This window comes from Phoenix dactylifera, chromosome 2 (genome assembly GCF_051530095.1).
Source record: "Phoenix dactylifera cultivar Ajwa chromosome 2, Ajwa_hap1_PhDact_Kaust_v1.1, whole genome shotgun sequence".
Taxonomy (NCBI): Eukaryota; Viridiplantae; Streptophyta; class Magnoliopsida; order Arecales; family Arecaceae; genus Phoenix; species Phoenix dactylifera.
Genome location: NC_143191.1, coordinates 18,601,444 through 18,673,532, shown reverse-complemented (window position 1 = coordinate 18,673,532; position 72,089 = coordinate 18,601,444). Strand labels below are relative to the sequence as shown.

The following is a 72,089-nucleotide window of genomic DNA, read 5'->3' as shown; positions in this document are numbered from 1 at the left end:
AGCACAGGAAGGTCATGTTTTTACATTTGACAAAGACTGCTGTTCTATTTATTTGAGAAATAAAATAGTCGCACGTGGTTTTATGATTGACAGTCTCTATCATTTGCATATGGATGTATCTGTAAATGTGTCTGTGCAAGAAGTGAATGCCAAAGGATCCAAAAGATCCAGGGATGAGATAAACCAAAAGTATTTGTGGCACCTCAGGCTTGGCCATATTGGAGAGGACAGAATGAACAAAATGGATAAAGATGGGCTTCTCGGCTCATTGACTTCCGAGTCATATCCAGTTTGCGAGTCCTATCTTCAAGGAAAAATGGCCAGATTACCCTTTGTAGGACATGGGGAGAGGACCACTGAAATACTTACCCTAGTACATACAGATGTATGTGGCCCATTCGATGTGCTAGCCAGGGGACGTTATTCGTACTTCATTACCTTTACCGATGATTATTCACGGTATGGGTATGTGTATCTTATGAGACACAAATCTGAATCTTTCGAAAAGTTCAAAGAGTTCAGAAATGAAGTAGAAAAACAAACTGGAAAACCCCTTAAGGCTCTTCGATCAGATCGAGGAGGAGAATACCTTAGTGGAGAATTCCGGGACTATCTCAAGGACAATGGCATAGTCTCACAATGGACTCCTCCGGGTACACCTCAACTCAACGGGGTGTCCGAGAGATGAAATCGGACCCTATTGGATATGGTCAGGTCCATGATGAGCTTCACAGATTTACCTATGTTTCTTTGGGGAGATGCCTTACTTACTGCAGTATATCTACTTAATAGAGTTTCCTCTAAATCCGTTCCTACCACACCGTATGAGATATGGCATGGTAAGAAACCAAGTCTTGGTCATCTCAAGATTTGGGGATGTCCGGCCCACGTCAAAAGACTGCAGGCGGACAAGCTAGAGGCTAGGACCATAAGTGCTCGTTTTATAGGATATCCTAAAGAGTCATTAGGCTACAATTTTTACGTCTCACAGGATCACAATGTGTTTGTGAGCCGTCACGCCATCTTCTTGGAAAACCAGTTTATCCTTGATAGAGGCAGTGGGAGAAAAATTGAGCTTGAAGAGAAAGTCTCTGAAAAGCAACGAGTCATGGATCCTATCGAACCCATTAATACAGAGCCAGTACACGATGTCCCTCAACCACCTCGTAGATCAAGTAGGGTCTCCCATCCTCCCGATAGATACTTAGGTATACTAGAAAAGGATACCGAGGAAATGTTCCTAGTGGGAGATAGGGATCACATACAGGATCCCAAAACCTACAACGAGGCGATATCTGATGTCGATTCTGAGAAATGGTTGGAAGCTATGAAGTCAGAGATAGACTTCATGCATTCCAACCAAGTTTGGACCTTAGTAGATCCACCAGAAGGTATTGTACCTATTGGATGCAAATGGATCTACAAAAAGAAGATAGGTTCGGATGGAAAGGTAGAGACCTATAAGGCAAGGCTTGTGGCGAAAGGGTATAGTCAACGCGAAGGCATTGACTATCAGGAGACCTTTTCACCTGTAGCCATGCTGAAATCCATCCGAACATTGCTTGCCATTGCAGCATTTCATGATTATGAAATCTGGCAGATAGATGTGAAAACTGCTTTCCTGAATGGATATCTTAATGAAGATATCTATATGGAACAGCCTTTGGGTTTCACTTCCAGTGATAGAGATCACAAGGTCTGCAAGCTGCAAAGGTCCATTTATGGACTAAAGCAAGCATCTAGGAGTTGGAATGCTCGTTTCGATGACGCAATCAAAACGTTTGATTTCATCAAAAACGAAGAGGAACCGTGTGTTTACAAAAAGGTTAGTGGGAGCGTTGTCGTATTTCTCGTACTGTACGTCGACGACATCCTCCTGATAGGGAATGATGTTCTCATGCTAACCTCGGTCAAGGTCTGGTTGTCAAAAGAGTTCTCCATGAAAGACCTTGGGGAAGCATCCTATATTTTGGGAATAAAGGTCTATAGAGATAGATCTAAAAGGATGCTTGGCCTATCACAGAAAATGTATATAGAGGAAGTGCTGAAAAGGTTCAGCATGGAAAACTCCAAAAGGGGTCTTTTACCCCTTAAGCATGGAATTCATCTCTCCAAGAAGATGTGCCCCAACACATCTGAAGAGATTCAATGCATGAGCAAGATTTCCTATGCATCAGCTATAGGGAGCCTCATGTATGCCATGCTATGTACACGACCTGATATAGCTCTTGCTGTGAGTGTCACAAGCAGATATCAGTCGAATCCAGGTGAAGAATACTGGACAGCTGTGAAGAATATTCTTAAGTACTTGAGAAGAACTAAAGATTTATTCTTGGTTTTTGGAGGATCATCAGAGTTAAAGGTAGAAGGGTACACAGATTCAGACTTCATGACTGACGTCGATGATAGGAAGTCAACATCTGGATATGTGTTCTTGTGCAATGGTGGTACGGTGAATTGGAAGAGTTCTAAACAACCGATCATTGCTGATTCTACTATGGAAGCTGAATACATCGCCGCCTCTGAAGCTGCTAAGGAAGGTTTCTGGTTCAAGAAATTTATTGCAGAACTGGATGTAATGACATCAGATGCCATAACACTCTACTGCGATAATAATGGCGCCATAGCTCTTGCTAAGGAGCCAAGGTCTCATCAGAAGTCCAAGCATATAGAGCGGCGCTTCCATCTCATACGCGACTATGTTGAGAAGAAGTATGTCGAAGTGCAGAGAGTAGACTCCGCGGATAACGTGGCAGACCCGTTCACTAAGCAGCTAAGTCAGCAAAAGACTGAAGCCCACCTTGAGAAGATGGGGCTTAGATATATGACTGATTGGCTTTAGTGCAAGTGGGAGATTGTTAGATGTATGCCCTAGAAGCCAATCTGGCTGACACATTGTTAATTCTAGGGACATAATTTTGTACTTGACTATTTATTATTGAATAAATAAAAGGCATCTTTTCATTCATATTATTTATGTGTCTATGAATCGTCCAAGAAATTAATAAGATGATGATGCATATTCTCAAGAGTTGAGAATTTGAGCCATGTATCATTGGTGATTAATTTCTAAATGCTCCTGATCAATGGATCATCACGAGGACGGTGATCGATCCGATCAGTGCACAGATCATTTTCCTTCTGGATGGACGAGACTTGAGTCCACAGTGTAGGGACACTGAAGTGATAGTGCAGGTGCTTGTTAGAGAACAAGGGTACTGAGAGTGACCAATACAAGAAGTCACTTGGATGTCTATCCACTCGTCAGTGACTTGCTTGATGTTGCAGTAGTGTGACTGGTCCTTTGACCTGCGGTGCTTCGGCTACTCACAGTGAGGTTATTGTAGTTTGACTGCACACATACATGGTCCCTAGCCATATGGGTCCATGTAGTGTAGATTGGCTGCAGTAAGTTCACTGTAGGAGTAGGGTATGCACCTATAAGGAATCTATCGACCTTGATAGATAAGGAGAGATCCTATGTGATTTATAAGACTGAGTTCGTAAGACCTCGGCCGGGGCAGTATGCACAGTGGAGAAAGAGTTTTCCACTCTCGAACTTAAGTCGAATAAATCTTCACATATGACAGACGATGGGGTTTGACGAGTTGTCCATGACCTCCGTCCTGTAGGGATCCACGATAGTAGGACTGTATCACATATTAACTGCACCTAGAGATTCACCATTCTATTCTGCTGGGTAGCCACTACATGCTGCTAGGTGTCATTGATGGATGGTGGGACTCATAGGGATTGTCTCAATGATCGATAAACCCTAATGAGTAGAGTTGGAATCGTTCCAACCCATTGAAAGGAGTATTCAATGATATTGTGATAGAGATCGCAATATATCTCACTACCAGTCAGAGTAGAACCTATGGGGTCACACACACTAGAAGTATTGACCGATCCGATGGTTGAAAAGTGATTATGAATCACGAGTAATCAATTCGATTGATAATAAGTTGAAGAAGGAATGGAATTGATTAATTGGACTTAAAACACGAATCCTACTTGGAGTAGAATTCCTAGAGTCCTAATTGGATTAGGACTGGGAGTTCTACTTGGAGTAGGATTGGGATTCCTACTTGGAGTAGGATTCCTACAATCCTAATTAGATTAGGATTTTGAATTCAATTTGAATTCCTATTTAGAATAGGATTCCTAGAAGTCCTAATTGGATTAGGACTTCGGATTCAAATAAGAGTCCTAATTGGATTAGGATTAAAATTAAATATGTCCTAATATGGATTAAGGTTTCTTAAGTCACAATTAATTATTAATCTAATGAATCAACAAGACTCCTAATTGGATTAGGATTGAAGAGTTCAATTGAGTCAAAATTGATTTAAGTTTTAATTGGATTAGGACTTACCTAGATTGGATCCAATTTGGTTCCCCCTTGGACTAAGCCTAATTAGATTAGGGCTTAGCCACATTAGGGCAACCAAAACCTTACCTAATGAGGATTAGGGCAACCATGAAGGAGGGGCACACGCCCCTCCTCCTTTCCTTGGCTTGTGGCGGCAACACAAGAGGGGCCGGCGCCCCTCTTGGAAGGTGATCAAGGGCTCATAATTTGTAGGAGCCCTTCATACCTTTAAAAGGGGAGCAAAGGGGCCGGCGCCCTAATGCATTGAAGCTCCTCCTCTCCAAGCCATCGCCCCCTCTCCTCTCCCCTTGGTTCAGCCGCAAGCAAAGGGAAGAGAAATCCAAGTGTTGGCGGCCTCCTCCCCTTCCCTTCCTTCATCCAACGCAAGGAAGAAAAGAAGGCTGCGTGGGGATTGTTCCTCTTCATCTTCTTCATCCTTCTACTTCCTCCTCTCAAGCACAATCAAGGGTTGATTGAAAGAGAGGAGATCAGCCATCAAAAGAAGTCTTTGCAAGGGAACTAGCTCCCCGGAAAGACAAGAGATCTTTGATCAAGTCCTCTGCTTCGTGTGGATACCCGTAGAGGCCGGACGTTTGAACGGCTTCAAACGAACCCTCAACCTAAAACCACGAGCTTCAGTTTGCGGTGATCATCTACCCGCACAAGGTGAAGATTTGATCTCCCTAATGGTTTTAAAAGTATTAATCCTTATCTAACTACGAACGGTCTAGAAACGACGTTCATACGATGAACGCCGATCCCGCACATGCCCCTTCCGCTGCGTTCTGAATTTTTTTGAATTTTCAGCGGCATAGGCGGGTTACCAACAGTATTGACCAAAGTATCCTTCAATTTTTTTTTGCTGCCGTGGCTTTAGTGATTCAATCAGTAGATTTCATAGTCTCCATAGTATCATCTTCAGTTGCTATCTTCTAATAAGCCAAAGTCTCCAATTTAGGTTAACTATAGACCCAATACGTCCAAACGCTTGTTCATAAACTGATTCATCCATTGCAAAGACGAATTTGACCGTCTTCACCATAGACTCACTGTAGTGTACTGTGGCTTAGTACTCCCATACATTGGTTAATTAGTTGATTCGTCCATCACAAGGATAGGCTTGGTTGTCTTCACTTTAGGACTCTCTCAAATGCACTGGAGTTTTGCACATCATCTTTTAACTACAAAAATAAGTCTTTCAAACCATTCCCTTACCCAAGTCGAAGATACTGCATACCACTTTAAAAGGACCCTTAGTATAGCAGTCATTTTCTTTGTATTTGCTTACTTGATCTCCTTATGCATGATGATGACAACTATGTGGTTGTCCTACCAGAACCAGTGTGACGATAACTATGCAAGATCCCATTAAACAAACCAAAAAAAGACTTGTTGGCACTCTTTTCCTACTCGATTGGGGGAAGCACTAGGGAACTCGGGATTTTAGATAATTTGGTTGGTCAGTGGAGAAAGATGTTGAGTCTCAGCAGTAACAAGCTAGGTTGGTCTGCCTGTGCATGCCATCGGTATTGGATCAACTAGAAAGATAATGATGAGGATCGAAGGAAGAATAGAGAGTAGCATGGGCCGAGATACTTTGATCTTCAAGAACTTTTGCCACAATCATAGCAGTGTTCGAAGGTGGACTAGTGCTGGGCTACGGTAGTGGTATAATATTAGGCTATGGTAGAAAGCTAGGTTATACTAACTCCTAGGATAAAAGTTGCTGGTATAGTAAAACTAAGATAACATAAAAAAGATGTATTAGATTGATTGTGGAGGGATCTTTATACAAAGTACAAGTCTAATACTTATATACTAAAATAAATAATTATCCACTATAACAATTGCCCACATCTGCTTGGCGGTTATGGTAGCTAATGCCAATTATCTCCAAGTACTCCTTGTTTCGATATGGTACCATTTGTCAAGCTAATAGTCATGTACCACCTATTAGGCCGAAAACTCCTGTCAAATCGACAATCATGCTTCTTGCTATATCTCCATTCGGTCTACTTCATACCGTCATTCTATAATGGCCTCTAAGGGGATGCTCTAACTTCAACCTCTATCGAGATACCTTTGGCCAACTCCTACATGATGCCTCTTCGATCTTAGCTATTGAAATGCATATAATATCTGTTGCTGGGGGTCCAAATCGAGAACGATTGGCACAACGGTGTGGACGGGGTTCCCTTGGAATTACTTCGGTTGCGCTCCACCTTCCGCCGGAAAACCTGCAAGCAAGCCTCGCACCACCACCGGGGTAGTGGGGGCCCTCCGACGATCAAGTTAGGGGAGATCGAAGGAGAAGAAGAGGTAGCAGGTAAGATAATACTCTGGAAAATCTTGCTTACCCTCCTCTTTCCCCCCAGCCGCATATATATCAGGCTGGGGGGTTTTTCTGGGGATTGGTCATCGTGTGGCACGATGGGGTTGCTACTGACATGGTCGTTACAGGGCGTCGTGGGGCAGCGCTAGGTACGGCCATGGCAGGGCGTAGTGGAGCTCCGCTTTGTACGGCTGTTACAGGGGATCGTGGGACAGCGCCGGATACGGCCGTTGCAGGGAGTAGTGGAGCAGGGGGCCGCGACGTGCCTCAGGGGAACAGTCTGTTGTTGTCAAGAGTTTGCCGACTCGGGGTCGGATCGCTGGATCAAGGGGCAGCCGACTCGAGGTCGGGCTGCGGAGCCGAAGATATCCGACCCGAGGTCGGATTGCTGGATCAAGGGGCAGCCGACTCGGGGTCGGGCTGCGGAACCGAAGATATCCGACCCGAGGTCGGATTGCTGGATCAAGGGGCAGCCGACTCGAGGTCGGGCTGCGGAGCCGAAGATATCCGACCCGAGGTCGGATTGCTGGATCAAGGGGCAGCCGACTCGGGGTCGGGCTGCGGAGCCGAAGATATCCGACCCGAGGTCGGATTGCTGGATCAAGGGGCAGCCGTAGTCTTCCTGGGCGCGCGTGCCGGTCACGTGGGGCATGGTGGCTAAGTTCCCCCATAACAGTAGCCCCCCACTTCCGAGCCTGGAACCAGGAGGGGAACGAGTGAAGGGAGTGACGCTTCGAGATTGCCGCCATCCCTCGGAAAGGCGCGCGCGCTCCGAGCTCCCCACCTTCTTTATGGCGTATGGCGGTTGTCGCTGATCTGGCGGTCTGCGGATTTCGGCGGACATCCTTCCTTAATGGCGTCGATTCGCCTTTGGGGCGCGAACGATCCTTCGGCAGCCAGGCGTCCTCTGGCGTCACCGAGGCGTCACCCGCCTTCCCGCCTATTTAACCGGGGGCCCTCCGCCATCCGCCTTTCTCTTCACAGGCATCCTCGAGTTTCTCCCTTGTGCTGCTGCCGTTGCCGTCGGACTGTTCGTTCGCTCCTCTTTTGACGCTCTCGGAGCCGTTCTCCCTTACCTTCGCGGACGTGTTCGCCGTTCCAAACCCAGGGGTTCCTCCAAGCTGACTCTCTGTACTTTTCTTTGTTCTTTTCTTTGTATGTTGGCGTTTTGCCATGTTGTATGGGTCTCGGCCCTGATGCAACGAAAGTTAATGCAAACAAAGTGTTTCCTCATTTCACTTTCGTCCTTCCTCTTTTTAACTCCTGGTAGCGTCTCGCCGACTCCTGACTCTTGAAGTTCCTCCGGCGCTAGGCCAGGCATCCGAGGGTTAGGCCTCAGGAAATTCTTCCGGCGCTAGGCCGGGCATCCGAGGGTTAGGCCTCAGGAAATTCTTCCGGCGCTAGGCCGGGCATCCGAGGGTTAGGCCTCAGGAAATTCTTCCGGCGCTAGGCCGGGCATCCGAGGGTTAGGCCTCAGGAAATTCTTCCGGCGCTAGGCCGGGCATCCGAGGGTTAGGCCTCAGGAAATTCTTCCGGCGCTAGGCCAGGCATCCGAGGGTTAGGCCTCAGGAAATTCTTCCGGCGCTAGGCCAGGCATCCGAGGGTTAGGCCTCAGGAAATTCTTCCGGCGCTAGGCCAGGCATCCGAGGGTTAGGCCTCAGAAAATTCTTCTGCTGGTCGGCCAAGGCTGGTGCAAGCCGAGGCGACCGGTCGGGGCTTCAGGCTAGTCTGCTCCCGGGATGATCATCGGGTTAGCCTGGCATCCGTGGGCCGAGCCTCGGAGAATTCCGCTCGTTGGTCGGCCAAGGCTGGCGCAAGCCGAGGCGACCGGTCGGGGCTTCAGGCTAGTCTGCTTCCGGGATGATCATCGGGTTAGCCTGGCATCCGAGGGCCGAGCCTCGGAGAATTCCGCTCGTTGGTCGGCCAAGGCTGGCGCAAGCCGAGGCGACCGGTCGGGGCTTCAGGCTAGTCTGCTCCCGGGATGATCATCGGGTTAGCCTGGCATCCGAGGGCCGAGCCTCGGGAAATTTCGCTCGTTGGTCGGCCAAGGCTGGCGCAAGCCGAGGCGACCGGTCGGGGCTTCAGGCTAGTCTGCTCCCGGGATGATCATCGGGTTAGCCTGGCATCCGAGGGCCGAGCCTCGGGAAATTCCGCTCGTTGGTCGGCCAAGGCTGGCGCAAGCCGAGGCAACCGGTCGGGGCTTCAGGCTAGTCTGCTCTCGGGATGATCATCGGGTTAGCCTGGCATCCGAGGGCCGAGCCTCGGGGAATTCCGCTCGTTGGTCGGCCAAGGCTGGCGCAAGCCGAGGCGACCGGTCGGGGCTTCAGGCTAGTCTGCTCCCGAGATGATCATCGGGTTAGCCTGGCATCCGAGGGCCGAGCCTCGGGGAATTCCGCTCGTTGGTCGGCCAAGGCTGGCGCAAGCCGAGGCGACCGGTCGGGGCTTCAGGCTAGTCTGCTCCCGGGATGGTCATCGGGTTAGCCTGGCATCCGAGGGCCGAGCCTCGGAGAATTCCGCTCGTTGGTCGGCCAAGGCTGGCGCAAGCCGAGGCGACCGGTCGGGGCTTCAGGCTAGTCTGCTCCCGGGATGATCATCGGGTTAGCCTGGCATCCGAGGGCCGAGCCTCGGGGAATTCCGCTCGTTGGTCGGCCAAGGCTGGCGCAAGCCGAGGCGACCGGTCGGGGCTTCAGGCTAGTCTGCTCCCGGGATGATCATCGGGTTAGCCTGGCATCCGAGGGTCGAGCCTCAGGGAATTCCGCTCGTTGGTCGGCCAAGGCTGGCGCAAGCCGAGGCGACCGGTCGGGGCTTCAGGCTAGTCTGCTCTCGGGATGATCATCGAGTTAGTCTGGCATCCGAGGGCCGAGCCTCGGGAAATTCCGCTCGTTGGTCGGCCAAGGCTGGCGCAAGCCGAGGCGACCGGTCGGGGCTTCAGGCTAGTCTGCTCCCGGGATGGTCATCGGGTTAGCCTGGCATCCGAGGGCCGAGCCTCGGAGAATTCCGCTCGTTGGTCGGCCAAGGCTGGCGCAAGCCGAGGCGACCGGTCGGGGCTTCAGGCTAGTCTGCTCCCGGGATGATCATCAGGTTAGCCTGGCATCCGAGGGCCGAGCCTCGGGGAATTCCGCTCGTTGGTCGGCCAAGGCTGGCGCAAGCCGAGGCGACTGGTCGGGGCTTCAGGCTAGTCTGCTCCCGGGATGATCATCGAGTTAGCCTGGCATCCGAGGGCCGAGCCTCGGGGAATTCCGCTCGTTGGTCGCGCGCCTATCACTTGCCGCTCGACGGGGTTTCTCCGTGGCCAGCTGCGATCGTGTTTCTCCTCCTCTCGAAGCGTCGCCTGGGGAACACCAGAAGGCCATTAAATGTTAATTGAGGCGTTACCTGGAAAATCAGACCGGCCAGTTGCTGCTTGCGAGGAGTGCCAGTTAAGCGGCCGCGATACGCGCGTTCTTCGAGGCGGATGCGGCCTGGGCGCATGCGGAGATACGGGGGCCGCGGGATACACGCCGCCCGGAGTGTCCTGCGCCATTTTCCTCGCTTCTTCCAAGAGGTCCAGGTTCCCTCGGAGTTGCTCCGAATTGGCCTCGGGTCGGTGCGCGGCCACCCAGGGGCGAGGGGAGTCCGAGCTCCACGGGGACAACCGCTTCCGTGCCATAGGTTAGGCTGAAAGGCGTCTCCCCGGTAGGGGTCCGATGCGTGGTCCGATACGCCCAAAGGACGTTCTCGAGTTCTTCGACTCAAGCTTGCCCCGTCCGACCGATTCGCGCCTTAATTCCTTGGAGGATTGTCCGATTTGTCACCTCGGCCTCGCCGTTGGTTTGGGGATGCGACACAGATGTGAACCGATGCTCGATCCCGAACTCCTCGCAGAAGTCACGGAAATGCTTGTTGTCGAACTGTCGACCATTATCCGAGATGAGGACCCGGGGTACCCCAAATCGGACAATGATGTTTTTCTTCACGAACTTCCGGACTTGCGCCTCCGTGATAGTGGCCAGCGGCTCTGCCTCCACCCACTTGGTGAAGTAGTCGATTGCAACAATCAAGAATTTCCGCTGGGCGGAAGCGACGGGGAATGGTCCGAGGATATCCATTCCCCATTGTGCGAAGGGCCAGGGTGCGGTGATTGGTGCCAAGGGGACAGAAGGGACTCTCTGGACGTTGGCGTGGCGCTGGCAGGCATCGCATTTCCGTACGTGACCCTTTGAGTCCTCCAACAAGGTAGGCCAATAATAGCCTTGCCTCATGATCTTGTGCGCCAAGGACCTAGCCCCCGAGTGCGATCCGCAGACGCCCTTGTGGACTTCGCCGAGGACGTAGGCCGCCTCCGAGGGGCGGAGGCACCTTAAGAGGGGGGCGGTAAACGAGGTCCGATACAGCCTCCCTTCATAGAGTACGTAGTGGGCGGACTTCCTGACAAGTCGCCGAGCTTGATCTTCGTCTTCAGGGAGGATCCCTTCGGCGAGGTAGGCGACGAGCGGGTCCATCCAAGACGGCTCCGGATCAATCGCCATCACCGCTCCAGCCTCGCCGATGCTCGGGGCATCCAGGGTCTCCAGGTAGATTGCCCTCGACAAGTTGTGCGCCTCTGCGCCCACCAAGCGGGACAACCTGTCGGCCCTGGCATTTTCGCTTCTGGGGACCTGCTGGAGGTCGATGCTGCCGAGGTCGGGAATGAGTGCTTGCACCTTCCGGACGTAGTTCTGCATGGTCGGGCTCCGGGCCTCGAACTCCCCACGGACCTGCCCGACCACCAGCTGGAAGTCGGTGAAAACCTTCAAACGCCGGATGCCGAGCTCCCCGGTGAGTTTGAGTCCCGCGACTAGGGCCTCGTACTCCGCCTCGTTGTTGGTCACTGGAAATCCAAACCTCAAGGCATACTCGGCTATCACTTCATCAGGACTGGTAAGGACCAGCCCGGCTCCTCCACCCTCGGGGTTCGACGACCCATCGATGTGAAGCGTCCAGGTCGGGAGGTCGAGGCTGGGCGTTTCCGACGGTCTAGGCTCCGCCTCCTGCACCGTGCACTCAGCGAGGAAGTCCGCGAGCACCTGGGCCTTGATGGCGGGCCGAGGCTGGTAGCGGATGTCGAACTCACCGAGTTCTACTGCCCACTTCACCAGCCGTCCCGCATTCTCGGGGTTGCTGAGGATCTGTCGTAGTGGTTGATCAGTTAAGAGGGTGACAGAATGGGCCTGGAAATAGGGGCAAAGCCTCCTGGTCGCGGTCAGCAGCGCGAAGGCGATCTTTTCAGCCTTCGTATACCGCGTCTCGGCATCCCATAGGACCCGACTGATGTAGTACACGGGCTTCTGGAGCTTTGCCTCTTCCCGAACCAGCATCGCACTGACCGCGGTTGGGGAGACCGCCAGATAGAGGTAGAGCATCTCCCCTTCTTGCGGCTTGGACAGCAGGGGAGGAGACGCCAGGTATTCCTTGAGCTGGTCGAATGCTGATTGACATTCGGCCGTCCAGAGGAAGTCTTTCGGGCGTTTTAACACTTTGAAGAATGGTTGGCAGCGTTCGGCCGATTTTGCCACAAATCGTCCGAGCGCGGCGACCCTTCCAGCGAGCTCCTGAACCTCCTTCACTTTGGTCGGAGGGGACATACCTTGGATGGCCTTGATTTTATCCGGGTTGGCTTCGATACCCCGCTGGTTGACAATGAAACCGAGGAACCTCCCGGCCGAAGCGCCAAAGGCGCACTTCGCTGGGTTCAGCTTCATGCGAAACTTCCGCAAGGTGGTGAAAGTCTCCTCCAGATCCACGATGTGCTGGTCTGCCTCCTGGTCGACCACCCGGATCCGATCCGGGGCACAGTGTCTCTTCTTCTGCTTCACTGGCCGGTGGGTCGGGTCGACGTTGAGGGCGTGAGAAATGACCTCCGGGTCGATCCCAGGTACATCGGCCGCCGACCAGGCAAATACATCGGCATTGGCTCGGAGGAATTCCACCAACCGGGCCCGAGCTCCCGGGTCGAGATTGGCGCCGACCCGGACCGCCCGGTCCCGGCGGCCTTCCTCGAGGGGAACTTCAATCACTCCCTCGGCCGGCTCCCCCTCCCGCAAGGCCACCTCGTCTCTGGCATCAAGGGACTCGACGCTTAGGGCTTCTGCGGGCTTCTTCCCTTTGAGGGTCGCTAGGAAACATTGCCGTGCGGTCGGTTGGTCACCTCGGACCTCCCCGATCCCGACCGTCGTGGGGAACCGCATGAGCAAGTGGTACGTGGAGACCACCGCGCGAAGGGCGTTCAGCCCGGGTCGTCCGAGGATAGTGTTGTAGGCCGAGGGAACACGGACGACCAAGAACCCGAGTCGCACCGTGGCTTCTGCGGGTGCGACGCCCGCAGTCACAGGCAGCTCAACGACACCTTCCACCGGGACAGCGTCACCGGTGAATCCTATGAGGGGGGTGGATATTTTGTGCAACAATTGTCTGGACAAGCCCAGCTTTTGGAAGGCCTCGTAAAACAAGATATCCGCTGAGCTTCCACTATCCACAAGAACACGCCTTACATCATAGTTTGCCATAGTGAGGGAAATCACCATGGCGTCATCATGGGGGGTCTGAACCCCCTTTACGTCCTCATCACAAAAGGTGATTACATTGCCGACCCTCTGCCTCTTTGCGACGGCCGCACCTGACGCCTCCGTCGAGCCTCCTGCGTTCCTCACGGGCCGGGGGCAGCCCCCAGTGATAGTGTGGATCACACCCGCGACGGGTCGATTCTGCTCCCGAGGCTTCGGAGGAGCCGGGTCGGCCGGACGCGGGTCTGCGGGGGGACGTCGGTCGCTCACATATCGACCGAGACGCCCCCGGCAGATGAGAGCCTCGATCTCGTCCCGAAGCTGGAAGCAGTCTTCTGTGTCGTGGCCGTGGTCTCGGTGGTACTCACAGTACGCCCGGGAGGGCCTCTTCCCAGGGATCTTTCGCATCCGTCTCGGGGCCGGGAGGTCCTCCCGCCCCTTGATCTCCATAAGGATCTGGGCCCGGGGAGTCAGGAGAGGGGTGTACCGGTTGAAACGTCGGGGCGGAGAACGAGGGCGTGGGGCGCCGTGGTTCTTCGCCAGCGACGGGCTTCTGCGCCGACGCTGGGGCGTCGGGCTCCTCCTCTGGCGTGCCTCTTTCCGCCTTTTCTTCCCAAGCTTTGGAGGGATCTCGGCGGCCTCCTTGCTCCGGTGGGCGGCCGCCTCCTCGGCGTCCGCATACTGGTTTGCCCGGGACAACAGCTCTGGGAAGCTCCGCGGCAGGTGTTTGTCCAGGGAGAAGGTGAGTCTGCCCTTCCGGAAGCCACGCTTCACGGCTGAAAGAGCTACTTCCTGACTCAGGTTCCGGACCTCCAGCGTAGCCCTGTTGAAGCGGGTAAGATAATCCCGCAGGCTTTCTCCCTCGTTTTGCCGGACATCGAAGAGGGAGTCGGAGACCAGTCGCCGCCGGCTACTGATGGCGAAATGAGTGACGAAGAGGCGAGTGAACTGGTCGAAGGACCGGATTGAGTCAGCCTCCAGCCCGGCGAACCACGCCCTCGCCGGGCCACGGAGGGTTGCCGGGAAAGCCTTGCAGAGAAGGGGATCTGATGCTCCGTGGAGGAGCATAAGGGTCCTGAAACTCTCGACGTGATCCCGCGGGTCCGCCGCCCCGTCATAGGGCTCGATCGCCGGCATTTTGAATCCCGGCGGATTCGGGGTCCGCAGGATCCTCGAGGCAAGCGCCGGCTGGGAGGAGATCTCTAAGTCGGCGAAGGAATCTTTGGAATGGCCCTTCAGGACCTGGAGTTGTCGGTGGAGATCGTCCACCTGCCGGTTCAGGGAGCGCGACCGGTGGGTGGGAGACAAGGGGCGGCGAGAGGGGGACCGACTGGAGCGCGGGTTCCTCGAGGACTGGGGGGTCTGGGAACGCGCCCGGGCCCGCCTCTCGGACCCCGCGCAGCTCCGGCGGGAAGGTCCCGGCAGAATGGAGCGTGCTCGAGAATCCTCCTCGCGCCGGCGCTCCTCCCCATGGGAGAGGAAGGAGCGCGGGTTGAGGAGGACAGGCGAATGCTCAGGCAGCGGCGGCTCCTGAACCCGCTGCGGCGCCCGGGACATCGCACCCTGCAGATTCTGCACTGCCTCCGCGAGGGTGCGAACCTGCTGGGTTAGCTGGTCGAACTGGGCGGCTTCGACCGTCTGAACGGGCGGTGGGGAGGTGGAGTGTTGCTGAGAGTGTGTTGGAGATGCAGCGGCCCTCCGGCCAGAGGCGCGAGAGGCCCCGCGACCGGAAGCATTGGAAGCTCCACGACCACCTCGCCGTGCCATTACGATTGCTCTGAGATCCGGGCCCTCCTTCTAGCGCCAACTGTTGCTGGGGGTCCAAACCGAGAACCACAGCGGTGTGGACGGGGTTCCCTTAGAATTACTTTGGTTGCGCTCCACCTTCCGCCGGGAAACCTGCAAGCAAGCCTCGCACCACCACCGGGGTAGTGGGGGCCCTCCGACGATCAAGTTAGGGGAGATCGAAGGAGAAGAAGAGGTAGCAGGTAAGATAATACTCTGGAAAATCTTGCTTACCCTCCCCTTCCTCCCCAGCCGCATATATATCAGGCTGGGGGGTTTTCTTGGGATTGGTCATCGTGTGGCACGATGGGGTTGCTACTGACATGGTCGTTACAGGGCGTCGTGGGGCAGCGCTAGGTACGGCCATGGCAGGGCGTAGTGGAGCTCCGCTTTGTACGGCTGTTACAGGGGATCGTGGGACAGCGCCGGATACGGCCGTTGCAGGGAGTAGTGGAGCAGGGGGCCGCGGCGTGCCTCAGGGGAACAATCTGTTGTTGTCAAGAGTTTGCCGACTCGGGGTCGGATCGCTGGATCAAGGGGCAGCCGACTCGAGGTCGGGCTGCGGAGCCGAAGATATCCGACCCGAGGTCGGATTGCTGGATCAAGGGGCAGCCGACTCGGGGTCGGGCTGCGGAACCGAAGATATCCGACCCGAGGTCGGATTGCTGGATCAAGGGGCAGCCGACTCGAGGTCGGGCTGCGGAGCCGAAGATATCCGACCCGAGGTCGGATTGCTGGATCAAGGGGCAGCCGACTCGGGGTCGGGCTGCGGAGCCGAAGATATCCGACCCGAGGTCGGATTGCTGGATCAAGGTGCAGCCGTAGTCTTCCTGGGCGCGCGTGCCGGTCACGTGGGGCATGGTGGCTAAGCTCCCCCGTAACAGTTGTGTTGTGGGATGGGGTTCCCAGTTTAGTCCCACATCGGATAATCAGCGGAAAGGTCTGTGCCTTAAATGGGGGGTGCAAACACCTCTTCTCACCGAGGGCCCTTTTGTGGGACAAAACCGTGAGGGTAGGGGTAGTACCTCCGCGGACCCCCGCGCCGGCAGGGCTCGGGACTGTCATTGGGCCACGGCCCTGGGCGACCTCCCGCAGACCCGAAGCGGCAATCCCAGAGCGGACAATACCTCGGGGAGGACGCGGATGCTTTCCCTGCTCGTCCGGTGTGCGGGCTGGTGTCGGGGTTCCGACCCCACATCAGATGGCGCTAGAGGAAGGGACCCGGCCACGCACAGACCTTCCCGCTGGGGGGGCTGTGTTGTGGGATGGGGTTCCCAGTTTAGTCCCACATCGGATAATCAGCGGAAAGGTCTGTGCCTTAAATGGGGGGTGCAAACACCTCTTCTCACCGAGGGCCCTTTTGTGGGACAAAACCGTGAGGGTAGGGGTAGTACATCCGCGGACCCCCGCGCCGGCAGGGCTCGGGACTGTCATTGGGCCACGGCCCTGGGCGACCTCCCGCAGACCCGAAGCGGCAATCCCAGAGCGGACAATACCTCGGGGAGGACGCGGATGCTTTCCCTGCTCGTCCGGTGTGCGGGCTGGTGTCGGGGTTCCGACCCCACATCAATATCTATTCTCACTCCATATTGCCAATTTAGGCACATATCTCTCATATGTCAATTCGAGTAAGGATGTGGTGTAACACAAGGCTAGTCACAACTTAGAATTAAGCTTTTATTTTTTCAATCCTACCCGCTAGTTTTCCTCCTTGAGGTATTTTAAGGTTCGAGAAAAAAAAACTAAAGAGAAGAAAAGAAAAAAGCAAGGATGTGAGCGGCATGGAGGAAGGAGCTTTCTATGTTCTCATCACAAAGGATATTTAAGTATGCACTTGTTAATTTATTACTCTCTCTTTTTAAGAAACAAACCTAGTTGGTACTTGTCGATAAAAAGGGTATAGCAACCAAAACTAGGGTGCGATTGCCTAGCATGCCTTTCATTTAATTATTGCAAACTATCGGTAGATATACATCCTAAACTAATTGGATTTTTCATTATACATGCCAAATCGAACTACTCCATATGTCAAAATTTTGCTAGCAAAACCAATTTGCTTATTCTTCTAGATCTTCGGCCTTTTTATTCATACAAGTAGGTCAGAAATCATAACTAAATTTCCATCAAGGTACATTGAATAAGCCATGCATGAAAGACTGCTCAAATTTTACAAGGATCTAGCACTACACAAGCCCAATTGATCAACTCCATTTGTCAATTTATCACTTATCATGGACAAAAAATCTATTAATTTGTCCTCTCTTATAAAGCTCTATTAACTTCAATACATGATTGGCTCAGCATTCATTATTAAATTTTTGACACAACACACCGAATATGGTAGGGCTAGGATCCACTCCAGTTCATAGTCAATTTGAGAGGTCCAACTTTCCATGATCAGCTGCGTATTGCAAGACAACATGGTGGCTAAGGAGACCATCTATGTATTGCTTGACCGTCCCTTGATTTACGCCCACTTAACAACATACAGGTAACTTGCAATGGAATAATGAAAAAAATTCAATTCAATTGCAAATCCGAGAGGACCAAGGTCAGTATAATATGCATGCAAAATTGCGTCAAATTCCACTGCCATGGCATCTAAATTAAGCAACTCTATATATCAAAATCTACGGCAACAAAGAAATCAATTGTACTACCTTCTCTTCCAAACCTTCAAAAGCATCTTTATTCGCATAATCCTAACCAATTGATTAACAATTCAGGCAGGGTACATTTGAAGCAATTTTATCGTGCACTCCTTGGAGGCCAAAGAAACATAGCTACCCATTCCCCTGCACGTGCGAGCTATGGCGGAATGTCTCAAGCAGCGTGGAAAATAGGTAGCTCGGCACCAGACGTGGAAAATAGAGGGACCACCTTGACGAGCCGCTGGTTTTGTGCTCGACGGTTTTGATCTCTAAAGCGAGGGTGCGATACACACCAGGAAACCCTAAACGAAATCTCCAGACGCAAACGGGGAAGTCCGATTTCGCATTCTTCCCCACAAGGAGGACAGAGAAATACCCACAAGCGTCGTATTATTTACGCCATTCTGTCCTTCCCCTCCGGATTTGGCCACGCCATTTAAAACTCTCAGATAGCTGCGATCTGGAAGGGGAGACGAAATCGAGAGAAAGAGAGAGAAGAGAGACAAGGAGTCACGCAATCGAAGGTATCGTCCTCTTCCTCTCTCGAATTCTCCTCCTCTGTTGCGATATATTTTTGTACTTGTACTCTTTTCTCTCTCTAAACCCCTTCCACTTCCCGTGCTCATTCCGAGCCCCCGTAGCTGGCGATCGCACCCTACTCTCTTGTTTCTTTATCTGCGAATATATCTGAGCACGAGGTTTCTGAGGAAATTTTCCCCTTTTTTGGGATTTTTTTTGATGGCATGTTTGTAGGGAATCACTTCATCAAGAATCTCTGAAGGAATCGATTCGAGGCGGTGATGCATGTTTTGGATTGAAATTTCCCTGGCCTACTCGTGTAATTTCTAGCTTTTATCGGATGATTGAATTTTTTTTGTTCGGAGATGGAAGATTGAATATTGGCTCGCATTTGTGCGAATAGAGGAATTAAAACCGATGAGAAAAACAAGTTCGATCGAGATCGTGTGGAGGACGGAAATTCGATTGGTGCAACGCGAATGGATCTCGTGCTCAATTCTCTGGTTTTGGCAACAAATAGTAGCGTTTTGATGAGAAATTTCAATGATTATCTCAATTTTCTAAATCTTGGTCTTGCTGTTCTTTTCCATCAAGCATTAGCAGGGTTTGGAGCTGTGTTTGTAAGAAGCCAGAAAGCTAGAAGGGACATGGGTAGAAGGTAGAGGTCCTGCCTCTATCCCCCCAAGCAGGGGTGGTTTGAGGGAGTGCTTGCATGCCACGCATGTGAAGCAAGGGCATGGCTGCCTTCCATTTCTTGAATAAATTTACAAGAGATGCTACCAGGTTTTCTGGAATCTTTGTTTTGTTGTTTGGGACTCTTGTTGCTGAATCTTGTCGGATAAAATTGGTGCTTTCTGGTTCTTGGACTTCTCAGGACAGTGGAGGGTGTCACCTGGATTGAGAGGACTTGAGTCCCAGTTGTTTTTGCTGAGTTTGTAAAATGTAGTCGAGCTTGGATGATCTGCATGCCTTGATTTGGCTTGGTGGTTAAGAAAGAGGTGCAAGTAGTAGCTTTAGGGTTGACAGTTGCTTAGGTGATAAGATTGGTGATTGAATATTGAACTGTTGATTAGTGGCATGGAAGTATGAAGAGTGCATCATGAAAAGTCTAGTTAGAGGGGAAGAAGATTGATGGGAAATTCCTAATATGCCAATTTTGGTGGGCACTAATTGTTGTTTTAAAGGCTTATATGGGCCAGCTTGGGCAATCATATTAGGAATTTCCTTATCATTTTCTTTCTATGCAATGTCTTTAAGAAATAAATGATGCGACAATGTGATAGGATGTTTAAATTTGTCTTAACTGATTTAAAATAAATATGATTTACTTTTGAGAGGGTAGAGGAATTTATTGTAGTTAAGAAAGATCTAGTGCGAGTTAAGAAAGATCGAGTACAAAAAGTGGGGCCCAACCCATAATGCGAGTTCTTATTCTCATGTTCTTATTTATTCATCCTCTTCGGAAAGGACAATGTTGACAAATTTTGCAGGTTTTGATATTTCTTGGCTTTATTCTTTTTTGTTTGCAGACGGTTATTTTGTGATTACCAACAATTAACGTGAAACAATGTGAATGAATTTGTAGGTTATCCATTGATAACATTATTTATGAGTTTCCCTGTATGTCTTGAAAATATGTCTAGCATAGCAACATATAAATAATAAATTGATTATATCAAAATCAAGGTTTTCGGTACTGCTTTCAGTATCCATACTGGTATGCAACTGGTAAAGTGTTGGTATAGTATGGTTCTTAGTACCAACACTTGGTAAGGGAGGCATGCCGTCATGCTGAGTATCGGTTTTCTAATGGTACAAGTTGGTACATGTGGTACGATCTGATATAGTGTGATATTGCAAACTATGGTCAATCATTGCAATTTCATGGAGATAATTTAGAAATTTCTAATGGAATCAATTGAAGGATCTTGTATCTTTTTGTGTTTAATCCATCCTGCAAAATCTTGCAAATTATTGCGAGATATTTTAAAAGACATCTAGTACTATTGTTCAACCCACTTCATTATCAAGACGTAAGACCAATGGGTGGACTATTTGCAAAAGAATTTGTTTATGGACTATTCTGATCTTTGGGGTTGTAGAGCTTTCATATGTTCTTTTAAGCACTTTAGATGGTGGCTTAGCATGTTGCATTTGGCCAAAGTAATAGATTTCTTGAATGCTCAGCTTCATTTTATGACATGTTCCCTGAATTAATTAGATCATTTGCTTTCTTACAATTTTTTTTTTAAATTTAGAACTGTAGGACATTGCATAAGGCCTTGTTTTGGCATTGCTATAGGTAATAAAGTTTTTGCTAGTAGTGCTTTCCCTAATAGAGCTTTCGCTTACAGAGCCTTTAATAAAAGTTGTTTGCTATTTAATAACTACATTTTTGAAATGCTGTGGAATTATAACATTTGTTTGGTAACTAAATCAAGAAAGTGCCTTTTTAGTGTAAGGAAGCGATAATAAAGGATATTACATAGTGATTTTCAATTATTTACTATTTGTACTATCAAAAACTACTATTGTAAAGTATTCTTAATTCATAAATTATTTATTTTGATATTTAACCTAAATAATATAATGAATAATAAATTTTAAAATTAATTATAAATCTATAATATTATTATATTAAAATAATATTAAGATAATATAAGAATATGATATATTTATTTTATTATATTATAAAAGTATTATATCATAATATTATTACATTGTTATAACATGGTTATTATAATATAATATAATAATGATGATAATAATATTATATTATATTATATTATATCATATTGTTATTATATTGTATCGTCAAATATGTTATTATAAAGCATTGTTAACTTATAGATTATTTTTAAATTAATACTTTTAGAAATTCCATCATCGAGATTCTAACTGGGTTTCCCAAGCCAGCTTTTTCCTAAAAAAAAAAAAAAGCTTCCCTACACAACTTAAGTAAAACTTTTGCCCAAAAACTCCAAATTGGAGCATTTCCTGGATAGACTTTTTTCAGCTTTTGGAGGTGCGAGAAAGTGATTTCAAAATTTTTACTAAACACCTTAAAATCACCCAAAGAGCTTTTGGTCCTATAAGAAGTGCTTTCTGGCCCTCCAAAATCAATGCTAAATAGGCTTGTCTTGTTTATTCTTTTGAATGTTTGAAACTTTGTCTTGACTTTTTCTTTTGATCTCAACATTTTCCTATTGCAGGATTGATGCTTACCTCGGACTTGAACTTGGGGCATAGTCACAGTCGATCTACTTCACAGGCCTTTTCTCTTGTGTCTTGTTTAGTTTTGAGCTTCTCTTGACCATTGTATATCATGGGACAAATTTCATTTGAGACATTCCATGTTGTACATATGTATGTAAAGCTACAGTCGTGGTAGTATCATGTATTTCAGCTTCTCAACTTTGTTGGCACACTAATATTTTGTATGTGAACCAAGATTGTGTTTTATCTGCATACTTTTGCACTGAATTTGTGGCAGCTTTCATCAAAACTCGTAGATGTAATTTCGATTTTACGCGGGACGGAGAACCAACTTGCCATTAGTCTTGGATTCTTGATCATCTGAAAAGTTGGAAATTCTGGTTGTTTCTGATCAATGGAGAGCTTAGCCCAGCTGGAAGCCTTGTGTGAAAGGCTTTACACTACTCAGGATTCAGCTGAACGAGCACATGTCGAGAGCACCTTGAAATGCTTTTCTGTGAACGCTGATTACATTTCACAATGCCAATACATTTTGGATAATGCTTTGACTCCTTATGCTCTGATGCTGGCTAGTTCAAGCTTGTTGAAGCAAGTGACAGAGCACAGCCTTTCTTTGCAGTTGCGGCTTGATATCTGTAATGTTGTTTATTCTGATCTATAGTAACTTGTACATACAATTAATCTTTACAAATAAACAGGCTTTTTTTATTTTTATTTTTTTGGCCAGTTTCAGTTCAATTGAATTACTTTATTTCCTTTTCATCATTCTAGTCTAGTTGCTTGTATGGTATGTTCTTTATGACATTATTTACCATCTGCTGCTTAACTGTTTGAATGTGACATGAAAGTTTTCACCTTATGGCTGTTGCAATTGTATATTTCGTTCTGCACATGGTTAAATTGCTGATAGCATTATCTTGGTTTTGGTGGACATAATGAAGCCTGTAAAATTAATATGTTATCTAATTATCCTTTCATCTGGTTTTTTAATCATGTTTTTTTCTTTGTGTACTTCCATTTATATTCTGATCATATATTATGCATGTAAATATACTTTTGCTACTTCTCTTGCAGTATTCTAAATTGACTTATCTGTGATTTGTATGTAGGGAATTATGTGATAAACTATCTAGCAACTAGAGGATCTGAACTGCAGACTTTTGTAACTGGATCTCTGATTCAACTATTATGTCGAATTACAAAATTCGGGTGGTTTGATGATGACAGATTCAGAGAGGTTGTTAAGGAGGCAACAAACTTCTTAAGTCAGGTATATGCTATCTTCTAATCAAATATTAGTTTTCTGTGTCTTTTTGTACAATCATGACTTTTAAATAGATAGAAGTATGGACCAACATAGGTGTCTACTATCTCTAATATTTGTTGACACATGTTTATTAAAGTCACAGCAACTTCACCATGCTTTCTTGCTGCTTCTCCCATTCTCATTTCACTATGCAAGAGACTTTATCTTTCCCTCTATCAAGTAATTGGCTTCTAGCAGTTAGAGACCGCCTCTCACGTGGAGTGAGCAGAGTTTGAATTATGCTGAGTGTTGGCTACCCGAAAATCATGATAAAGTTTGCCAAAATCTGAGTCTTTTAATTTTTTAGAAGCAATTTTTATCATCTTATTGGTTCCTTTAGTTGTTAACTCTTTTGATTTGTCACATGCAACATACACCGTGGTATCACTATTGTGTCAAATGTTGTAGCCTAGAGTAGCATGCCTTTGCTTTTTGCTCAGTCAGCCTTTTTTTAAATCTGGAAACTAAACTGCTTATGCTAGGGAACCTACTTTCAGTCATCAGAGATGAGCAAGCAGACTACTGTCATGAACATGGCAAATGCCTTAGCCTAGAATTGTGCAACAGTTGCTTTCTCATTGCCAAGTCCACCTTCGTCCAAGCCTTGAGCTTAGCATGCGGTACCAAAATAGACACAAGCACGCATCCTTGACAAGGACATTGTTAGGAAATTTGTCTTGTAGCACACAGGGGTCTTAGGAGGCTCGGGGCTAAACTTATAACTTGCTGAATTCTTAGGTTCAGACTGAATTTTTATTGAAAATGAACTAACAAAATTGATGCTCTTAAAAAGAAAGGTAAAAATCTATCAGATGGAATACACCTAACTTCAGGGTTATGAATCTAGGGCTTAAAGAGGTCTTTATATATCTGCTAAGACTCGAGAATAATTGAAGCTTCATGCATTTGATCCTCCCCAGACCCCACTGGTGGGATCTTCATGCATCTGGATGCCCTTACTTCTATTGTTTGTATTTGTTGCACGCATATTATTTCATTTCTTTTTATTTTTAATATTTAATATAACTCACACTTTGTATGCTCTTTTTAATTATTGTTCCCTATGTTTCATTTGTGATTATATGTACATATGGGACTCCAAAATGTTGCTGTTCTGTTGTTATACTGGCCCCTTTTTGTTGTCAGTTTTCATCTTAATGAAGTGTTTTTTCTCAAAGTAAATGTTTAACCAAATCGTTCTTTTCATTTTGCTGCTAATTTATTCATACCAAATACGTCAGTCAACCTCATTTTATGTCATAAATGCTACTAATAGTTAATGCCAAAGTTATTATTCATTCCCAATCCTAGGCAATGACTATTCCACCCATTCAAGTGTCAATTGCAATTCCTTTATTTAAGATAATGATAATTCAAAGAAAATATGATTTCGTCTCTTGTTGTACAAACCAAATAGTGGATTGTGTCGAAACCTGGAATTCACATTCCATGCCAACCTTTATTTTGTGAACCAATTGTAGCACAAGTCTTTCAATCAATGGAATCACAACACAAATATGAAGAACTCATAAGTTTGGTTCAACATAACTTCATCTTTTTCCCCCAATGCTAAGAGGTGACAACCATGCATATGATAATAATGTCTTATGGTTACGAACTTTTCAAAATTGCAAAATTTGTATTGTACGAAACCTATTTGCAAAGCCAAAAAAATCAATTGAAAACACAATCTTAATTACCTTTTGCCTTCCTAATTCACTTTGTAACTGAATAGTGACAAAGATCCTACTAAATAAGGAGAAAAAATCTTACCAATTATATAGCCTATAAAACTAGTTAAGATGTAAGAAAATCGAAATAAACAACTAAAACCACCATTGGTTATACTCAAACTAAAAAGGGAAAAGTCAAGTGGTAAAGAGTGCTTCTGCGTCAGATGCCTTATCCTGAAGCTGTGTAACATTGGAATCTGCTTGCTTATTGCAAGTCCACTTTCCACCACACCAATATTTTAACCTAGTTGTACTGGGGATTACCGTTCAATCTTTGATCAATGAAATGTTCCCAAGGTTTGTGTGTGTCATCAAATCATACTGATTTTACCAAGGAAGTTGCTTTTCTCCTAAACCATAAGGCAATTTATTAATGGATAGAATTGCACTAGTTGGTAGACATACACATATTGGAGCAGTTGAGCTTACTGTTTGTTTAGTATTTTATTTTATATAAAGCAATAAAAAGTGGCTTGCTACTCTACACTGTTGCTTGATCCCCATCATCTTGTTGAAAACCATAAAATTGAGCGCCCTCCCCTTCCCTTCTTGTTATATCTGCTTTTTGTAAGCTATTCTTGGTCCTCCATTGATGCCTTGAGGAAACCTTTGCATTATCTTGTGCTTCTAAGCTAGACCTTCAGTATCAATAGATTCAATACCAAGGGTTATTGTAATCAACTTAACACAACTAAAGTGGGCAAATAACAAAGAAATTTTATATTAGACATAGCTTAGTCAATAACCTTTTTTATTCGTAATATTCAATATTTTATTTGTATATGCCAAATCAGGGAATTGATGGTCCTGATATCAGACCATAATCCAATTTCTTTTTAAGGATCATGCAGAACATAAGACAATATTGGGTACCTTTGTGCTCCTCCTGCAATTGGCAATTATCCAAGATAGTGAAGTATAATGTACCACGTGGTATAGAAATACATGAACTAATTGAAAAATTCCTTTGAGGATGGATATGATTTTTCGGAAGCACTTAAAAGGTTTTCCACTTTAGACTGTCCTTGGCATATTTCCTGTCCAATATAACCATACTTTTTTCTCTTTCTTTTTCTGGCCTTCAGGGAGGGGACCTTTTCCTGATCAATCCTAAATCCTTGAGCCAGTATTTTTGTCTGATGATGACTTGCTCATCTAATTATAGTTTTAAGATAATTAACAAAAACTTTTAGCAGAATCTAGTATGTCTGAGATCTCTAGTGCCTTTGGGTGTGTATCTTTTTTTAAAGCGAGCCCAGTATAAAGTGTTCCTTGTTTATCTCAGTTGAGAATTGAATAGAATGTATTCTCTTGTGGAGAAAGACCTCTTTAATGATCAAACATTATTTGTATAGAAGGGGGCATGAAAGCCAATGTAGTCTTGAAGCTACCCAAATTGGCACACTGCATAGAATATTTGGGTATCTCCTACTACTGGGAATGATCTTATTCATAATTGAAACTGTCAGGCTAGCTGTCTTACTAAACTGAGGCGCATGCTCCACGCAAGGTCTCATCCTGTTTTCCCAAAACGTGTTCTCTTGTTAATTTGTACTTCTTATTTGTCATACTATTCTGTTGCATTTGCTTGATCTTCGCAGGTACTGTGCTGGCTAATTTGGTCAGTTGAGGTCAAAGATCTTGGTGAGGAGAAGGGGCTCAAATTGTTTCTTTATGGATGGTGAAAGGGCAAGGAAGATCTTATGATGACTTCAGTGATAATTTTGATGAAAAATTTGAATGATCTTGTTGAGAGTGGTGGTGGCTCTAGTGGCTAAGGATTAAAAAATCATTGCTTGATTTATTAACGTACATTATTTCCTTGAGCCATATTTTAGCATTTTCAATTTTGCTTCAAATGCTAAAAATGCAAACTCTTTGAGTTGGTAAAGTTGCAGGATGCCGGATACAAGTGACCTGGGTGCAATCCTGCCCTCGACCCAATTTTGGCTCGGTTTCTTGTTGTCGTATTACTCAACAAAAAAAATCAGTTACTCTCTTCCAGTGCTTCTGCCGTGTGATCAATAAAAAAAATTATACTTTACATACTCATTTCAATTCCTTTCTTTCTGACCACTTTAGAAGATTTCTTTATAATTAAAAAAAGAGTCATCAAAAAATCTGTCTTAATCTCTTTGATTCCACTGAATTTTCATATATAAATAAGTTTTGCATTCTTCAGCTGTAAATTAATGTTCATATGGAAATCACCATGGTTACGAGAAATTTAGATCATAATGTTTGGTTGGAAAAATCTAATAAGTTCAGTTTTCTAAGCTCTCAACACATTTTTGATGATGATGATGAGGATGATAAGGCTACTTGTAATAATGTATTATAATCTGATATACTTTGGACAAATGCAGCTGTTCCTTTAAATCATGTGTTCATTACTCATCAATTAGATGTTTATATTGCTTTCAATGATTTCTGTCATCTATAATGTGATAGAATTTACAATGTCTGACCTTGTGATTGCCCCTTTTATTTGTTTTATACAGAGTATAATTGTTACTGTAAGTTTACATAATTCTATCATTTGCTGCTAATTGTGATGCATCAATTAATGTCTATTTTTCAGGCAACCCCAGATCATTACTCGATTGGTTTGAAGATACTAAATCAACTTGTATCTGAGATGAATCAGGTTTCTCTTTGTCAAGATTTTCTAATCCTAGCTTGTTTTTCTCCGCATGCGAAAACTTGGCACGACTATCCTTAAAATCTAAAACTCATACTTACGTTCAGAAACTTAATTAGATGACTGCTATACATTTTCTTATCAATGTGAGTTTATCCTGAAATTATTGGCATTGTAAACTCTTTTCTTATGTTTGGTTTACATAGAATATGTGGTTAAATAAAATGCTAGTACATGGCTGTGGTTCTTTTCTCATGTTACATATTCTTGTAAAATGCTAGTACATGGTTGGACACTTCGGAATAATATGCGTCAACATATTCTCATTTGCATCCCTGTGACAGAACACCTGCATAGACTTGAGATGCAAAAGAATATTTGTTGAAGATTTAATGACTTGAAAAAGCACTGCCATTTGAAATTTCATCTTGTTATATGTCCCTGTGTGTAGATTATAATATACCAATAGTTTCTAATTTAAGCTTTAAAGAATACTATATAAGGATTATAATGTACGTTTTGTTTACATAGAATGTATGGTTATGTAAAGAATTGTATATAGAGACGGTCCTTTTCTCCTTGTTGTATCTCCTTGTACAAACTGTTTTTGAATAATCTAAACCATTAATTGGCAACTAAATGATCAACTTAATTTCCTACTTTGTAATCCATCTGGATTATCAGAAATACAAGTCTAATTCAAGTTTTCAAGATTTTAGGCACTATCTTTTCCTTGCATTGATTAAAATAATGACCATTATAATGGTTTTAGAGGTCTACATAACCTTTTATGCGTGTATACTGAGCTTTTAAATAGCAATTGCAACTAAGGGGGTGTTTTGTTATCCATAAGTGAAGGGAATTTAGATCAGAAAAGCCACTTCCATGTGTTTGGTGGAAGTAGTCAACATGGTGGTCAATTTATTCTTTGACTTCCAAAATAAGTGCCTAAGTCATTTTGGTTGGGAGTGGTCCTAAATCACTTTGGGCAACTTACAACCTTCATATTTGACTGCCTATGGTGAACCAAATATGTTTGAAGCAATGTTTGCTGAACCGGTCCGTACTGGCCGGTTCAGCTCGAACCGTACTGCTACCAGCTCCTACTGGTACGGTTCGACTGTACGAAATGGTTTCGACCCAATGGGGCTGGAACTACAGTATTACCGGGCTGGAATCGGCCCATACCGACTGCATACCGGACGGAACCGGACAATTCCATCCGATTCGGCTAGAAACTGGTGCGAACCGACCGGTTTGTACCGGTTCCATTTACTGTGGGCTTTTGGCAGCCCAAAGTCACAGCGCGCGGGCGCATTGTGGCCCTTTTGAATTTTTGTGGCCACAGCTGTGGCCTTTTTGGCCGAAAAAGAGACAAATCTCTCAAAAGTTTGAAAAGAATTACTGAACCGGTTCGGTGCCGGTACGAGCTGGTACCGAACTGGTACCGGCGCCGACCGGTACCGGTACCTGTTTGGTGATCCTTGGCTCTAAGCCATTATCTTATCCTAACAATTGCTACATAGTGAAAGTAATGGCCATTGTTCATGTGAATAAATAATATTTTTCAAAATTTATAACTATGTGCTAGCTGAAAAATAATTATTTGTTTGGTGAACAATGATTTGAGCAAGTAAGGTTGGTTGGGTTGTTGCTTGGATGCAGCGGTAAGGTTGTTCCATTGTAATCTAGGGGTCTTAGGTTGGAAAAATGGAAACAACCTTTTCACATGCGACGTTGAGGCGGCGTTCATCTGACCCTCTCTAGAACTTGCAATGGTAGGAGTTCCTTTTTTTTAAAAGTTGAGCAAGTAACTCAATTACTTTTAATTATTGTTTTTTATGTTTTGTTATGGTGGAAATAAGAAACTATTATAAGTTGTTATTTTGATCCTACAATAAAGGATTCATGGTTGAAGTGCATAAATAATGTTGTTACTTTATTATAGTGGAATTTAGTCCTTTAAGATGAGGTCCATTTCTTGGGTATTTGGTGAGAACTCAATGGACTTGTCTCCTTTCCTTCCCTTCCTTGCTCAAGATCCCATTCTCTCTCTCTCTCTCTCTCTCTCTTAATCTATGTATCCATCTAAATCCCCAAATCATGAGGGCCTCATCACCAAACCATCTTCATTCTTCAACTAGTCCTTTGTCATCTTGGGGCTGAATTCCACCACCTCGTTGGGTTTGCCACTTTGGCTCACTCCTCTTTTGGTGCAACGATGTGACAAATGAAGAGAGAATTGTTTGGAGTTGAGGTTGACACTGGGAGGGGGGAGGGTTGTGAGAGTGAGCGAGAGAGGACTAGAGGGTTCAATTCAAAATTTAAGGGAGAAAGGATGGGAAGGAGAACAAAAAGGGTGTCAAAAATATTTAATTCTGATTTACTATAATTTTGGATGAGGATAACGCATGAGAAAAATGACATTAATTGCTATAAGAGATGGATATAGTAGCCTAAATTGTTTTGGAAACCAACTAAGCTTTTTGGATGGCTAAAATGAGAACATATATGGAGTAAAGTAAGCTGCTTAACTCTTTTTATGAGCTGGATTAGTACTTAGAGTAGATAGATAAGTTCATGCCTAGATTTCTCGAACTTCACATGCCCAAGCCTTTTGGTTTACAATTTTTTGACTATATACGTGGATTTGGTCAATAGAGAGCTAGCCTTGGTGCAACTGTAAGGTTGCTCCATTATGACCTTGATCATGGGTTCAAAACATGGAAACAACTTTTCCGCAAATAGGGATAAGGTTATACATCTGACCCTTCCTATACCTTGTAGTCGAGGGAGCTTTGTACACTGGGACAATCTTTTTTTAGCCTATATTTGTTAAATCTGTTTGGTTAATCATCAAAAAATGTAGTTGTATTTTTTAAATTTTATCCATTCAGTGGGATAGCAATTCCAGAAATGTATTAGTTTTCTAGGCATATAGAGATTGAGTTCAATAATTTTATCAGGGATGTGGAGTTCAAATAGCTAGTTATATTTTCATGTGTGTCTATATATGTGAGTGTGTATCATGTTTTATGGAAAAAACAAGATAATGTGCTATTTTTTGGAATTCATTACATGTCAAGCTTTAGTAACTGACTCTTAAATGATATTATGCTACTTTTAACTTGTTATCTGTAATTAACTGAAGTATATAATATATAATGTAAATAATTTTGTGCTAGCTTCTTCACCATCTTGATTCTTTACTGTGGCAGCCAAACCCTGGATTGCCTCTGACACACCACCGTAGGGTTTCCTGCTCTTTTAGGGATCAGTCATTATTTCAGATATTCCAAATATCTCTGACTTCATTGCGTCAACTGAGGAATGATGGAAACATGCAAGGTTTTGTTCTAGTTTCTATTTATTTGAGATTTTCATACCATGTGTTTTGTTTCCTTATGCATTTAATAGTACTTCTTTAATTTCTCTATTCCATCCTTATGCAGTGTCTAATGTGTTAAGGCAGCTCACTCTTTCTCTTTCACTGAGGTGCTTGTCTTTTGATTTTGTTGGAACTTCATTAGATGAAAGCTCTGAAGAGTTTGGTACTGTTCAGGTATCATGTTACTTCTCTCACATACATTTGAACTCTGAGTTAATAAAACTCATTTCATTCCCTATGTTGCTTTGTCCATGGTTTCTATATATCATCTGATTCTTGCAGATCCCATCTTCCTGGAGACCAGTCTTGCAAGATCCATCCACCCTTCAGATTTTCTTTGATTACTATAAAATTACAGAATCTCCTCTCTCAAAAGAGGTATATGTGTGAAAATCCTATCTCCTACTTGCTTATTCTACAGCTATCATGTCTTACAGTTTAATTCTTGTAATCAGTTTGCTTTGTAATGTAACCTTCACGACCTTCCTCGATAGGCAACTTCTTCTACTAGATTTCTGATGACTTTATGTGCGAAACCCTTTTTAGTGTAGTGTCTTTGATCTACCTATTTTTGGCATTTTTCTTATTAACAACTGTTCATAAAATCTAAGCAGTACTTCCTCTTGATGTGCATGATGCGAATCTGCATGATGAGAATCTTAGGCATATGTGCTGTATCAGCATCTAATATAGTTCCTGAGTTTCATTATTTTGAATTGTACTCAGGCAGTCACTATTTGCTGCAACTTGTTTGCTAACCTCTTCCATTTTTAAGTTACTATTAACATAATAGCGATTGACTTGATATGTTTTCTATCTCTTGGCTTTTCTCTATAACAAGATCTCCTTAATCATCTCCGTTAAGGCAAATTTCCACAGGTTTCCAAGTTTTTTTATTTGACTCCTTTCTTTTCTAAATAATTTTAAAGTAGAATGATTAAGCTAGAATGCAAGCCCATTGATTTAGCATGATTCATGGTTTCGAAGAATCCAAGCCCATTGAAATTTCTTAGTACATGGTTGTCTTAGGATTCATATATGAATCATGGTTGCTGGTATGCTTCTTTGATGAGTATTTCCTGCTATGAATTTTTATTTATTTTTTTCCATAAATTAGTCAAGCTTTACAACTTATGACTGCTCATTCATTGGTAAGAAGCCTCCCCAACAATGTTTTTCTAATTTCTAGTCATTTTGATTGTTTTAGATGATGATCAGTGGTCTAGCTGGTCTGTCATATGATTTACACTGATCGGATTCATCGTCATATGCTCCTAATAAGATTCTATTTTGATTGAAGATAATTGCTCTTCAATCTAGGATGAGTGCAAGGGTTAACATTTTTAAACCAAGATTCTAGACTTGGTAGGTCTCTTCAGGTGGGGAAAAAAACAGATTGGGATAACATGCATTGTAGTTCTATAAGCATTATGTTATAGTGCTTCAAGGGTTTATAGACCATCGAATTGGTTTAGTCTCTGTTCAGTATGGTACCAGAACATGCTCATACCAACTCTTCAAATGGTTTGGTATCTCGAAACCATACCAGAATTCTATTTTTTTGTCATTTTTCATTTTTTTGTCTTAAACAAATTCAATGAATATTGATATGTTTCATGGTCCTTAAACATGGTCGAGCCTCCCTCCTTCCCTTCCTTTCTCCTCTCCCTCCCACTCTCTTTTCTTACGTTCATTCTCTAATTCAGCTTGAGACACAAGTAAATGAAGACCGGAGGAAAGTCAGTGTGGCCCAACCCATACTGCTCTCACTCTCTTTTTTTTTGGGGGGGGGGGGGGGGGAACAAAGGGACCCCATTGGGTCCTGCTTGGTACTGACCAAAGTGGCCTTGGTACCTGTTTGTCTTGACTAGTTTTGAGTGAGATAAGCGGGATGTCTTGACTCATGAATGAACTGGTTCCTGCACCTGTCATATTTTCTGTTCTTTTTGTGGAATGGTAAGGTACTGCCAGGACTGACTGCCACTGATACTTTAAACCTCGAATGGTTCGATTGAAATCAAGAGTTGAGTAGATCATCTCTTATTTTTTGTGGCTTACTAATTTCATTTTTCTTACCTCCAACTCTATTGATGGGAATGCATATCCTCCTAATAGGTCATGAAGATGATTTGTAACAATGCTCTCATATGAAAAATACCTTGATCATTCTTACTCTACTATTATATGAAGAATGGTAGTTCCTAGGAAAAGATGCTCAATTTGAAAATGAATAAGAAGCTATTTCATTTTCTTTAACACCACGGAATTAGGTCCACTTATGTTCATGTATGTTTGCTAGTAGTCAACAGCCTTTTCATTTTGCCTTGTGTAAATTTGGGTAGGTAATATGTAACTGGCAAAAATTTCAACTTATAAGGTACAACTAGCTTGAACATCATAGATACTTTAAGCTTTTACTAGCCCATATTCTATCCATATAATATATTTCTTCTACAAAGCTAAGATGGTAGTATGTCTAAAATGTTGTGTGTTCTTTTGGCCGAGCTAACATTGTTATTAGTTAATTTTGATGTTAAAATTTCAATGTGGCCTATTGAACTGGAATAATTGTCTAAGTAAGTGCTTGGGTGTTCTAACTGTGTCTTCTTATGCTCACATGAAATCAACCCTTTTACTTGAAGATGGCTGTGCATTCGTGCTCAAGTTTAAATGCTTGACTTGGTTAATTTGTGCCTAAATCCTAGATTCATATCCATTGTTGATCTCAAGGTTTTAACTGCTGCAAGCCAATGCTGTACTGACTTAGCTCTGCAGAGTACCTGCCATGCCAGTTCTTAGCAAATGCTGACTTGCTGGTAAGGCACTGTCATTGTACATGATATCTGTGCCCATTTGCATGGAGTAAGCTTTAGTCCTACGTTCTATTTGGTTTCTATAGGGTTGGATTTAATTCTGGCAGACTCTAATTATTTTATGTCTAGATTAAGGAATAGAAGCTTAGGGTTGCCCATAATGGATATTATTTGAATTGAGTTAAAATTATTTGAATTTAGGTAACCTATTTGCAGATTTAGCTAATTTAGGGAACATGTTTAAATTAATTAGGAGCAAAAGATAGTTATGCAGCTTCTTCCGGGCGGCCATAGATTGATATTGACAAGCAAGTGAGCAACTTTATTGTTGATTACCAGACATTTTTTTCTTGCTTTTTAAAACAAACAGTTCCTTTTGCTTTAGAAATTATTATTTTTGTACCTTGTGCTGCTTTAAAAGTTTGCAGTTGTTAGAACAATCGGCAGCTGTTTGCTATCAAAAAGCTGCAACATTTATCTGTTTCAGTCCTGCTTTTTTTTCCTTTCTCTAGCTTCCCTTATATCTTTGCTTGTATGGTAACTGTTAGTATGTTATTAATTCATTGATTTGTTATTTTTAGATAAATTTGGAATGCTAACATCACTCCGTATGTTATCTTAGAGTCAATCCTATTTCACATTTTGTTTCTATTATGTGTTCTTTTGAATATTTATCTGTTTATCTGTTTATCTGCAATATTTATCTGTTCAGTCTTGCTTTTCCTTTCTGGCTTCTCTTATAATTCTTTGCTTGTTCTTTGCTGGCGTTATAACTACTAGTATGTTGTTAATTTATGATTCATTCTTTTAAGATAATTTTGGAATGTTAATATCACTCCATAGCTTATGTTATCTTAGAGTCCGTTGATTGCACTTGCTGTTCCTTTTTGTGCTCTTTTGAATGTTTTTGATCATTGTCCAGGTCATTACTTTGTTTAATTTTTGAATGTCTCTATGCCTCTTCTTCTCTTGCCTATTTACTATTCTTAACTGGCTTCTCTTACTGACTTCCCAATTTTCCTGGTGCCCCTCTTTGTTATTTTTCAGTCTTTGGAATGTTTAGTAAGGCTTGCATCTGTAAGGCGGTCCTTATTCACAGATGATCCTGCACGTTCACAGTTTCTGGCTCATCTTATGACAGGCACCAAAGAAATACTTCAAACAGGCCAAGGTTCATGTTCCAGAGCACTGCCATTTTCATCGATACTTGAGTACATTAATTTTGTTTGTTTTTGTAAGAGATTTTCTCTTTTCTCTAAATTGAACTTATCTTGTCCCTACGGATCCGAGTCCAACAATTGCTAATAAGTAGCTGATTATTGACTGATGTCGAACAACAAAAAGATTAAGATACACATATACTCAATTTTAGATATGTAGCCCGTAGATATCTCTTGCCAGATTGTTGCTTCATAAAAGAATATAGAGTTGGAAAAGTTAAAAGAGTAAAAAATATACGACCAAAAGTTGAAAGTAGATGTGATCAGATAACTTTTCATGAATCTTGTGCAAACCATTAACAATACCATGGTATGCTGAACTGGCTCGTACTGGCCGGTTCAAGGCGTACCCAACTGGTCTAGTTCGGCGTTGAAAATCGGTACCGGCCCGTACCGGTTCCATACCGGTCTCGTACCGCTAGGCTATTTTTTTTGGCTTTTAGATGCATGAACAGTGGTACCGGTTTGGTACCCGTCCGAACCGGTCCGATGGCCGACCGGTATGCCTATCGGTACCGGTTCGGTGATTCTTGAACAATACACATAAAAATCATGGGGTGTTACATGAACCTTTAGCATATATGCAAGGATGGCTTTGAAAAGAGTTAAAGTTCTGTGTAATTTTCAGGAGCATAAGGTATAAACATACAATGTAAAATAATGAAAATGGGTATATCTGTTTGTGATTGAATAGCATAACATTGGATTATGAGTTGATAAAAGAGCATACTGGACTTTATTGTGGGTTTTAGGGACCAGTCCTGGTTCTGATTCTGTTTATAAGGTTAGACATATTGTTAAGAGAGAAGTTACTAAAGATGACAACTATCTCTACTTGAATTTAAGGCTATTGCCCATGTCAAAAACTACTCACATATTTATGTTGGAGATAACATCATCCAATAATTTGTGAGCACTACTTAATAATAAATCAAACTTGTTTGGTACTGGTGTTTACTGGACTGATTTGATGCTACTCCATGAGCTTGTATGTGGCGACATTGGTCAGAGAATTTACGACTGTTTTAAAATGCGGTGCATAAGTCACATATGCAGCTGGATATATGCTGAGCAGTTCCTTGACCAAACCACGTTGCCTATAAGCAGTTGCGATATGTCATCATTCCACACATGGGCTGAGGAGACAATCCACTTAGCACCATGCTGTCGCATTTGTGGTTCAATTAGCATTTTATAGCTGTATATGCAGTCTACTTGGCATTACAAGGCCAAATATGTGGCCCACTCTTCTGTGGGCCTATTCGTATAGAGCATTGTCAAACTAATGGTTATGTTGGATTTAGGTTACAATTATGCTATAGCTATTGCTATTAATGTTAAGTACTGAGTAATAGGTACCTATTGTCTGTTTCTACTGTCATCAATATTGATATTATTTAAATCCTAAAGAATATTACTATCAGTTTGTTTTTTTTACTCCACACAATATATTTTGTTTGGTTTATAGAGTTAAAGAAGCCTTTTTTTGGACGAGAGAGGAGGGTCAAAGTTACCCACCCCCAATTTCATTAAGCATATGAAATCAGGACATAAAGGAGAAAAAATACAAAGAAGAGAAAAAAGAGCAAAGCTTTATACATAAAGCAAAAGATCATAGGGAGTAGAGGAGGTAGAGTAGGAGCAGCGAAACTGGAACTGATCATCATGGCAAAAGGCTTAGATTAAGAGCTGTCTGACATCAGATTTTCTGCAGTTTCTTTGTTTGTGTTGGAGATGTCGAATTAATGCAAAGAGAGGTAGTAGATGTAGTGATGTCTCCAGCTGTTGACCTCTTGTTGTTGAAGACCCTCTGGTTCCTTTCTTTGCAGAGATGGCATAAACAGCAAAGAGAAATTTATCCAACCAAACAGATATGTTCAAAAGGTGGTGAAAGCAGCCAGTCTTCGGAGAAGGATTTAGATTGTTTTTCTATAGTTAAAGTACTAACTGCATATGCATCTGAATATGCAACTTGCGTGCTACATATGTGCTATGTGGTCCTTGACCGCCCACATACCATAGCTGTTTTCTAAAGCACTGGACTGTGTTATAGGACTGAAAGCTCGTTGAACTGGTGATATGGTACAGCTTAGGGGGATGGGAAAACATAGGATAAGGAGATTGAAGGTGCTAAGACTAAATCTGTTGATGACTGGAACTTCCATACGGACCTGGTTATTTTTTCCGAAGTCGGAGGTTGGCCGATCAGTGTTTAATCTTGGTATCAGGGATCTGCATTTTAATTGGTGAACTAGGTCTAAAATTAAAGTAATAGGCAATCTTCGAAATTGCTGATATGTATGAAAGCGAGCAATATTTGTGGGTTAAACCTCATGATTCCGGGAAACTAACATTAAAATAGTAATGCAAAACGATAAATGACTAAACAAGGGCTTTAATTTAGGATTATTTTATTCTTCTGAAATCAGGAGGATCCAGGGAAGCCAATTTTTCAAGCATTGATTTTAAAGCACAAAAAAATAAAGGTTACAGAAAAATCAGAGAAGAAGATATAGATATAAACCTAGTGTTACGAGATTGAAGTGAAACTAGGCATCACACCTAGCGGTAACGGGATCGACACCTCTTTCATGGAATTGAACTACAAGAGACAAGTGGACAAAATTTATTTATTATTTAATTCTGAAAATCCAACTAGACAGAAATAAAGTTTGTCATGTTATAAGCTTAGAGGATCAGTGTTTATGCAAAAGGAAAATAACACAAAATAAAATTAGTGAGTGGCTGTTACCTTATGAGGACAGCTGCTTATGGGCCTCGCAGAGCAGCTGGCACTTATTAATTTTAGTCCTTTCTGCATAAGAAGGGAAGTTTGAAAAATGATATAAGCATGATAGTGTCTTTCTTATTAGGACTGTTGGCAGAATGTGAAGTCTCCTTATTGCTGGATTCTGTCCTTTAGTATCTTTAACTGATGATCAACAAAAGACTTTCTTTTGCTTGTTGATCCCTTTTGCAGCTTTTCTAGTTAGCAGGTTAATGCCTTAAATGTTTTACTGATCTCCATCTTCTGATTAGATTTTAAATTAAGCTGAATTCTCTTTTAGCCTGCTCTTTTTGAATTTGTATGAGAGAGAATAGTTTCAGTTGGCTGGTTTTGCTTGTGGGGCCCAAAATATGTGCCTGCCTTTTCTCTTCTTTCTGGTTCGTATCTGTGACTTCTTTAGGAAGGAAGTTTTTAAGAGGAAGTAAACCCTTGGAGGATTTCAAATTGCTGAAATTTTTGATTGAAACACCAGTAGCATCTCCCCCTTTGTCTTGGCCATCCATGTGGAGATTTCAGAACTGCATCCATTCTTAATTAGAAACTCTGCTCTGAAATGAATGATCTCTTCATGTAAATCATTGAGGATTTCATCGTTTTCAGGATTTCAATGATCCGATTGTTGGATAATGAATACTTTCCCACAACAAAACTTTTATTCTCTATCGGCTGGCTTGTATATTGGTGTACCAGCCATTTTGACCCAATGGTCAATATGGTTTGGTTAAGGCTAAGTAATTATTGAGGTTGACCTTCAAATGAAAAAGATTAAAATTGATAAGAAAAGAAATGAAGATCAGAAGAATCAAAAAATCAGCAAGGCTTTCTAACATTAGTTATGCGGTATATATGCTTTTTTCTCTGTTGTAATTATGTCTTAATTTATTGTGCTATCTACGACATGGTCATTCTATAAGTTTACAGGCACTTACAACTATAATATTCTACGGTAGGTTGATATGAGATAGTATGCTTTAATTTTGCATTTTAAAATAGGCGCAGGCTTATAAAATATGGTGAGCACCAAAAATGTAAATACATCAGTAGAAAGGTTTTAAATCTTGTTGTATCCCTGTACCATATACATACTGGTCTGGCTCAAAAAGTGGCACACCTCTGTATTGACTCATGGTTTACTGAACTGGATGAAACCCATGTTAATATAGATAGATGCAGTGCATAATATGGGGTTGATATGGTTTGTTATGGTCGTGAACATGGTTCATCGTCATCTTGTAATGGGGGTATAGTACTTTTACCGGTACTGAACTGAGACTCGATACAGAAAGAGTGCCGAGTCTTAGTACGATGAACGACCCCCATATTGGGCGTACCGACACTATTCCAGTATGATACCCGTACAGATTCCAGTATCGAGATAACGAACCTTGGCCAGGAATATTGTTAAACATAGATGATAAATGTTGGTGGCAATTAACTTGGAGTGTGATCTTGATACTCCCAATTTCACATAGATATATAGCCTTCTCATTGAATCCATGCTATGATTTGAAGATTGAAGGAATTGTACGTCTTTGGTTAATTAAATCTGATTTCTTCCTATTCCAACATGTCTTCCACTAAAGATGTCCGTAAAGTTCTGGAGATCCTCTTGGTAAACTAAATTGTTAAGTATGAAACATTTTTAGCTTCTTGAGGGTTTTGCATCCTACTCGTAGCTACATGTTGTAGATGAATGTGCACATTCTTTCATAGATTTTGGTTGCTGTTTGCTGGAACACAAACCTTTAGAAAGATTGGACTTGGATTCTCACTCTATAATCTTCTGATCTTTTCTTGTCATGTTGCTCAAATCTTACAACTAATGTTTTAATTGTACCTATTATGTGCTGCAGTATCCTCAAAATAGTTTCACATATCTACCTCTGTTATGTAGTTTCACTCTTAATCCATTTAAAAAGTGATGCAAAATTTATTTTTGTTCACCACTTTTTAAAACATGTCTCATGAAAATAATAGTTAACTAATAAATAATATGTTCTCAAAATTATTTTTTTAGGTCTTGCTGATCATGATAACTACCATGAATTTTGTCTCCTCCTGGGACGTTTCAAAGTTAACTATCAGGTAAACCATTGTGCCTTTTTGCCTGATTAACTTTCTGATAATTGTACAGTTCCTCAAGCATCAGTTGACTGATCATGTACAAGTTTATGAAGATGCAAATGCATGACTGATCAGGTGATGTCCAAGAATGTAGTAGAACTGGCTGCCTCATTGACCTTTCTACTGGTTTCCATTTTTTCTTCAAAATATCAATTATATAATTATGTGTATATTATATAGTATAACAATTGTATAATTTTATATGTTATATATAATGTAGATATACATACATATTTACATGCTTACATACATATATACATCCATACATAGATACATTCATTTACAAATGTATGTAGAGACAAACTGCATATAAAAGTATATGTACATGCATATACATACATACATGCACACACATATATCCTCATAGCCATGCATGTGTGTGCTGTATGCCTGTGTGTGTATCTCACAACTGAAAATGAGATTTTATGTGCATGGTTTTTAACAAGTGAAATGTGATTATAGTTAATTCTTCATCAGTTTCTGACCATTTGTAACTATTTCTCCCTTGTATTGGAATGACATCACGATTTCATTAAAATTTCGTGCAATACATGTAATTCTAGAACTGCTGCAATGGATATTGTAGACAATGTTTCCAAATAGCAATGAACTACTTATCTTAACCAGCAAAAACCTACTATTTTGTAAACTTCCTTTGTCAAAAGGTTTCCTCAGAGTTATGGTGCAGTATGTTTTTTATTCTGCTGTAGGCCTGTAATCATACATTACAAATTAGGTATTTGTGTTTCCACTTTTATAGTTTTTGGATGTAACTATCCCAAATTCATTCTGTTCCTTTTAATGTGAACTGTGATAATTGGTGATGCGTTTCCCAATTTTTTACATAAAAAAGAAGAACCATGATCACTGTGGCTGAAAAGCTCCTCATTGTTTAACTATTTAATCCTGTAGGCCGCTTTTAAGGAAATTGAATTTGGAAGGCCGATTGCCTTTAATATCTTTTGGTATTCAAGTTACTTTCGTTAGTATCACAGTATCACTGATTTGTACTTTTTTTTGTGAAAATTTTGTAGACTCTTCTTTTGTTAATTGGAGAGGCTTGTCTTAATATTGGACTTCGCCTGTAATATATATTGATGGTAGATAGACTAGCTCCAAGTAGTTTGAATATGCTGTTTATCTGTGCAATATATTCCAGAAAATGAATATGGAATTGAATTGTACAAGTAACCAAAGTTAACTTAAAAATAAAAAAAAGGTAGGTACTAGGTAGAAGTATATTACTTTTTCATGTATCTTTAGCCTTCACTCAAACAGTTATCATCTCGCTTAATTAATTAATTTATTTATTGTTGTAAATTTCTAGTCCTTTTGGTAATTAATCAGGGTAGAAATGTTTACCTGCCAACTATGCCAAGTCGCCAGCCAATGGCTTGAGCTAGAATGTCAGTACTATCACCTTTTATGGGAGGTTTGATTGACGACCAACCATAACAAATCTGCTTAATTCTTCAAGAGAACTTTCAACTCCTAGCCAACTTCCAGTTCTGCTTGATTACAAAGCCATCTTGATAGGAAGATGGCTGTCATCATTATCATTGTGATTGTCGGGTAACATGATGATGATGTGGACTAAGCTTACCCTTCGACAAAATAGCTTGATTTGTACGTGGTATTTATTACAAAATTATCGTACTCATATTTGACCGATTAACTAAACTCTATGGACTCTGCTTATTTGGAATTTGTTTTATCTTTGTTTGCATGCATTTGATTTCAATGTTTTCTTTCCATGCTTTTGCTTAGTTTATATCAAGTTTCTTCTACTGTGCTCATGTTTATATAGATTTTTTTTGATTTTCTTTTTGAAGCATCGGGATTTGGTGTTAAGCATGCACAAGTAATAATTATTTTCAGAGCATGTTTGGATATTCCTGTAGGCAAGGACTCAAGTCCCAGCAGGATGTCCTGTGGGTTGTCAAGACGGATACTATCCTGAGTGTCGGGATAGGACCATCCCGCCATTGTCCTAGTGATCAGCCCGTCTTGGGACATTCCCTATCCTAAGTGTCGGGATGGGGCATGATGGTGGTGCATACCGTTCCATGGGAAAACAAGGATAGTCCCATCCCATGGGATTCAAAACCTTTACTATAGGGATATCCTGCAGGAATCCGGCCTGTTTCCCTGCTAGCCCATATTTTTTAAGGGCCTGCCAAATTCTCAGCCCAAATCCCAGCTTGTGGGCATGTTGGTCTATAGAAAAAGACTCATGGAGATATTTTTTCTCTTCCCATAGGATTTGGGCTGGGGAGTGTGATATGGGCTATAGTCAAATAGGCTTTCCAATCCACGAATCTAGCAAGAAATTCAGCCCAATCTTATTTGATTAGCCAAATAGGACCTTAATGCTTAAATCCTAGAAGCAGGTAATGGTACATCATTGTGCTGAACGCATTCCTGACTCCTGTCCTAGCTCCCTCTGTTGCTCCCATTCTAGGGCACGTTAAACTGAAAACAGAACATTTATTTTATCGTGCACTCTGAAACACATTCCTGTTCCTTGCTACAAAGATACAAATGATGGTTCTCTCACCATTTTCTTTACATTTGTATGATAATCATTTAAAGAATATCTCTAGAGTTCTGTTTAGCATCCAAGATTATTTGTCTGAGATGAACATCATGCAATTTTGTTAAGTATCTTTTTCTTGCCAACTTGGAGTGACGGTCTTTTTTACAGGATTGGTGGGGACTTTGAGCTAAGTGATGATGGAGTATTATAGATTTATTGTATGGAATGGAATTATATACAGGCATATTTTAAATAGACTGGGTGATTATTTACTAATTTGGTCTTGCTAGTTCAACTGATGCATATAATTTAAACATGTGTTCTGCCCATGGACAAAGTACTGACTTAGGAAAGTAATCTTGCTGCAATTCTTAAGGCTTTTGAAGGCAGGAAGTTTGGCACCTGCTTCATATTTGTTTGAGTTTGAGCTTCATAACAATTTGTGTGGAGATTCATTTATGGGTATTTAAGTGGAAATTCTCCAAACTAGGAATCACCTGTATTTGTACATACTGCTGTATATAGATATCTTTAAGGCCCTTACTAAAAATTAAAACCTGATCTCTACTTCTATCTTCTTCATTTTTTTTTTTGGGTAAACGAACTTTCTTCATTATTTATTGCATCTGAGATGCTGCAAGTGTCCAAATCATGACTGCCGTGGCGTCCTCTTTTGTGGTCCTTGGTCTTTTAATTGCTCAAAATGTTGCTGCTTCTAAGCAATGAAAGTTGGAATTTGCTTACATGGAAAGCTCTTGGAACATTATAAGTATAGATCTGGTGCACCATCAATAATTAATGAGAATGACGCTAAACATTTTACAAAAAAAAAAGCGAGCAAGTTTAAGTTGCATTCTTCTTGCCTTTCCAGTCAGATGTTACTGTGAAACTGTCTGGACTGATGTAACCTCCAATTAATCAAATATCAAAACTACAGATAGTCTGCTTACTGTTTCTTGAAGTGTCTCATCCTGGATTTGTACTTTGGTGGCTTACTTTGCTGGGGAAGAGGGTAAGACATTATCAAACATTGTGTGAGCATATTTCACTTTGTTTGTCTTTGTTTCAGTGAGAATTTGTTGTAAAAGTAAATTATCAATCTGTATGGACCCTCTTAGGTTTGAGTTGTGTTCTGAATGATCTCAATATGTTCATTATTGTGCTCAATGAAATGTCTCTTAACAGTATCTTTTAAATCAGATTACACATGTTTTCTGCATGTGTCTTATTCTGTTACATCGGTAGATATAGTTTTCCTATTGAAGATTTGACTTAATCTAATGGGATATGTAAATGCCTAAATGTGTTCTAGTTGGATGACTTATAACATTTGCACTAATTGATGGCAAAGATGGGAACATATGTTCTATGCGTTAACTGCTCGTTAATTGTTTCATATGTTGAATTGCATGCTTCAGTTATCTGAGCTTTTGAACGTGGAGATCTATGGCGACTGGATACGTTTAGTAGCAGAATTCACTACAAAATCATTGCAGTCATGGCAGGTTTGTTTGGAATCCTGCACTCTGTTCATTTTTTTTAGTGGAATCAAATGTTGACAGTTTCTTTTTTGCCTATTTGCTAGTGGGCTAGCAGTAGTGTGTACTACCTTCTTGGGCTTTGGTCCAGGTTGGTGACATCTGTGCCTTATTTGAAGGGTGACACACCAAGTCTGCTAGATGAAACTGTGCCTAAAATCACTGAGGCCTTTATCACCTCTAGATTCAGTTCTGTTCAGGTAGAAGTTTTTCTTCTAGATTCTTTTTTTCTTGCAAAAAGGTCTGCCTATACTGACTATCTCCATATCAGGCTGGTTTTCCAGATGACCTCTCAGAGAATCCATTGGACAATGTCGAACTTCTTCAGGATCAGCTGGAGTGCTTTCCTTACCTGTGTAGATTCCAGGTAGGCATCTGTTCAATTTTTGTGCTTTTCTAGCTTCTTCAATATATATTTGGCTTCCCTGGTCTGTGGATAAAATTAATGTTTATTCTGTCATGTTAGCTTTGCAACACGAACAAAGTTGGTCTTCAAGTTTACATTTGTCATTATTAATGTGTTACTTTAACCTTGAATTGCAGTATGAAAGCAGTAGTTTATACATTATAAAGATTATGGAACCTATTCTGCAGGCTTATACGGTATGTTTTTGTAAATTTGAATGCCATTAATATTTTGATTTAGTTGGATTTATTAGAGGAAGGTCAGAGTTTTTCCTCGCTCCTTCATGAGGAACTATAGCATTTCTGATGTTTGCAGGAAAGAGCAAGATCACCAGTTCCTGGAGACGTCAATGAACTTTCTGTGATTGAAGGGCAGCTTGCATGGATAGTCCATATTATTGCTGCTATTCTCAAGATTAAACAGACTACCGTCTGTAGGTATGTCAATGCTTTTTGTGTTGGCTCTCTAAATAATGTTTAAAGTGGAAGAAGCCATGTTAAGTTTAAAGTGGAAAGAGTAATGCTATCTTTTCTCACCTTTTCTGTTTCAGTACGGAGTCACAGGAATTAATAGATGCCGAACTTGCAGCACATGTTTTACAGTTGATAAATATCACAGACAGTGGCTTGCATTCTCAGGTAAAGAAGTGGGAGTGGGTTTCTCTGCCATCCAGAATTTGTGATGAGCTATAAACTTTAGCATGGACTAATAATTTTATTCTCATCATTCATTCAGACTTTTGTATATGCATCTGGTTATTTACTGTTTTGTTTCTTTGGTAGTAAGTACATGTACAAACATGACATGAACACCATGACAATTGGAGTTGGAGAATGTAATTTGAATGTTTGAAAAATGAAGAAAAATGATTTGATATTCATTCGGGTCTCTAGTTGGTTGGCCAGATATGCTTCCAGAAGGGAATTAGACAAGGGAAATTATCATAATCTGTATTTTAGCTTGACTGTCCTTTACACTCTCATCTGATTATATATATATTATAATCTGAAACATCTTCTTGGTTTACTTGCAAATTCTTGCAAAAAATTTCTCTTGTACCATTTATGTTGGCTTATGTCTAGCTTGTGATTTGCATCTGATACTGGTACCAATGACAAGACAATCAATTCCTATGCTTAAGTTATTAATATCTTTATGGATGATGACAATTTAGATATTTTTTCTTAGTTTTCCTTTTTTGTTCTGGTTAAAAATTTGGCAGTGATGTCCAGTTTGTGTTCTGGTGGCTCATTCTCAGGCTAAAGCTGGAGTTGGGTATAATATTGGTAGGATCAGGCTTGGTTCAGCCCTTAACCGGACCCAACATCTCCAAATTACACTCGACTGGATTTGCTACTATGTTCCATGCTGGTGCTGGATAAAGACGTAATATTATGTGACACTTTTTTTGTGAGAGAAAGTATTGAAGACGCACCTGCAGTTCCCTCACTATAATTGCCCACATCCAAATGGTCCAATGCACTTCGGATGTACCCCTCGAGACTTGTACCTAGAACCTCTGGTTCAAGGTATGCCGTATCATACCTAATTGGACCGTACAGGGGCGTACTATATCGTACCAGTTTGGTACCGTACCGGTTCGGTACCAGTACATGATATGGGGCGTGTACCGACACTTGGTACATCGAACCGGCTATTGGGTGTATTGACACAGTAACATGGTGGCACTGGTACGGAGACCGGCACCAAGATGGCATACCTTGCTTTAGTTGCTAGGCAAAGGGGTGTGACCATTAGGGTCGGCACTAGTTCATGATATTATATTATATTATAATATAGTTATTATAAACATCCATTATTAGATACTTAGATCCATATCTGATGGACTTGTCTTCAAATCTGGATGGTGGCATTCCCTCCATGTTTCAGATGAAAGATAGAGAGATTAATGTTTATATGAATTTATAAATTTGTACACTACAACTCTATATAACCATTAATGAAACTTGATGTTTGTGTCAGCTTAAAAGATTTGGATTAAGGTTGACAATCTGTTGATTAGTCAATTTATAAGATTTGATTTGGTTAACCAGTTGGATTCGAACCACCCTTATTGTGGTCCAAACCTGATTTCTTTCCCTCACTTTTACTTTGTGAACTGATGCTTTGATTAACTGTTGTTAGTAGAAGTAGAGATAGTATTCTTTGGTTATTTTTGTGAGGGTGAAATTCCTTTTTGATCCTACATTTTTGCTGCATTTTGTCTTGTTATAACATTTTGCTTTTTAAAAGGAAAGTAGATATTGTTTGCTCATCATGTCTGATTCATACAACATTTAGATACTATTCACTTTGTGTAATAGTATCTAAATGTTGGATGTGTTTGTACATCCCTCTTCATTTCCACAGGGACATTGTCCTTCATATAAGTAATTTTTTAAATCCCTTGTCTCAGGAAAGTATGTATTTTAGGTTCTCCTCCTGTTATCCTTCTTCTTCTTCATCTTTTTTTTTTTGATGTATCTCAGTACCGTTTTCTTACGAGTGCCGTCAGAGGTCTTTGCTGCATATGTTATGCTATTTCAGTGTATGCTGTACCACTTAATCCTTGATTAGTATAATTCCTATCGGTGTATTTCACCATTAAATTCTAAGTCAGTTAATGTTATGCCTGTTTCTGACCTTATTTGTGAGTGTATAAGCAATTCTTTTTTGTTTTTCTCAGAGATATGGTGAGATAAGCAAGCAAAGACTTGATCGTGCCATTATCACCTTTTTTCAGAATTTTCGAAAGTCATATGTTGGTGATCAAGCTGTGCATTCATCCAAGGTAAGGGCATTCCAATGTTCAAGTTTGTATTATTAGATTTATTTTTATGTAATTTTGATTCCTTTCCGTTTTGTTACAGCAGTTATATTCAAGATTATCAGAGCTTCTTGGTCTCAATGATCATTTGGTCCTGCTTAATGTTATTGTTGGGAAAATTGCTACAAATCTTAAGCGCTATCCAGAGGTGAATGTTCAAGTGTTCTTCTGTATCAATTTCTTGCTTTAAGGATCGAATATTGAATTTTATCTTGCATATGCTTGCAGAGCGAGGAGGTTATTGAGCACACTTTGTCCCTTTTTCTGGAGCTAGCATCTGGGTGGGTTCTGTTGCTCAAAATTTGTCCTGTTTCTCTAAACCTGGATGTAAAGTTTCTCATTATTTGGAGTTGCTTGCAGATATATGACAGGCAAGCTTTTGCTTAAGTTGGATACTGTAAAGTTCATCATTGGGCATCACACAGTAATTCCAAACCCCAGATAAATTTTCTGTTCTTTCATTATTACTTTGTCTCGGAAATTTTTTGAACTTTTATCATGATTCTCCATTTCAGAGGGAAAACTTTCCATTCTTGGAAGAATACAGGTGCTCCCGCAGTAGAACGACCTTTTACTATACTCTTGGTTACTTGATTTTTATGGAAGACAGCCCTGTGAAATTTAAATCTTCAATGGAGCCACTTTTGCAGGTGTTGAATCCTTCTTTGATAGTTTTTCAGCTAACTCTATGAGTTCTCCTTTCATTTAGCATTAACACTTCTATTGGTGCCATTCCTAAGGCCTGAAGTGACGTTTATGATATCACAGGTTATGGTTAGGTTGGAGTCAACTCCTGATGCTGCATTTCGCACTGATGCTGTAAAATATGCATTTATTGGTTTGATGAGGGATCTCAGAGGAATTGCAATGGCAACAAATAGGTACCATTTCTTGCCATCTCTAAAGTTAAAGCTTGGATGAGATGGTGTTATTGATATCTTTTTTGTTGTAATTTTTCAGTCGTAGAACATATGGGCTCCTTTTTGATTGGTTATATCCATCACACATGCCACTTCTCCTCAAAGCCATCTCACATTGGACTGACGTGCCAGAGGTGAGTTCTTGTTAGTTATTACCATGCGATGGCAGGTAATTTTGCCTCTTTCCATCTCCAGTCATGCTGTTTGTTTATGTTAATACTACATGTGTTCTTTTTCTCTCTTCATGTTATATTCTATCCTTGCCATTCTGATGTTACATTTAAAACAATGATTAGATATCAAGTTCGGCATCTGTCAAAACATCACATCAAAATATCATTTCCATAAGATGCCGCTGAAAAAAGAGGCAGCAGAAACAAACCATTGGACATGCTAAACTAGCTTCCAAGTTCAAACATGGCATCAAAATACCACTACTGCAGATAACTTTCTAATCAAAATATTAAAACAAAATAATGGATATCCTAGAGTTTGCTTTCAAGCCTTCACCAAAAAGGGGTTATAAAGAATAGTGCTGGAATTAGGGAGATGCTTGCCGGAATGCCTCTCACTTTGAGCCAGGCTCTTGCCTAGATGGTGCTTCATTGAACTCCTTGATTGGGGTCTCTGTGGTGCTCTGTGGTTGTGACACCTTGCCCGAGCACCTAGGTAAGTGCTTGGAGCACCTTTGTCAACGCTGTCTTCATTTCAGACACTTGTGTAATTTCTATATTATTCTTCTAGTACGAATGATTTTGTTATTCCATAGTTCCTCATTGGGGATTATCACTATCATATGGTGTTTTCGATAAATTTTTTCAGTTGATTATTTTGAATTCTTGATATTCTGCGGGAACAAACTGCAACCAACCATCATAAGGCCTTCTATGGGAAGATGCTGTGCTTGTTACGAAGCTTTCTTCTCTTGTAGTTGAATGAATTTTATGTTATATTACAGGAATGTTCATTTTATCTTGTATGATTATCTGGGGACCTTCACAGACACATGTACCCCTCTACCATGTCAATCAGGGCTTTAATATTTTTTGGCAACGGTCGAGTACTAGTACCATGAGTGTGCTGCAAATTAGGAGACTGATACTTAACTCATAAATACTATTTTTATAGGTTTCTCTCCTTCTGTAGGCTCTCATCTACACCATAGTCTTACACTAATCAAAGATTCTGCCTGGTTCTTGACAAAAGCTTTATTTATATGACACCATGTAATTTTTGAAAGAAGAAAAGGGTGTTTAGGGGGTTGGAGGGGGGTTTGGGCTGGGATTTTAAAGGCTTTTACCATTATATGATGCATAGGTTGTATAGTATTTACTTCAGGTTCACTGGTGGTAGGCATATGTGAGTATGCTTGTCAACTGAATCCCAAAACTGATATCCATAATTGGCAGTGCGGTTGTTATTCGAACATGTGCAGCATTTGAGATCACATGGTTTTAGATTAGCCTTGGGATTGGGAAGATGAGAAAGGCGAAAAAGGAAGAGCAGGGTTACGGCTGCCAGAAGAGGGTGCATTGAATCTGAACTAATAGTCCAAAAATTAGGGATGGTGCATTGAACCTAAACTCATAGCCAAGAAGTTAGAATTAAAGAGAAGTGAAATACTAACAGTGAGTTGTCTTAAAGGGCTTATCAAAGTAGGTTAACAAAATAACAAAATTTATCTTTAAACATGTATCCAGACAAATAAAAATGATACCATGTGTCCATGCTTGTAGCAAATTTGGTTGATGTTTAACTTTGTTACTGTATATCTGCTGCCTCTCTAACAATCTAATGCATTTTGTGCTTTTCTGCATGCATGTCCACATTTATTGGTTCTTCTATATAACTGTCGCAAAGATTTTAGAACTAGTTACGTAGTGAAAAAGATTTATGGTCCAGAAAGTTGTTAAAGAGTGATGCAGGAACTTAAGAAAAAAATCAAAAAATCCAGATGTGAAACATTTGAAAGATGGGGCAAATGTAGAATACTTTGAATATAGTTGTATTGCCATTACTTGGATTGACAACTTCTCACATTCTGATCTGTATGATCTGTTGTAGATTCTTTGCTCCTTGTAACACAGTCTTCCATCTTGTTTTATCATGTGAAATATTCTGTCTCTTTAGTGTTGTTTCTCGTTGGCATTGTTTACCAGTAGTCACAGTGGTAGGTTCACAAAACTATTGATTCTTGCAGGTTACAACACCATTGCTAAAGTTCATGGCAGAATTTGTTTTAAACAAAGCTCAGCGATTAACTTTTGATTCATCATCTCCTAATGGGATTCTTTTATTCCGGGAAGTCAGCAAGTTAATTGTGGCATATGGATCAAGAATCCTCTCTCTTCCAAACAGTGCGGATATTTATGCTAACAAATACAAAGGAATATGGATCTCATTAATCATTCTTACAAGGGGTGAGTTCATGCTACATTTCTTCATGCTTGTGCATTTCTTGAATGCTAAATGGTAATCCTAATACCATGACTTTGTTATTTGTCTTTACAATGTTCTTTGTACTGAATGTAAATCTGTAATCTTTTTTCTGATTGATATTAATTAATGCCTATTTGCTTCTTAATTATGCTAACTAATAGATGACAAATTGATCTTGCTCTTCCACATTTTTCTATGCCTGTTTTCTTGTTAAGGATTTGACTGAGGCCTTCACCTCATGTCAACTTGGCATGACACATAATTGGTCGTTATGTGTGCTAGTGCATGCCAAGCATTACCATGACATGACACTGGATGTGTTGTGCTATGTCAAGTGGGCATGACACCAGCGTGTAGCATTTATAACCTTGTGCTAATAAAAATATTACATAACTCTTCAGTTTAAGGTGTAATGCTATCTTGACCAATGTTTGGATTTAGATGTATGCTAACTGAACTTGTTTCATTGTTGTCCTTGTTATTGCTGATGTTCATTGATATGGATGCATTCTTATTGTACTATGATTCTGCCATGGGCCTTTGTTATTGGTTTGGCATAAAGACGACCAGTTTGCATAAACCTCAGCATAATTGCATGATGCTGGTATTGGATGACAGCTTGAGGTATTTATTATTCACGGACAAGTAGTTTTAAATGATTTATTATGGACAAAGTGGACGCTATGTTGGTTTTCTAGATGAAAGAATTTAAAGATACGAAATTTGAAATTGTTCAAAGTAAATATTCCAAATGCTGGCATTATGTGATGCATTTGTCTTGGCTGAATGGTGCTGTTAAACTGGTATTGCTTGATTTGTCAGCTGCTATGCTTTAAGCCGAATTTGGGCATGCTGATTGAATGGGAACATTGAAAAAGAGTGACAAGAAAAAGAACACATATTAGGAAGTTTATGCACTAAGTATTATATAGGGAACACTTTGTGACTATGCAAGGGTTCAGATAATTAACTATATTAAATGTGATGAAGATTGCATTCCTCATTATAGTACTGTACTGACATGTGGCAGTTGGTATTTCCTTTGATGTTTTGCACCAAACATTGTACGCTTTGTTGCTGGCATGTTTTGTCTTATCGGCCCAAATTAGGCAATACGAGACATATCGTACCATACTATACCGGTTTGGTACCGCTATCCGGTACAGGTGACGTACCGACACTCGGTATGCCAAAAAAATTCTGTACTATATGGATATAGTGCTAGTGTGGCACCGGTACGGGGTTCGGTACCAAGACGGCAAACCTTGGTTGCTGCTGTATGGTATGTATTAGTATCATAGTTTACTAGTCCCTAACTGGTATATGGCTGCTAGTGCTAGTACTTCAAACTTGGGAACATTTTATGATGGCTGTCAATGCTATACCAGTCTACATGTTAAAACCATAACAATGTTGACATTGGAACAAAGTGGTCACTATATACCATTGCTTGTTGGCATTTGACTCCGTGGTTGAACCAAATGAGATTACATGTGAAATACTTTTGTTTGACTGTTGGAGTTTAAATGGAAAAGGAGCAGTATTACAACCATAACAACATTTATACAGAACCTTTTCCTTCTCAAGGTAGCTTTTGCAAGTCCAAGTATTTTCTTCTGCAGGGGGTTGGTATTCCTTATCTCTATTATGCATTATGAAGTTGTGCACTGATTTTTCCTTGTTAACCACTTAATACCATCAAAGTTGATAGAGGATGGCGCACTTGAAACAAGTCAATTGCTTGACAGCAAATATTAGCAGGCTACTATTTTCTTCCTTTTTTTCAATTACTGTTGCTTGCTTTCAGTTTGAATTTTCCATCTAACTTGTGTTTCAGTTTATGGTATTCCTGAATATCTAGTTTTTGCCGAATAATCTAATGTTATTCGTATAACATATCACAGCATTGGCCGGGAATTATGTCAATTTCGGTGTGTTTGAATTATATGGTGATAGGGCACTTGCGGACGCCCTTGATGTCTCCCTAAAGATGACTCTATCAATTCCTCTGCCTGATATATTGGCATTCCGAAAGGTGAGATGTCTGATTTGGCTTGAAAACATGTCTTCTTTCAAATTGTCCTACAATATCTTCATGTAGTTGCTTGTACTTTTCTGTTTCGTGCTTAATCTTGTTTAGTGAGAAATAGGTCAAACTTTACCTCTATAGATGCTCTAATATTGCACTATCATTTCTAGCATTACAGCAAATTGAATTTTTGGTCCTATACTCATGAATACCATGAAAATGGGATCTGTTCTAGGTGATGTTCAAATGGCAAAGACTTTGTATGCAAATGCATGGTTATGTTTATTTATTCATATGTTTTTTGCTTTTTCTGAGCTCATGAATATACTTTCTACTTATACGATATTAGGAGGAAAAAGTTGTGTGATGCTCTTAAACTCATGGTTGTATTACAAATTTGATGTTTTGATTACAAACGTGAGCCTGCCACATCAATTGAAAGATGATGCTGGCATACACTTCCCTATTCAAGTCCATATCAAAAGGGCTTTGGACATGGCCTCCACCCAAGGGTTGCACTGTTCTTATGGAAGGTGGTCTGGGATCGCCTACTAACAAGAACAGTTCTCAGTGGTCGTGGACTACGGATTCCCTTAGAGTGCGGGATTTGCGGTGTTGATGAGACGGTGGATCATGCAGTGTTTCAGTGTGCATGGGCAAGAGCGGCTTGGCATTTGGCAGGGATCTCGAGGGAAGCTTGGAGCTAGAGGGACCTATTTTTGCAGGCCATCCGTCGATGGTCAGGTACGCCACCGTTGCGACTAAAGATTGTTGAGTGACTTCCACAGCTTACTAGATCTGGCTGGCAAGGAATGCTCGAATCTTTGGTGAGTATAGTGTCGCCGAGGCTCGTGGTAGAGAGCGCCCGGGCGCAGGTGGCGGAAATCAGTCATATTACATATGCAGAAGCGCCTTTGACAGCTTAGAATATCTGGGGTTCCCATCCTGTTCAGGCAGTATCCCGTACGGTGTTCTTCACCTGGGAGACCCACTTCCGAGCTTCCTCAAGGTCAATTTTGATGGGTCTGTCTCGGACGGAGGTATGCGGGGTGGCGTGGGGTTTGTTATCAGAGACCAGAACGCCATAGTGGTAGCAGTTGGTGGCTGTCAGCATTCGATATTTCGGTCTCTGGTGCAGAGTTGAGGGCCACTTGGGCAGGCCTTCGACATGCCTGGCTAGAGTTGCAAGCGCGCTCAGTTGTCCTGGAGGGTGACTCGGCCACGATTATTAGCTGGATCCAGAAGGGTCCGAGGGGTGTGGGTGACGTCCACCCTCTGCTTCGTGACATATGGGCCATGACAAAGGATGGAGTGGCCTTTCAGGCCAAGCATGTTTTCCATGGAGCTGCGGATTGGGTGGCCGCCTATGTGGCCAGCTATACGGATAGTACCGTGTGGGTTGGGGATGGGGAGCTGCCTAGGGTGCTTCGAGATATTCTGTTTTCTGACTTTATTGGGTGTATTCGTACTCGTCAGATATGAATCGCCTGTCTTAGCACCAAAAAAAAGGCTTTTGGACAAAATACATAAGATGGCTTTATACATCCTTTTTTAAAAAGATGGCTGAATGCTTTTGTTCATCTGTCTGACAGGTGTTATATTCAGCAAACCTATACACCTTTCTCTCCTCTTAAATTGTAACACAATATTTATAGGCAGCTTTGACAGGTAAATATTGGAGCTTGTGCAATGTGATTCAGTGCTGATAAAATCCACACCTTGATGTACATCTTAGTAAATGGAGATGCTATGCTATGTAACTGTTACCAATTCATTAGTCATATGCTTATCATGGCTACTGGGTTTTGATATATAAGCAAATTTCGTGGTTTCATGCCAGTACATTAGCAAAAGTTGGACATATATAATACTTAGTTCATAAAATAAGTTCACATGTTTTGGGGTCTGTTGCACGGTTTGCTATCCTGCTAAAATCATATCTCAAGTTCACTATTGCTGGATTTGTCTTGAATACATTCTGCTTCTTGTTTGCAGGCATAGCGCCATTCTAGTGTTTCATCAGATTTTCAGAGGCATCTACTATATGTTCTAAATTCTCTATGTTGGTCAGCAGACGTCTTTCTATTTCGAAGAATAATTTGCTTAAGAAACAGATGCACTACTTAGGCATAAAAGGCATCCCAAGTGATTTTTAAAACTATCGAAAAAGGTTCGCCATCGGTACGATCCTATTATAGTGTCGGTACAGTACAACTTGGTGTACCAAGTGTTGATACGGTATGGTATGGCATCATGGTTTGGTGCTGGTATGGTATGGTACCAACTAGTATGGCACATCTTGCTATCGAGTGTTATTAGTTGTTACTTCTTTCTTATCCTTCTTGTCTTTGAATCAGGGTCGGAGGAAATGGTACCGGTTCCTCGGCGGAACGAGTTGGTACAGCCATGGGACGCGGCCGTGGCCGTGGCCTCTGCCGGTCCCCCGCAGTTGCGGGCGTCCGCGGCTGCTTCCTCTCTCGCCCGCTCGCTCTCTCTTTCTCTTCTTCTCCGGCTCCGCAGCGAGCCATTTTTAATGCCGAAACCGTACCGGTGAGCCACGGGTACGGCTCGGAATGCGCGGAATCGTCCGGTTCAGAACGGTTCCGCATTCCATGCTTTGAATTGATCTTTTAGTCTGCTATCATAATTCTTCACTGGGTAATTAGATTGTATATTTTATTCTGTTTTAATTACTGAAATATTTGAAACCAACCTAACTTATCTGCTTGAAGTCCAGGTATTCAGCAATCTGATGAATTTGTTATTGTTGATTGGGTGGTCCATTTCTAAGGGCTGTTAGTCAGAGGTTCTAAACAACAAATAATTTATGCTTTAGAGACTGGGTGGGGTTGGTAGGGGTGTTTTATCATCTTCCCCTAATACTTGGAGCCCTTGAGAACACCCTAATAATTATAGTGGCCACTACTCTTATTGCCCCCTAAAAGGTCTTCTAACATATTGGCAACATCAAGCTCCTTATGATTGACTTGGATTTAAATGTAAAATTATATCTGCTGGACGTGAGCTGGATCCAGGCCTCTCTGGAAGGCTAGGCCTTGGCCTGGCTCTTATAAACTTAAGGGCCTAGGCAAGTCATGGACCTCAAGATTGAGGTAGCATGAAATCACTCAGTATAATTTTGTCTTTTTCTGACTAGGATTTGGTATGCGTTCAGAAAAGGCTTTTTTCTTTTTAAAAATCTTGTATGCTTTATATTTTTTATATTTCACATTAGAAAAGTCCAAAATTGGTAATTTTATGTTTTCTTGCATATTATTTATATTTCTGTCTTTTTAGCTTGGAGAACTATATCAGCATGCTTCCCATTCTTATAACAGGATTGGGGACAGATCAAAACTGATTTGATGGAATTGTGCGCAAGCAATTTTTTTCAAAACACATTTTGGTCATAATATTGTATTAAGTTTTCCTGTCTATGGTGTCACACACACATGATTTTGCTGCCTTAAAAATTGCCTTTTTTTTCTTATGGTTTTGAGGACCTTGTCAAATGAGCTTCACATATGATTTGTTTCTTCTCTTTCAGCTTACGAAGGCTTACTTTGCATTTCTGGAGGTTTTGTTCAACAACCATATTTCCTTCATTTTGAACCTGGATACAAGCACCTTTATGCATATTGTTGGCTCGCTTGAATCTGGTTTAAAAGGCTTGGATGCTGGTATCTCATCTCAGGCATGTGTTGCACTAAGTGCTTCATCCTTCTCGAGAACAAATTATCTATTTCTTTGCCTTTAATTTTGCTTTTTCCCGTGTTCCTTTCTTCACTCAAACACCTATCATAAATGTTGAAAGTTGAAACAATTATTAGTATGCTAAAGGATTATGACATTCTTAACAGAACATTGCTTGTTGCTTACATGTGTAATTACTTGTAAATTCTGTTTTATTTTAGCTAATGTTCTTTTTCTTTCAGTGTGCATCTGCAGTGGATAACCTTGCTGCATTTTACTTCAATAACATAACGGCAGCAGAGGTGCCCCCATCGCCAGCTGCACTAAATCTTGCTAGGCATATTGCAGAGTGCGCCAATTTGTTTCCTGAGGTAAGTGTTTATCATCTTGTTGTACCTAAAAATCATTTGCTGATGTGTTTATTAATTATTTTCAGTACATGATGTTTTTATCAGTTTGTATCTCATTAGTTTATTCCTTGTCAATTTTCATGTATACATGGATTCCATGAACTAAAATAACGTTTTGATTTTAATGGTTTCTTATGTATCAACCAATTGTTTATATTTTTCCCTTTTCATGTAATATACATAGTGCATCTTTCACTAAATCTGGATAGACCTGTACAAACCTGCAATGAACAGTTGTCACTAAGCAATTAAAATGCACTGAAATCAGGCATAACATTTCCTTGCTCAACATTTCAGTTTATAACAAAATAGCTGGCTGCAGGTTTGGGAGTGGTCGATCTAATTTATATGTTTATGGATTTGTCCTAGTTCTAGTTGGAACTTAGTCTAAATCCAGTTTTCCTTCCAAAAATAAGATTTCATAAAAAGTTAAAAATGATATCAAAGAATTATCTTCTTCACTTTATACAATTCATTAGCATGTTTTGTCTATTTTTAAAGTTCTAATTCATTAGGATAGTGTTAGGAGATGTCAGAGTCCATGTTGGTAATATGTGGAGAGAGGTTGGATCCACATATGCCCTTTAAGATAAGCAGATATATCAATTGATTTGACATCACTTAGGAAAAAGAAAAGAGATTGAGGTAGTTAAGGTTAGACGATCCAGTGCCAAGACTCGTATTGGTCAACTATCAGTTCGGTACCGTACCGATATACGGTACATAGTGGTGTGCCGGTTTTGAATCGGCATGTCATTTTTTTTTGTTTTCTTTCAATTTTTTAATCTTTAATGGAAAAAAATTGTTTTTTTTATTTTTGAATGATTTTAAGTCTAATTTGATGTTTCTTGATATTTTTTGATGTTTCTATCATCTTGGTACATCCTAAATGATGCTTCATGTTTTTTAGTGATTTTTCTACATTACCGTGATATTGCTTTGAAATAATGTTATCTTGGGGAGGCAAAAATTTTGCAAATCTGTGTCATTGCGTTTGCTACTCCTAGCCTTTTTCGTTAGCATTGGGCTGACACCAAATGTAAAGAAAAAATCAGCAATCTTGGCTTCACATGCTAGCGAAAATTTGAAATATTTTAAAATTAATAAGTAAGATACAAAACATATAATGATACAATCAATTGCATGTATTTAAAGTATAACGTACTTATCGATATCTAGAATCTTATCAAGTGGCAATCTTCCGTAGATATCCGGATGTTTAATACAGTCATGAGGCAAATGAACCAACTTTTCGAAATAAGCAGTGTTGTAGTCTTGTATGCTCATCTTGTAAGGTAGTGCTCTAGGTTATAACCAATCTCGGATATCTCACTGAAGTTCTGGCTTTAAGAGGTGTCCTCTAGCTGATAATACGGTTGTAGAGGGACTCATCCGAATATGCTAGTAGCAAAATCGGACCGGTAAGGTGCTCTAAGCTATGGGATAATAGCCACTAGAAGATGATGCTTGAGATGCACCATATCCATATATGTATGGATCATAGGATTCCTATGGTTGCGTTTAATAGAATCCAAAATGCGACTTAGAATCTGATATGTCTATGGATCCTACTTCACGTGTAAGGTCATTTGCAGTTGCATCATGTTCTCCTGAATGATCTCGAGGAGACCGTCTCCTATATGTAATCATATTCTCGTGGGCTCTACCAGCTTGTGCACTATGGTCCATATTCTATGTAGCATATGTAAACTGAAATTCACCAGTGAATCGAAGACCACCCTACGGAAGTGTTTCATGAACGTGGTCTCATATCCTCTACTTTTTCCCTAGAAACCAAATCCATGATCATTAGAACTGTCATCATTGCTCTCCCTGGCCTCTTAGTGAACTAACTCTTTTACTCTCTCCCTCGGGGCTGCAACTGCCTTTCTTTTTTCTTTCAAATTATGCTGAGCATCTTTGACCCTCAGGTAACCGCTATTTGAATCTGATTATATATAATATATATATATATATTTTATAAAAATTTATAAAAATATATACACAATAGGGGGATGAAGGGATTATGGACTTAATATTGATATTATAGATTATAGTTGTTTGTTAAAGGTCGAATTAGAAGTTTGGTGTATTATTGATTTTTACTTGATATTAGTTATATATCCAGGTCATTATACAAAGGTCCCTCTGTCCACTTTACCTTTCATCCTTTTTTTATTTTTTATTTTTTTGTAATTCTTGGTCTGGTACCCGAACTAGTCCGAATAACCCAATCCGAATAAAGATTAACCAGGCGATTTCAGATACCCGATGGATTTAACCTTTTTTGATGTGATGGGTTTGGGATATTTTTGGGCAAATTTTGAATTAGATTTGGATGGGTTTGGGTGTCAGGATTTTAAACGAGTTCCTACATGGTTAGGGCAAATTTTGCGGGTACCCTACCTATTGCTATTCCTAATACAGACGACATTAGAACCCCTTGCATTTGTTCATCTCCTTTCTCCATTCCTTTCATCTAGGACAAGAGTATTGCTCGTGCAGTGGCAAGGATGGATTGCATTTGATGCAGCAAGAGGCAGTAGTGAGCGCCAATAGAGGTGGCAGTGATGGCAGTAGCAATGGTGGGTGTCCAACCTTGGCAACATCAGTGTAGTTATTGGTCTCTCCCTCTATCTCTCCATTGCTCTTCTTTTTGCCCTTCTTCCCCTATTTGTTAGCCTTTATCCACCACTTCCCTTGTCTGTGTATATGTGACATGGATGAGCAGTCTCTAGTTGTTGATACATGTTGAAACGCCCCTTCTTAGTTAGACTGGCAAATCCACATAACATTGCTAACAATTGCATTAAGATGAAGCATTCAAAGTGTTTAGCCTTAAGAGGATTGAAGTAAGTCTAGGTGTTATTATGAGTATGAAGATCCATAAAGTATTTGAGCTTTGATTTTTTGACAACATTTAGTAAAGACATGCTTTGCTAGTATTGGAGCTTTGGCATATGAAGTTTTTCAACATAGAATAGAACGAAGCATTATCATAATCATAATCATAAAGTCTTTTTCCAACTATTTGGATCCGCCTTATGGATCCTCATTATGGCTACCTCTGATATTGTTCTAACTTTATCCACATCCTTCCTGACAACCTTTATCTGTGTTATCTTAGATCTTCACTTCTTTTCTTACCACTTTCAACAGATTAAAATACCTCTCCTTACTAGAGCCTCCTCGGATCTTCTTGTACATGTCCATACCATCTCCATCGAATTTGCATAATTTTGTTCTTAATTTATGCGACTTCTATAGCTCCTCAAAATTATTTATTTTTTATTTTATTCTCTTAGTTTTACCATACATCCATGTTAACATTCTTATTGCTACTACATTCAACTTATTTTCATTTTTTTTCTTTATTGCTTGACAATCTGAGCTATACAATATGGCAGGCCTTATTGTTTTATAAACAATTCTCTTAAATCTCTAAAATGTACGCATATTACATATTATTCTAGAAGCACATTTCCACTTCAATCAACTAGCTCAAATTCTATTACATATATCTCCATCTTTCTCTCTATTTTGTATAGTAGATCCTAAGTAACAAAATTCACCTCTTTATAGTATCTCTTGGTTATCAATATTATTTGGTATTGTACTTTCATTTCATTCTCACCAAATTTACATGTCATATACTATCTTTATTCTACTAATCTTTATACCTTATTCTTAAAGTTTTCTTTCGTAAGTCTAATTTAGTATTTAATCTAGTTTTCTTTTCATCAACCATCACCATATCATCCACAAATAATATATACCATGAATGCATGTTTTTGAATATTAGAAGTTCATCTATAAGTAGAACAAAAAGCTATAGACTTAATGTTGATCCTGCAAGCTTATAGTAATTGTAACTATACTTATGTAGTAACTCATAACACATCAATTCTCCAGCACTACATTCTCCAATTATTCCATTATAAATTTTATGGACGCCTTTCCTTCTGAAAATCCACCATATGCTTTCCCTAAGTCAATGAAGATCATATGCAGACTTTTCCTTTTTCTCTATAATTCTCAATCTATTGTCTAAGTAAAAAGATAGCCTCCGTGATTAATTTTTCAGGCATAAATCCATATTGGTTATATGATGTACTTGTTACTTTTGTTAATCTAGGTCTAGTTATCCTTTCTCATAATTTTATAGTGACTCATAAACTTATTTCCCTGATAATTAAAATAATTTTGGACATCATATTTATTCCTATGACAATTACTAAAATATTTCTCCTCCAATAATCTGGATTTTTCTTAGTTCTAAATTTCATTAAGTAAATTATTAAGCCAGTTTAACCCAATATCTTTGATGATTTTCCAAATCTCAAGATATTTTATTGGGCCTTAATGCAATTATCTTTTTACATTCTTGTCAAAGCTCTCTCCGGTTCACTTTTGTGAATTGAATGACCACAACCTTTATGCCCTAATTTTACTTTTTCAATAAAGTTTTCTTTATTAGAATTGTCATTTAATAAATTTCAAAATACTATCTCCATCTTTCTTTATTTTCCTCATCCTTCACTAATATCCTGTTATCCTCATTTTTAATGCATCTAACTTATCAATGTATCTAGATTTCCTCTCTAGCTTAACTATTCGATAAATTTTATTCTCACCTTATGAACCCAAGCTGATATGTAAATTATCGTATGCTACATGTTTTGCATTCATAGAATTTTTGCATTTTTCTTGGTCTCTTGAGATCTTATAAAATCCTTACCATCATTTGTTTTTTTGCCATTATTTAGAACAATCTTTTTTTTTTTTTAAATTTCAATTGTCTCTTGTACCTCATTATTCCATAGCAAAGTTTCTTTATTGTATATCTTCTCTCTTTTGATTCCTCGAAAACATCTTTTGCTGCCTTCTTACCACAATTAGCCATTTGCTCCTGCTTTTTTATTTAGTTCAATCCTTAAATTCCAATTTCCTTCCTTAATAGTTTATTCCTAAAATATATAATATTCAAATTTTTAGATTATTTTCTTTTTTCTTGCACTTGGTGTATAAATCAAAGATTAATAGGATGATACTCGTACGGGGTCGATACTAAGATGGCGAACTTTGCAACCTATGTTATGCTAAACTTTCTCATTGTATTACTTTAGAATCGATACATGTTCATCTTTCTCTTCTTTTAATAAAAAGTAATTTGTTTGTGATAAATTTGATCCACTGTTAAAAGTTACTAAATGCTCATCTTTCTTCTTAAAAAATGTGTTTGCAATATGTGTTTGCAATTGCGAGGTTGTTAGCCACGGCAAACGCTAGGATCGAATCTCCCAACAAATTTCTATCCGCAAAACTAAATCTATCATTTAATAGAATGCTGCATTATGCTTGCTCTGGTTTTGCTATTGTTGGATATTTTTATCTTTTTTGGGTTTTTGAAAACATTTAGTGAAAACATGCATTTTTCTACTATGAGAGCTTTACATTACAAATGTTTTTTCAGCATAGAATGTAATGTTGCACTATACTTGTTTCCTTTCTGCATATTCTGCAGAACCACAATTTGCCCTACTATCTCACTCACTCTCTTTCTGTCCCCACCCACCCACCCACCCGCCGCGTGTCTGTCTTGGAGATTTATGGTAGACCACCTTTTACTATATCTAATACTTGCTTAAAAATTACTATCTAATTTATGTAGTACATTGTTAGAGCATAAATACCACTAACATAGTTGGATACAGAATGCTTATTTACATTCAAGCTACCTTCTTTTGTGTAATATCCTTAGCTTGCTTTTTCCATTCCTTCCATTGCACTAATATATCTTTTCCATTTTTTGAACAGATACTCAAGACACTGTTTGAGATAGTTTTATTTGAAGATTGTGGAAATCAGTGGAGTCTTAGCAGACCAATGCTGAGCTTAATTCTTATTAGTGAACAGGTGACTTTCGTTGATTTGTATCTTGCACCTGTTGTTGTTTTTATATTGTATATATGCTCTATGCTAGAAATTCGTTTTGTGCAGAAGAATTCATGAATTGGATGCTGGCATATTTATGTCATAATTTATGGATAAACAGTCTTGAATGAGAGTTAAACTGATGTTGTTTGCATTTTGAATTTTATGAATTTTATTCATGCAACAATTCTTTGCATTATCTAGTTAATATCTGTATGGGATTCATACGTTTTTTTTCTAGGAAGTTGAAAAGTGCTGAAGTTTTATTTGTTGGAATGCTCTTAACTAATGAAAAGCAAACTAGTTTGTCTGTGTACCTTATGGTCTCATTTTTTTCATCCATAAAGTTTTGATGTGGGCCTCTTTTTTAGTCCTCCAAGCAACCAAGTTCATCCGAGCGAAGTATGTCAGCCAGATTGTGGCTTTTTATATGCCTATATATGTTCGGTTGGTTTTGACCACTAAATTGGAGGAACTTTGGCTGTTTGGATGAATGGATAAATGACTAGTTATTATATATTTTGCAAAAAATGTTTGTTCTTTCTATTTGGCATAATCTAATAGTTTCCTTTGGTGTAACTATTATGACATGAAAGATTTATTTCTTAAATCATTACTCAATATTTGCGTTAGATTATGCAGCTTACTACAAGTCTGCAACCGATAAACTTTATCTTCCTCCAAAAATGGGAATCAATAGTAAACTCAAAAATCCCTCTCTCATTAATATATAAAGGTTGGCTGTATGCTGTGTCTAACAAGTAACAACTTCGCCTTGTTTTGCTAACAAATGAATTAGACAACATCGTGTGACTTGATGATGGTGAGAAATGGGCAAGGGTTAGTTAAGCCATCCATAAACAACATGCCATGACTTGACTTTGGTAATTTGATTATTCTTGATGGAAGTGGTACAAAGTACAAGAGGACAAGAAGTTCTGTTCCAGCATTCAAATGGAGCAAAGGTAGGGAATGATGCTTGATAATGATTGTGTTTGCTACTGTGAGAATTGGAAGGTTAACAAGAAAGAGTGGAGAGTTAGAAGAGGGGTGATGACATGGAAATCACTATTTCAAACTCGTATGAAACTAAATTGTAAGATTAGTCCAAGGAACATGGTTAACATTACATGCTAATATATGTTTGGATGGAAAATAATGTTAGTGGATGGAGAACAATGTAAATTTTTGCATCAAAAAAGGATTAGTTATAGTTTAAAAGAAATTTATTTATTATTTACATTATTATGCGTAGGTCACTGCAAGGAAATATAGAGGTGAATAAGATATTTGTAAGTGGTTACTCAGGTTTTAGAGATAGAATATGAGATGAAAAATGGTTGACAATTATGTTTTAATAACGCTATTGTACTTTATTGATGTTAATATTAGAATATTGATATTTTTATTAAATAATATATGTTATATTAATTTTTAATTATATTAATAATATATTATATTTTATGCCAAATTTGCTTTATTCCTAGTCATTACCTATACTTATCCTAACATAGGAACCAAGTTAATCATTCCCTATAATTCACAGGAATAGATTTCTAGATTTGGAAAATAATTCCTGATTCCCATTCCTGACAACCAAAAATGGCCTATAGGGTATAGGAAAGGGTTATGGAACAAAGATGGGGGTTGGGGGGGGAAGGTAACACCAACCTTGAGGGACCAATTTGGTTTCACATCAGGAAGGTCAAAAATGGAGGCTAGTTTATGCTTCTTTATGAAAAGATTCATGGCTCATAGTCTTCATCAAATTGGATTAATCATTATAATGGAGTAGCAGAACAGGTGTCAATGTCTTTGGATTGTAACATAAATGAACACTAGGCCCAAATATTTTTAAACTAATCATAGATGAACTTCTAATTTTTCAGCTGTAATGTGGTTAAATAACTTGTAGGTCACATAATGGTAGTTGTGAGAAGGTGAATGGAATTTATGCTCTGTTGGGACATGGAGGAAACCTTTTAAGTTATTAATATTAAAATTACTAACTCAAAATAGAGTATATGGACTGCTATTAAAATGGAACTAGAAATGAAATCTTATTCAAGTGAACGAGCCATATACAACATATTGTGATCGACCTGGGATAAATTGTGGGGAAGAATGGAGAGATTGGTAAGGCTTGTTATAGGATTACATTTGGATGGATAAAATGGAGAGGTGATTTTTGGATCTTATGTGACTGATGCATGCCTAGTGACTTAAATACATCTATTGCAGTAGTAAAGAGGTTCTATGTAAATAGGATGATCATGGTATACATGAGAATGTTGAGATGGAAGTGTAATAGTGTTTGATTTGCTAGGATGACTTGTGTAATGAGATCATAATTGGCTGGATGGAGTAGAGAGGCGGTCTTACCCCTTAGATAAAAAAGTAGAGAGTTGCTTTTACTATAAACCACAGTTTTTGAGTTTTGCATGGTTCATTATGTTTGTGATAATAAAAAGGATCTTACTGTATGGACGTGGCATAAATATGGATGCCTGAACCTCCAACTCAGCTTCCTTGTTTTCCATAAAAGTCAACATTTGTGGTTCCAAGTTAACAAGATGTCACGGTTTTCCAGTTTAGCCATAAATTGATGTTTCTCCTTATCTCTCCTTATCTGAAGATGATCGTACTCTTTTTATGATATACATGGCCTTCCATATTGTACAAATTGCATCTGTGTAGCTTTCAAGCCTTTAACGAAAACCTATATTTAGTGATGGCCTTGTAAGTCTTGATGTAGTTAGCGGAGGTCTCTATTTGGTCATGTTCCTGATTATTGGTAAAGAATTAGTGAAGACAGACATGCAGTTTTAAGTTGGAACTTGCTAAGACATACAAGTATAGGCACTTCCATTGTATTCTTTCTTTTTGAAGAATAGTAGCTGAGATAATTGAGACTGCTAATCTAATCCATCAACATCACTGGAGCATGATGGTCATGGTTGTATGCTATGTATATTATTGAACGTTTATAATTTTTCTTGTTCTACATCATTTGTTATAAAAGATGTATAACATTATAAGTGTGGGCACTTTCTTTGTGTTATTTCTTACTGAAGAATAGTCACTGAGGTAATTGAGACTTTTAATCCTTTATTATCACTGGACAAGATGGTCATAATCATATCATTTGTATGTCTTTCCATGTTTATTCTTTTTCTTGACCTATCTTCATCTGCCATATAAGATGTTTTATGGTTAAGGCACTATGTTTTGTAAACTTTCTTTTATGCAAATGTTCAGATTAGTTCTGTATTTGGTTATTCTGAAACCTGCTATCTCAAATGATTTTTTTGTATTATATCCTGTCCTTGCCTGGATTCTTTGCTGACTTTACGTATTTTGCACCTGCAGATGTTCAGTGATTTGAGAGTACAGATCTTGGCTTCACAGGTTAGCATCAATTTCCACCTTTTTTGATCATTTGTACTATTGTGTTTTTCCTTGTCCTTGATCAGCTATCAGACCACTTGTTTGTAAATGTTAGCACATTTCTTTTATTATTATTATTTTTTTAGCCTCTAGTTAAGGCCTAGTTTAAGCGGCAAAGAACTAGATTTTAGGACGTGAAGATTTTGTCTCTCAGGTTCTTGTCTTTTTTAATTACAATGCGAGATATTTCATTTGATGTTTGAAAAGATACTGCTGGAAATTATGTTAAAATTCTTAAATCTTCTTATTTTCTTTGTTTTTGGTATAAAAAGTTGTTTCGTTTAGTATGTTTGGTTGCAAGGAAATTCATGAAAACGAATGTGCTTTTTCATGGAAAAGTAAATACTTGTTTGTAGAACTAGAAATAAGCCTTCCAAAGCTTCAATTTTCTGTTGAAACAAACAGAAACTTGGGGCCTCTTTGGTATGGTTGTTTTTGTGGTATTGTTGTTGTTTTGGGTTCTTGTTTCCCTACAAATAAGTGAAATACTGTCTAGAGATTCATGTTGGAGACGACATCTACATGGAAATTCTGCCATTCCTTGCTTTTATTTTCACTTTTTGTAAGCAATAAATCTGTGATGCCAAAATCTCTAAAGGTTTTATAAAACTATTTGAAAAACAAATGCATTTCCTTATGTAGTTGCATTCAGTCTAGCTCAATTTTCTTGGTTTTTTGAAAACAAAAACAGAAACAAAGGCAATACCAAGCAGGCCCTAGAATTCATAAAGTAGTTTTCAATGAGGTTCTCCTTGCAACCAGACCGTTAATTATCGAGACATACAATTCCAAGCAATCTATTTTCTTCCTTTTTTAAGAATCGTGTGCATCTACTGGTGTCAAGTTGCTCATTTTGTTTTCTGACAAAAATGTTGTTTGCTTATATGCAGCCGTCGGATCAACAGCAACGCCTTTCATTATGTTTTGATAAGCTGATGGCTGATGTCACAAGAAGTTTGGATTCGAAGAACAGAGACAAATTTACTCAGAATCTCACCATATTTCGGCATGAATTCCGTGTCAAATAGTACCAGCATAGTGGCATTACTTTTTTGGAGAAACCTTTCTGGCTGTGACCTGTAGATGCTCCATTCCATTATGCAACCGCAGTTAGATTTAATGCAGTCATGAGGGGAGAGTACTCTCTGTTGTGCTTATAGTTGACAATATATTTTGGTTTTTGGCTCCTTCCCGCGGTGGCGGGTGTTTATGGGGGTGGGAAATGGGAAAGGGAGGGATATATTTGCTACCATTCTCTAGAGAGTTGTATTCATGTAGGTTTACACCAGTGGTTCATTCTGGTCGTCTTTATATTGGGAATGAAAATATGTTGGGGTTTTTACAGGTTATTTTGTACAGCAGAATTTTAAAATTGCTGTAAGAGGGATGGTGGCTGTCATTAGGTTGTCTGAAACAAACATCCGTGTCTAAAAGATCTAATTCTTTTTCTCAAGGGGAAGAAAGATAAAAAGATGTAAATACTGCTGTCTCTTGTTGGAGCTGTTATATACATTACCTTTGTTATTTTATGTTCTAATATTTTTGTTACCAGCTCATCAGGCATCCATGGTTTTTGATATCTTATCATGGAAGCTTCTGTTTCTCACCCTTCAAAGAGGTATATGGTATCTGGTTAATGATTTGAGTTGTCATGGTGATGTGTAATTATTCCTGTTTTAGAATCTGTTCGTAACGCTTCATTTATGTCTTGGTTGGCTTCCAAATGCCATACAGTTTGTTTTCCGGTTGTTGCAATGAGATCCCTAACATCTGCTACTTAAACTAATGCATGGTATTTTATGAGAGGGTTCTTTACTCTCATACCTTCCTAAATATTGAAATTTATATAAATATTCTCTTAAAATTGCTATTTGCATGTATATTTTTATAAAATATTTATTTTGTATTTTTTTACATGTGTCTATATCATTTAATGTTGTTAAGAATATAGCGGTTTAAAATTGAAATGGCAAAAATATAATGGATAAAACATGAAAAGAAAAAAAATGTTTATAAGTGTATATATGTAAATAGCAATTTTAGAGAGTATTTTTGAAGGATCTATACAAAAAAAATTAAATTTTTGCTTAAATATTTTTTTAAAAATTAGAATTTGCATGGATACTCTTCTAAATTGATATTTACATGTATGTTCTTACAAAACACTATTTTTTTATGAATATTTTTGACATAGCGATTTAGATGGCGTGATTAGCCAAAATTATATTTATTTAAATTAAAAATTAATTAAAATTATTTTTTTCTCTGAAGTGGGTAATAGATTAATAGATCTTGCTGGAAATTAATCTCTACATTCTTTAAGAAATTTTCTAATCTCTTTATCCTTCTCTTTGACACTATCCAGAATCAAAACTATTCCTTCGACTTTCTTCTTCACCATAGGCAGTCTTTTCTTTCATTTGTTAGAGTTCTCGCCATTGAAATTTGAGTCCTTATTGCAACCATAGTTCTTTTTTCATTGGATTCTATTTTACATGAAATTGGTCAGATCCTATTTTTAGCTTTATAAATTATTTAAAAAAAAGTATTGTGAGAGATTTGCAATATTTATCTTTTTGAGCTAGAAAATTTTTCGTGTGCATGTTGGTGGTTGATTTAAAATTGTTATGACAAGATGGGCTTTATATACTAAATCTTTTCTTCTTCCAAAAAATCGAAGTTTCAAAAAAAAGTGGTTTAAGGTACACAACGAGGTGGTCTTTTATCGCATGGTCATCAAGGTTGTTAATAAATTTAAAGGGTTCCGAAGTCTAATAATTTTGCTTAGGGATGATTAATTTGTTCTTCCATCTATTTGCACAACAATATCAAGAAAGCTTAATTGTTGCAATTTATTGTGTGCTTTGATTCTAATTATTTCTATATTTTAATATATGTCCTTATACATGCATCTATAATAATAAATATTACAAACTATGTTTCGATAAAATAAGATATGGTAATAGTTATGAATGATGAAGAACAATGTAGAATAATCTCTTGATTAGTGAAAGAAGTTTCTTTTAACTCTTTTTGTTATCTAATTGAGGAGGGGCATCAAACTAAAATCCAAGTGTTAAAACAAGTTAAAGTAGACAAATAAAATTAGATTTTTTTTGCATATAAATTTTTCTAAATATATAAAATTGTATGAATATTCTTGCAAAATTACTATTTGTATGTATATTTTTATAATTTTTTTTTTTGTGCATGTTTATACATTAAGGTATTTCAATCATTTTTAATTATAAACTGTTAATTTCTTAACAATGTTATATAGTGTGGGCATATATGTAAGGAAAAAAAAAAGGTATACATGCAAAATAAATATTTTATAAAAATATATATACAAATATTAATTTTAAAAAATTATTTTTATAAATTTTAATATTTAAAAAAATGTGTCCGCAAAAAAAAAAAATTGATGAAATACAGGTGTTATGAAGGGTTTTGATTGAATGCCTTTCTACCATGAAAGTACTTCTGTATGATTGTTTATGACGTCAATCTTGGTGCTGTCATTTTGATTGTTGGACGTGTATTTGATAGCTTCACCTCTTGTTTCTAATAGAGGGTAATCACAATGTTGGAACAACAGGCTCTGCTGAAAAATGTTGTATGACCGGTAAAACTGAACAACAATGGCAATCCTGGGACCCATGCAATGGTATCACCATATCAAGCATGTGATATGGGCTTAGTAGACAAAATAATGGGCTTACACTATTGGCCTGCTATGATATTCTTGTTCTATTTATGTGTGTAAATGTTATGCCCCCTGACCCGAAATCACGAGCCGGGGGTCACAAAAACTACCGCATATTCATAAAAAACTCTTTCCATAAGAATGAAAGGTATCTCAACATGATATCATATACAAGCAGCTAAGGCTGGTCGGATAGACCTATGACCCGACCCGACCCAACCCGCTTAGATCTGACCCAATCCAAATTGGAGGACCCACAGGGCTAGGTCGGGTCTTAAAATTGGATTCGTTCTATTTTTTGGGTCGGGTCTGGATTTATTGAATCTCAATTCGACTTGGACTCGATCTGATCCTTTTTTTTAAGGGTCAATTTTAGATCGTTTATCTAATGACTCGATCCAATCCGACCCAAATCCGAATTACCCATTTAGGCCCGTAGGCCGTAGGACAATCGCTCTGATTGTCTGTTTTCACTTTTACAGGCAAGTTAGATTACAATAACCCAGAAAGCTAAACCATGCCTTTTCCCATGCAAATGTCACCCACCGCCTTGTTTCAGATGGCCTCGTGAACATTTTAATTCCCCAAACCATTGACCAAGGTCGACAGTAGAAGCAGGCACTAGAACCGGTTCACCCCCGGTGTCACCTTTGTTTATGGGGATTAGGGCCCATAGCGGAAAAAACCAAGCTAAAAATATTGTTGCCCAAGGAGACAACCCAAGAGGGGGAGGTGGATTGGGTTTTCATTAATTATTGACAAATTAAAACTTAATGAGTAATTAATTAAATCTATTGCAAGTAGATTAAATAGATTACTAGATGTAGTGGATGGAGAGAGTGGAAGAGACAATTAATCAATACAAACACAAGGGACTTTATAGTGGTTCGGAGCCAACTCTTGCTCCTACGTCCACTCCGCAAGCCGCACTTGGGAGTTCACTATAATCCCTAGGATTACAGCCGGTTGTTTTACAAGTTCACAACCTAACTTGTTGTTTTCACGAGATCACAACGAACTCGGTCGGTTTTCACAGGCTTATCGACTAGAACCATCCGATTGTTTTTTCGGGATCACAATCAAATCCTTACACCGTTGGTTTTAACTTTGGCTCACCAACAAACCTTACAATCCTTGATTCAATCCTCTGATTGAATCAAGTAAGGAAAATAGAGTTTGGGATTTCACAGAGAAAATTTCTAAACAAGCAGATGTGAAAACAATAAATGCAAAGTAAAGTTAGAAGCCCTCAAACAGATTTTGGATTGGAAAGTAGGGGCTTCTTGATTTCTGGGTCTCCTCTAAAAGAGTTGAAGATTTGAGGATAGCAGGAGAGCCTTGAATGCGAAGAAAATACTGGTCGAATTGCCTTGAATGCACTTCTTCCTTCTTTTGCTTGTATTTACTCTTGAGAAGCTCTCGGTAGGTGGAAATATCTTTTTACTTGAATGGAATAGCTTTCTTGTTATCTGCTACTGTTCACTGTGGCTATTTAAGGGGTTCCTTTCGAAAACTAGCCATTAGGAACAGATTTGGAGCCGTTCTGTCCAGTCTGCACATCTTGACAATATGTCCGTTGGGATCGGAGTCGACTCGTGCGATCTGGAGTCGACTCGCTTGTTACTGGAGTCGACTCGCCCTTTATAGGAAACGACTCGTCCACTGTTCAGGATTTGTATTAAAGTGCTTGTCCCGTTCTGAAGTCGACTCGGACCAAACTGGACTCGACTCGTCAACATCTGGAGATGACTCGGGCACTTAGAAGTCGGCTCGTTCTCAGGGTTCCAGAAACCCATCTTTCTATTTTTCTTCCTCGAGTCGACTCGAATTTTCTTAGAGTCGACTCGGCTCTCAGAGTCCGAAAAGCCGATCCTCTGTCTGTTGATCTGAACTGCCTCGGAGTCGACTCGCACTTTGTTGGAGTCGACTCGGCTGACTTGGAAGTCGACTTTGGAGCACTTGGAGTCGACTCGGCTCTCAGAGTCTCCGAAAATGGTTCTCTGCCTTTTGGACTTGCTTTCCTCTGGGAGTCGACTCGCCAAACATCGGAGTCGACTCGGTAACAGGGTCTAAAAACCATCGTTCTGTCTTTCTGTCTGTTACCCTTTGGAGTCGTTTCGGAACCGTCGGAAGTCGACTCGGCAAGCATCGGAGTCGACTCGAAATCTTCGGAGTCGACTCGGTGACAGGGTTTGAAATTCACCTTTCTGTTCTTCTGTCTGTTCTCAGTCGGAGTTGACTCGTAGTGTACCGGAGTCGACTCGAGATTGTGCCAGAACCTCTGAAACACTTAGAGTCGACTCGCAATCTTCCGGAGTCGACTCGAGCTTCAGACTTTGGTTCAATTGAGTTCTATCACTTAGCCAAATTACTTTGAACCAAGGCTCGATGCTCTTAAAGATAAATTCACATATATTCGCCTGAAACACTAGATTGAATTCATTAGTACAACATGAAATATACTCAATACTTTGAGCTCATCAAAATCAAATGGTGGTATAATCAATCACTCCACAATCTCCCCCTTTTTGATGATGACAAAACATTAAGTATTTGTAAAGTGAATTGCTCAACCAAGAGGTGATTCATAGTAAAGTTTTGAAAGGAATTCAAATGTCTAGTTATTTAATTTATCCAAAATTGAAAGGTATGAATCAGTAAATCCTGAAATTAAAGCTTCTCCTTTCATTTGGAATTATATAAGCCTTTAAATCATGCAATCAATTGTTTGGCTTATATATGTTTAATGAATTTGTTTTCTTAAGATTTCAGATTCTTTCCCTCAATATGTGCAT

At 40.2% G+C, this 72,089-nt stretch overlaps 1 protein-coding gene across 17 annotated transcripts; it reads left to right on the top strand.

Annotated features, from left to right (window-relative positions):
• The first annotated feature begins 17,910 nt into the window (after positions 1-17,910).
• LOC103696370 (ARM repeat superfamily protein) lies at positions 17,911-67,125 on the top strand. 17 transcript variants are annotated; one of them, XR_015975172.2, is made up of 31 exons: positions 17,979-18,185; positions 21,393-21,546; positions 21,693-22,031; positions 22,506-22,666; positions 27,017-27,082; positions 30,295-30,424; positions 30,529-30,638; positions 30,747-30,842; positions 34,325-34,448; positions 39,303-39,370; positions 43,364-43,450; positions 43,531-43,683; positions 43,755-43,850; positions 44,027-44,086; positions 44,205-44,326; positions 44,440-44,527; positions 46,576-46,680; positions 46,760-46,864; positions 46,945-46,997; positions 47,077-47,140; positions 47,232-47,366; positions 47,485-47,597; positions 47,677-47,770; positions 49,837-50,056; positions 51,980-52,110; positions 54,100-54,274; positions 55,652-55,798; positions 56,040-56,168; positions 62,025-62,123; positions 65,511-65,549; positions 66,479-67,125. XR_015975172.2 is itself a non-coding variant. In XM_088715515.2 (31 exons), the coding sequence occupies exons 4-31, from the start codon at positions 21,791-21,793 to the stop codon at positions 66,614-66,616; spliced, it is 3,174 nt and encodes a 1,057-aa protein (XP_088571641.2). In that variant the 5' UTR covers positions 18,056-18,185; positions 18,415-18,499; positions 21,393-21,546; positions 21,693-21,790; the 3' UTR covers positions 66,617-67,125. The 17 variants fall into 17 exon arrangements, 15 of the variants coding, with proteins under 15 accessions (XP_088571650.2, XP_088571646.2, XP_088571640.2 ...); XM_088715515.2 differs by lacking the exon at positions 54,100-54,274 and adding an exon at positions 18,415-18,499 and having other exon boundaries at positions 18,056-18,185; XM_088715518.2 differs by lacking the exon at positions 54,100-54,274 and adding an exon at positions 18,415-18,499 and having other exon boundaries at positions 18,056-18,185; positions 21,674-22,031; positions 46,763-46,864.
• Positions 67,126-72,089: the final 4,964 nt, after the last annotated feature.

Coding starts and splice junctions, on each gene's coding strand:
- LOC103696370 (XM_088715514.2), top strand. CDS start 21,791: ATGGAGAGCTTAGCCCAGCTGGAAGCCTTGTGTGAAAGGCTTTACACT. Junction 30,425..30,528: donor GAATGATGGAAACATGCAAG/GTTTTGTTCTAG, acceptor ATCCTTATGCAG/TGTCTAATGTGTTAAGGCAG. Junction 47,367..47,484: donor CAATGGAGCCACTTTTGCAG/GTGTTGAATCCT, acceptor ATGATATCACAG/GTTATGGTTAGGTTGGAGTC.